The 72,089-nt window shown below is 37.7% G+C and overlaps 3 protein-coding genes across 4 annotated transcripts; all 3 read left to right on the top strand.

Moving 5' to 3' along the window:
• Positions 1–30,829: 30,829 nt before the first annotated feature.
• LOC133793931 (secreted RxLR effector protein 161-like) lies at positions 30,830–31,454 on the top strand (the record flags this gene model as incomplete). The annotated part of the gene is made up of 1 exon (XM_062231160.1): positions 30,830–31,454. A coding segment is annotated over exon 1 (597 nt), but the record flags the coding sequence as incomplete, so codon positions are not given.
• Positions 31,455–47,147: 15,693 nt separating this feature from the next.
• Positions 47,148–50,969, top strand: LOC133798004 (endoglucanase 8-like). The gene is made up of 7 exons (XM_062236166.1): positions 47,148–47,634; positions 48,440–48,847; positions 49,497–49,589; positions 49,679–49,882; positions 49,986–50,097; positions 50,220–50,386; positions 50,502–50,969. The coding sequence occupies exons 1-7, from the start codon at positions 47,431–47,433 to the stop codon at positions 50,829–50,831; spliced, it is 1,518 nt and encodes a 505-aa protein (XP_062092150.1). The 5' UTR covers positions 47,148–47,430; the 3' UTR covers positions 50,832–50,969.
• A 12,007-nt stretch (positions 50,970–62,976) lies between these two features.
• Positions 62,977–65,736, top strand: LOC133798003 (uncharacterized). Of its 2 annotated transcripts, XM_062236164.1 has the most exons (7): positions 62,977–63,141; positions 63,686–63,819; positions 63,955–64,010; positions 64,578–64,701; positions 64,806–64,912; positions 65,294–65,354; positions 65,434–65,736. In XM_062236164.1, the coding sequence occupies exons 2-7, from the start codon at positions 63,738–63,740 to the stop codon at positions 65,511–65,513; spliced, it is 510 nt and encodes a 169-aa protein (XP_062092148.1). In that variant the 5' UTR covers positions 62,977–63,141; positions 63,686–63,737; the 3' UTR covers positions 65,514–65,736. The 2 variants fall into 2 exon arrangements, with proteins under 2 accessions (XP_062092148.1, XP_062092147.1); XM_062236163.1 differs by lacking the exons at positions 62,977–63,141; positions 65,294–65,354; positions 65,434–65,736 and adding an exon at positions 63,344–63,533 and having other exon boundaries at positions 64,806–65,273.
• Positions 65,737–72,089: the final 6,353 nt, after the last annotated feature.

Raw genomic sequence — 72,089 nt, 5'->3', positions numbered from 1 at the left:
CATCAGGCGACTTCACCTCCATCGGTAAGCCATCTTGCATTTCGTCTCCAGTCGCCTCTCCTGGTAATTTGGAAGGAGAAGAGGAAGCGCCCTCTACATGAGCCACCCCTTCTGAGTCCGCTACCAAGAAAGATCCAGTTGCAGAAGTAACAGAAGGTGCCCCAGGTAAATGCCCAGCAGGGGTAAATCCCCGTGGCTTTTTGCACAACGAGAGGGCCTGACCTGTTGGCAATTTACCAGGGGAAAGTTTGGGGATTGCTAGAGCAGATCCTTGAGGAGTGGGGACAGAGCCTTTCGGGATCCGAAGCTTCGACGAAATGCACTTCCCGTCGTCCGAATCTTCTGAAGAGGACTCCTCACGCTCTTTTCTTTTTCCCAAGGCGTCTGTAGGCAAAGGCACTTGCTGAAGAGGCTTGATTTGCAGAGCGTCAGAAGGCGTGGACGACCGCCCTTGGATGCGAGAAGACCTGCGCGATAGGCCGGACTTGTTAGGGGAAGACTCTGTAGCCAGGCCAGAACCCTCCTTCTTTTAACCCTCTGGGACCCCTTGACGCTTGGCGCACGCGTTGAAGGTTTCAGTGCACGCCCTTTCGAACTCAGCTTTCGTCAGTGACAGAGTTGAAGGAGTAGGAGGAGATTTCTTCAGGAAAGCTCCCAGCTGCTTCGCGCATGCCGCAGTAATCTTACCTAGGGCCATGTCACCCTTCTGCGATCTAACCCGCACAGCTCCAGGGTCGACTCGATCCACGAAGCAGAGCCGAGTCATAATCTGCATACAGTAGGAGTTCAGTACACCCCTGATACTAATGGCATTCTCCTTAGATTCGTGAAGAAGCCCCTTCTCTGTCAGCTTGCTCTGTCGCTCAGAATTCATGCTGACCTGAGGCCAAGAAAAATCTGGTACGAAAAGCCGAAGCAGCAGTACAGAGAGTTAAAATACTCGACAATCATCCAGATACGATTAATGCACATTAAAATTAATGAAAAACATGACTCACCTTTTATAAACACCCTGGCCAGAGGAAAAATTTCCTGGGGCACGTACTCAGGGTACCATGCCCCTCCAACAGCAAAGAAGTATTTATCCCAATTTCGATGGGAGCTATCAAAATCAGTGAACATTGTCCGATCCTTTTTGGGAGAGAGGTAGAAAGTTTTCCAAGGCTTTCCCTCTATCACCTTGTTCGTAGACTTGGTGAAGCACGCGTAAATGTCGTCCGATTGAATATTGACATTCATAAGGCTCCCTATCATCTGGGCCCCGACTATAGATTGAATGGCATTTGGAAGAAATTGTGAAATGTGAGCCCCGGAGTTTGAAATTATCTGAACAAGCAGCGCCGGGAGAGGGAAGCAGAGCCATTCGATATGTCTCAAGCTCATGACTATCTCAGTAGGCTTCACTACGTCCTTAAATCGCCATTCTCGAAGCTCGGCCTCCGAGAGCATCCTCACCGTCACATTGTCTGGAATATCGAATGATTTGCGCATGCGTTCGAACACATTTTTGTATCCGTCACGATCCGTAGGGTCGGGAGATGAACGAGAAGACATTGTCACACCGAATGGGATGATTGACGAAGGTTTGAGATGGAGAAAATCTTTAGGGTTTTCTTTGAAGCTTCTCTCTGGAAGATGGAACGAAGTTTGGAAATCTGAATGAGAATTATTTTGAAACAAAAACTACTTAAATGAGAGGTGAAATTTTGAACCAAACGTGTTACTCGGTAACTGTGTACGCATTAAGTATAACCTGCCAGGTAATCAAATGATCATGTACCTGCGGATTGCCTCGGTTTACGGAGAACGACGGCTTTAGGCGAACCTTTTGGTGTTGAAGAGTCGGCCCAAGTTTCTAACAGATTAACATACCACATCTGTCCAAAGCTTGGGCCAGGGGGCATCTGTTGGGCCCAAAATGCTCGGCCCAAAAACACTTGCCTCATTTGTCAAATATTCAAAACGGAGCGTTTAGACAAAGAGATGTTCCAAAGGCAGAAGCTGTAGGTCAGAGGCAATCCGCGCCTCTGACCTCTGAGCGAGACATCTTAAAAGCTGGTATTTTTGGAGGGAAATTTAGTTATTCTCCTTCCTCATTTTCAGGATCCACTTGAACCAACTAACTGTTTTGTATATTTCATCTTATAAATATGAGATTTTGAGAAGAAAAAAGGGGATCGAACTTTGAACTGACTTAAGCATCGGAGTGTCTTTCTTGCAGGAAATCCCGACGAGTCAAAGGCAGATTTCATCACCGGAGAAGAAGCAAGTCGCCAAACATTGTCGGGTCTTTACCTCCATAAATAGAAAGACAAATTGTTGCTCCAACAATATATATATTATATATTTTTTTAGAAGATCAAACTATGCATATATCTAACTATCCTCTGCCGAGGTTGATATATTTATCGGCCAACTCTTAGATCCGATGGTTTTAAATATATTAATATATGAACCAATTTGAATTCAAGGGCAATGGTGTTTTTTTTTAATCAATATCGTAGTTTCATCAAATCATTAAATAGTGAGAGACCATTCGGTAGAATTACAAAATAACCATGAAGGAGTCTACCAAAATGTCTCTTACATAACAATATTATAGTAGAGAGTGAGAAAGAGATAATTAGGGATACACATTTTTCTTATGGAAATGGATCCCATGGGGACCTACCTCTAATGGGTGGGGATTCCCCGTCTAAATGGGGAACATGGGCGAGAATGTGGATAATTTTTCATCTCTGTTTGTTAAATGGAGTGGGGACATGAATGACACTTCTCGCCTTGATATAGCTATTTAAATTTTTGTTTATTTTTTAAATATTTTTTTTATGTATTTCATATCTTTATTTATGTGTTATTGTAGTATTAGATACAACCAACGTGCAATGCGCATTTACTTGGTTTATTTATAGAATTTATATTGTTATCTGTTTTTCCACCCAAGGACACGTACCTCTTTTTCGTGAGACGATGCCCAAAAAGATATTTCCTCAGGGGATCGATCCAACGGTTGGAAGTCGCCCTCCTTGGGTAGTAAGAAGGCGTCGACCTCTTTCCTGGGCCATGTCCTGAGAGACACGACTGTCTTCATAAGGTTACCTCCTGAGGATACTTGATAGTCTATGTCTTTTCCTTGCCCCTAGCTATGTTCCAAGCCAAGGACCTAGTCCTCGGAATCTTAGGAATAAGCCAGGTGGCAGCCAATGCAAACTAGCTGCCTCAGAGGAAGACCTGACAACCTTTTTGGTCGATTTGCCTACAGCGTTACTAATGCTACGACTCGACAACTTGTACTCCCACTACGCCGCCTGACACGGAAATACGTACATCATGCCCTGACAGTACCAGGGGCATGCTCCCCATAAGGTGATTATCTTACTGTAGTGGGCCCCGCAAATCTCGCTTGGGTCGTGATCTCTATTCAATGCGGCCCAATGCATTGAAAGGTATTAATCCCCCATTTTTGGAAAGAATATGTATTAAAGATTGATGATTAACATTAATGGCCCCAACCTCTATAAATAGGGCTGGGAATCTCATTGTTAAGGGTTTGAATTTTTCGTTGAGAGAAATACTTGTACTCAGAGCAATCTAAACGTTGCTTGAGGAGATACTGTAGAAGCTTGCAACCCTTGGCTTGCAATCTCTCTAATACAAAAGACTCATGGAATAGAGTTCTTTTATAACATGAACCACGTAAAAACTTGTGTTCATATAGCTATTTCTTTAACTTCTTTTATAAACGTTGATTGCGAAAAAGGCAGTCAACATTTTGGTGCTTTCATTGAGAGCTTGAAGAAAGCATTTGAAACACCCACGATCATGGTGACTACGCGAAGGAACACTACAGATGAAGTGCCACCGGAGTTGATGGGGGAGAACCCAGTAGGCAACCACCTCAGGACGTACCTGAGATGGCGGAAGACTACGATGAGTATGCTGAGTTTGACGGTGAGGATAATGACATTGACCAGGAGTATTATGAGGATGAATATCCTCAGCCCTTGGTGGCAGAAGAGACACCATAAGTGGTGGTGCTCCTCGAGCAGGTGGCTAACCAACAACAGAAGCTTGACGTTCAAGAGGGTAACATCGCTGTTGTTCAAGAGATGGTACTTGCCATGAAGGCCACTCTTGCAGCCCAAGGGTTGCGAGTGGACCCCCATGGCAACGCACCAGCTGGGCACCCAACAGGTGTGCCACCTGTGCACCCTGTTGGAGTGTCGTTTGTCGACACAACTGAGGTGCCTCTCGAGCACCTGGCTGCTGAGGCGCAGGATCCGCCAGCTGGGGTGCCCGCACCCAGCAGGAGTTGGAGCCTCAGCGCCACCGCAGCACCGTGGTAAAGGGAAGGCCACTGATAACCCTACTACGAAGCATAAGAGGGCCCGTCAAGAGCCTGAGGGACAACCGACACCGCAGAAGACTATAAGGGTAATGAGACAAGGGCCCGAGGACACCGCCAGGAAGACAGCTCCCGTGGAGCTTGGGGCCCTCCGCCCCGATGCGCTCACACGGACCGGGCGAGGCCTGGAGCTGGTATCCCTTCAGGACCCAACCAACCCCACAGAAATAATCGCCCGAGAAATGCCCCATAGAATCATAAATGGGGCATAAGCATTTCGGTAAACGAAAATGAGTCCGACGGAGAAACAGAGGTGGCCCGACTAGAAGATAACGACGTGTTTCGAGGACAAGCCGACCTACGAGACAACCTCAATGCTCGGAGGTGCAATAAGGCCGGAGTACGTGAGCCTGCTGGTAGAGGCCCGTCTGATCTCCAAGACAATCCCAACGCTCGGAGACGAGATTGCCCGACGCAGAGCATCAATAGGGATCGCGGCCCTCTCCAAGCTGAATTAGAGAGTCTAAAGAAAATAATGCTTCAAATGGCCAGGCAACAAGGCCACAAGTCTGACTCAAAAGATGAGGAGGTGGAGCCATGTGTCCCTCACCTTGTCGAGGCCCCACTACCTCTGGGATTCAAGATGTCATCCATACCAGCTTATGACGGTGGTTGGGATCCCACGGACCATTTGTTCAAATTTAACAGGCTAATGTCGGTGCATTGTGTCTCCGATGACGCAAAATGTCATGTGTTCCCCCTCACCCTGACAGGACCAGCATATGAATGGTTTAAGAAACTCCGACTTGGGTCCATTCAGACATGGCAACAGTTGTCATCCGCCTTTCGAAGACAGTTTATAGGGGTCCGGAAGGTGAGATTTGAGGTCAATGCCCTAGAAAATATCAAGCAGGGGTCGTTCGAGACCCTTAAGGCCTACATCAAACGCTTCAAAGAAAAAGCGGCAAGAACTAAGAGGGTCGACGATGGCCAATAGCTGATGGCGTTGTAGGCTGGCATCCGTGCGGGATCCCCACTCTGGGATGATCTCCAGCGAAGGGGATGTCGGTGTCTCAATGACTTCATTCGCCGAGCTCAAGAGTACATCGACTGGGAAGACGTCCAAACCAAGGCATTCGGAGCGTCCGCCCTTTTCCCCACCTCGGCCGCGCCTGAACCCATGGCCTCGGGGGTCCAATACTCCCCCTACGTTCACAATCAGCAAGGGTTGTTGGGAGCCCAACCTGGCCAGAGCGTCGCCCCTTCCGGTTATAGCGCCATGTCTGCCCTTGGATTTGGTATGTCTTCGGCAAGGTTTGGGGCAGCGCCCATTGGATGCAATGCTTTTTAGCCTGCATTCAGTGCTGGAGTTGTCGCCCCATCCCATCCGGCTGAATCCATTCGAGCTCCAATTGGCACAAGGCGCGAAAAAGGTAAAGGTCAAAAACCCAGGGGAAGTGGGATCACACAGCCTGAGAAAGGAGTCGCGCCAGACGAGAAGTACGTCTCGTAGTAATCCAAATATACTGACTTAGTGGACTCCCGAGAGAACATCTTCGTGCCCATGGCGCAGCACGTGCACTACAGGAAGCCACAACCCATCAGAAGAGACATGGATAAACAGGACCCTGGCAAATTTTGCGTTTCCACAATGACATAGGGCATCATACTAACAAATGTCGTCAGCTCAAGGATGAGATTGAAAACCTCATCAAGTTGGGACACCTGCATTAGCATGCTAAGGGCGGGCCACGTCAAACACAGCCTCTCGTGGCCAGACAGGCGGCCCCATCGACCACCCCTTAAGTCTTGACGGCAACTCCCATAGGTCCCCAACATCAAACAGCCTAGGGGCCTCCCCTAGTAAATGGGCGGGCATGAACCATATCAGGAGGACCTCACCTAGGGGGGTACCTCATGAAGCTAGTAGAACAAATATGTGCGAGCTTTGGACCACGACGATGAGGTAATGGCTTTGACCCAGTTACCTGCTCAAATGTCACGAATGATTAACCAAGTCATAACATTCTTCGAAGAGAGTGCATTTCCCACATCATGATTAGTTGGTGATTGAGAGCCAAATCTTCAACAAAATGGTGGCTCAAATTCTGGTAGACAACAGGAGTTCGGTGAATATCCTGTTTAAATCACCTTCGAGAAGATAGGGCTGACTATGGCAGACCTATCCCCGTGTGCCTCGACACTTTATGGGTTCTTGGGAGAAGCCCTCATCCCAATGGGGCAGATAAAGCTCCCAGTAACGCTCAGAGAGGTACCTAACCAGGCCTTTAAGTACTGCACCTTCATGGTGGTGGATTGTCTCTCGACATACAATGCCATTTTGGGACAACCAGCACTAGTAGAGTTTGGAGAAGTCACTTCCATCCTTCATTTGTGCATGAAATTCCCTACGGATGCGGGAATAGGCACAATTCGCGGGGACCAAAAAGAGGCGCGACAATGCTGCAATGTCTCCCTCAAGACTCCCGTGATGACAATGAGGGAGGAGGTCCCCGAAAGCTCCGAGACCCCGAAGGAATGAACTGTGCAGGACTCGGGACCAGAAGAGTTAGACCCTAGGGTTCAAGAGGAGAGTTCCATCGAACCAATAGAGGAGATAGATGAGGTATTCCTGGATACCTCCACCCCCGACAGGAAGGTGAAAGTCGGGGGAGGCTTAAAAACGAAGGTCTGAGAAGCGTTAGTGGTCTTCCTTCGAGAAAACCAAGATGTGTTTGCGTGGACCCATTCCGACATGACATGCATTGATCCAAATGTAATGTATCATGCCTTGAATGCTGACCCTAGCATTGCTCCCATCTAGTAGAAGCAACAGAAGTTTGACAAAACTCGAAAAGAGGCCATCAAGGCCGAAGTAGACAAGCTCCTCTCTAACAGGTTTATCCGAGAAGCCCAATATCCCAAGTTGTTGTCCAATCCTATCCTCGTGCCAAAGCCAAATGACACTTGGAGGACATGCATAGATTTTTTGGACCTTAACAAGGCCTGCCCGAAGGACTGTTTCCCACTCCCTAGGATAGATCAGATGGTCGATGCCACCTCTGGTTATGAATTGTTGTCATTTATGGACACATACTCGGGATATAACCAAATATCCATGCATGTCGTTGTTCAGGAGCACACCAGCTTTTGAATCGACAAGGGTGTCTATTGTTACATTGTGATGCCTTTCGGGTTGAAGAACGCCGATGCAACTTACCAAAGGCTGGTTAATACAATGTTCAAGAACCAGTTGGGGAGAAACATGAATGTCTATGTGGATGATATGTTAGTTAAGTCTTGGACCACCCCAGATCATGTAGGCGACGTGGCTGAGGTATTCACGGTGCTCCTCCAGTTCATGATGAAGCTCAACCCCTAGAAATGCACATTTGGAGTAGCATCCGACAAGTTTTTAGGCTTCATCGTGAGCGCTCGAGGGATTGAGCCTAACCCCAAAAAGATAAAGGCCTTAATCGAAATGCCTTCTCCCCGGAAACATAAAGATGTTCAGAGCTTGACAGGGAGGATCACAACCTTAAGCCATTTTTGTCTCTAAGGCAACGAATAAGTGTGTCCCTTTCTTCAATATTCTCTAAGGGAGTTAGGGATTTGCATGGATGGAAGAGTGCGAACGGGCGTTCCAACAACCCAAGGCACACATGGGGAACCCTCCGATACTGTCTAAGCCAGTAGATGGAGAACCCCTCCTACTATACATGGCGGTATCGGAGGACATCGTTAGCGCCGCGCTGGTTAGGGAGGAAAGCCGCGTTCATCACCTCGTCTATTACATTAGCAAGAGGCTCCTCGGAGCAGAGTCTAGGTATTCACTGATGGAGAAGTTAACTCTCTGCTTGATGGTGGCCTCTCGGAAGCTAAGACCTTACTTCCAGGCACACCCAATTAAGATCCTAACCAACTACCTGCTCAGACAAGTCCTTAAGAAGCCTGAGTCGTCAGGGAGGCTCTTAAAATGGTTGGTGGAATTAAGTCAGTTTGACATTACCTACCTCCCAAGGACGGCCATAAAAGGACAAGCACTCTCCGATTTTATCACCAAGTGTACCGAGAATCAGGAGAGTGCCGAGTACACCCCGGTGGTCGGACCAGTGTGGAAGTTGTTTGTAGATGGATCTTCAAACGAAAATGGTGTAGGGGTGGGACTTATTTTGGTCTCCCTCAAGGGGCATAGAGTGCATAGTGCTCTCCGTTTCAGATTTAGCACCTCTAATAATGAAGTAGAGTACAAAGCTTTAATCGCTGGACTTCGCGTGACATTAGAACTCAAGGCTGAGGGACTTGGGATATTTAGCGATTCCCAACTCGTGGTGAACCAAATTCTCGGAGAGTACCAGGCCCGAGGCATAAAAATGACAGCATATTTGGCAAAGGCTCAAGAAATGTTGCACAACTTCTGAAAATTCACTATTCGGCAAGTGCTGAGAGAGCAAAATTCCAATGCGGACGCCTTGGAAAAGTTGGCTACAACCAAAGACGCCGAATTAATCAGCGTTGTCCCCATCGAGTACTTGGATTCTCTGAGTATCGTGGCTCCAAATGAGGTGGAAACAGTACAACCCCATGATGGGTGGATGGAGTTGATAATTAAATACCTCGTCTCCAGGGAGTTGCCCCAGGACAAGAAGGCAGCCCAAAAGTTGTTGTACCAAGTTTCGATGTACATAATTTTGGATAATAAGCTTTACAGATGAGGCTATTCTTTACCCCTGCTTCGATGCATGTCCAGACCAGAAGCCAATTCAATATAGCGAGGAGTACATGAAGGTTTTTGCGGTGATCACACTGGGGGGCAAAGCCTTTCCAAGAAGATATTAAGACAAGGATATTTTTGGCCCACCATGAATGGAGACGCGATGGATTACGTCAAGAAATGCGAAAAATGCCAGCGTTTCGCCAACATCTCCCGAGCGCATCCGAATGAGCTTACTCAAATGACCAGTCCATGGCCTTTTGCCGTTTGGGGCATTAACCTTATCAGGTCTCTGCCCACAGGGAAAGGAGGGGTGAAATATGCCATAATGTCCATCAACTACTTCACGAAGTGGGTTGAGGCCGAGCCGCTCGCCACCATTACCTCCAAAAAGGATTTGGACTTCGTCATAAAAAATATTGTTTGTCGGTATGGGCTTCCAAGGAAGATAGCGTCCGACTACGGATTGCAGGTCAATAGTAAAGTGTTCACAAAATTTTGACAACGACATGGTGTCATCAAGAGCTTCTCTTCCATAGTCCATCCGCAAGCCAATGGCCAAGTGGAAGCAGTGAACAAGACACTCAAGTCCACTCTGAAGAAAAGGCTGGAGCAAGCTAAAGGAACTTTGCCCGAGGAGCTTCCTAGGGCATTGTGGAACTACCGCACCACTGCCCGGACCTCCACTGGCCATTCTCCCTTCTCGATGGCCTACGAGTATGAAGTTATGCTCCCAGTTGAAGCAGCAATCTCCATGCACCGATGAGATACGTATGATCTGACCACGAACCATGCCCTACTTTGGGAATCCCTGGACCTTGTGGAGGAGCTACGCGAAGCTTCTCAGCTATGAGTAGCGTCCTACCAGCAAAAGGTGGCCAGGTATTTCAACTCCAAAGTGAAAGATAGAAAGTTTGGGGTCGGAGATTTGGTGTTGCGAAGAATCTTCTTAGCCACCCGAGATCCAGGTGCAGGAGTGCTGAGACCTAACTGGAAGGGCCCATACCAAGTTGAAAGCATTGTATGTCCGGGAACATATCTTAATGGGGAGCTGATTCCTCACGCCTGGAATGTTGAGCATCTCTGCTGGTATTACCAATATCGTCTGCAACAAACATTGTTTATTTATGTTATCCCCCCTATAGCCTTCGAGCACATGTAATGGAAACTGTGTATATAAAACACGGTAAAAAATCTGTTTTTTTTTTTGCTTATGTCATTTTCTGTAGTTTCCGTTATACTTTTATGCTGCGATAAGAGCACCCGCGTCCGAACAAGTGACCGCAGACCAGTCTCTGATCACTTGGGGGGCATGGGTCTAGGGTAGCACTGCACCTCGCAAGGGACAACCTAGGAATCTAAAGTTGTATCTAGCCAATAGGAGTAGGCCTAGTGTTGCAATCCCAAAAATCGAAAGTCTCATGAAACTAACCAAGTCTAGCCTAGAAGGTAGCTTGATCCAGGTAGAACTAAGCTTAGCACCTAAGAGCTAGATAACCCAAGTAGCACGAGAATATACTGGTCATCTCCCGCGGACACTGAGCCCTAGGAGCTCTGGCCATATCTATTGATCTCAAGATGCGAACGAAAGGTCGAGTACCTTATACTTGGCCTCGGAAAATCCATGATATAGGGAGCTTGGCTAGTCGGCAAGCAAAGCGCCCTTAATATCACTATATCCCATATTTAGAAAATCCAAAGGTAACAGAGTAAAGAATTTAGGTTACCTCCTGAGGACAGCGCACGCCCGGAAAGTAATAACCAAATCTTAATTTGTGCGATGCGAACAGACGCCCAGGCGGCCTACGCCTAGGTGTCTCGTTAGCATCACCACTCGAAAAGGTAGCCCAGAAAATTGGCATGCTCTCGGGGAGAAGCATCGAAACCCCCAAGCTCTTGAGTATTGCATGCTTGGGGGGCAAGTGTTTCCACATGCCAGACCCCCCCTGAAAGACCGAATCTTCGGGTTGTAGGGGCATGAGGCGACGAGTAAAGACCTGCGGTAAACTTCGCGTCAAAGTCACTTCTAGGACTGTGGGCCTACAAGAGACCAAATGTGGAAACAAGGTATTTGAAACAACTCTGAGTTCTTGTTCACATAGCATTCGTGTTATGTTGAATTTATAGAACCAAAACTAAGTTCTTGTTCACATAACATTCGTGTTATGTTGAATTTATAGAACCAAAAATGAGTTCTTGTTCACATAGCATTCATGTTATGTTGAATTTGTAGAACCAAAATTGAGTTCTTGTTCTCGTGATATTCATGTTACGTTTGAATTTATAGAACCATGTTTAAAATAATTTGAGTTCTTGTTCTCGTGACATCCGTGTTACGTTTGAATTTATAGAACCATGTTTAAAATAATTTGAGTTCTTGTTCTCGTGACATTTGTGATACATTTGAATTTATAGAACCATGTTTAAAATAATTTGAGTTCTTGTTCTCGTGACATTTGTGTTGCGTTTGAATTTATAGAACCATGTTTAAAATAACTTGAGTTCTTGTTCTCGTGACATTCGTGTTACATTTAAATTTATAGAACCATGTTTAAAATGATTTGAGTTCTTATTCTCGTGACATTCATGTTACATTGAATTTGTGGAACTAAGTGTTTAAAACAGTTTTAGTGCTTGTTCGCGTGCCAGATTAGGTTACGCCAAATTCAAAGAACCAAATCAAGTGAAAGAAAAGATTTGTGGTTAAACAGAATATACACAAGACTGCTCGAGGGCTCGAGCATTAAAATGTATGTTTGTACCCCTAAAAGTTGTGACACGCAGGCCTAATCGTACTCGGGTTACTGGGGGCCTTCGCCTGATGGCACCTCTGTCACCAACTCAACCATGGGGTTGTCTTCGGGAATCCGGCTCGCTGCCGAGGCCTCTATCTCTTAAGCCTCACGGGAAATGTCTGCCTCGAGATGCGATTCGAGTTTTGTCCTCATATCGGGATCCTCTGTGAAGGACAGGTCCATGTCTTTGTTGTTTTGCCACGCGATATAGAGCATATCCTCAGCCATTACATTGAGGTCCTTAGACTGGATTCTGTTGGATCTTTCCAACTCGCCAATGCGGGCTTCAAGTGTCGTCAGACTTGTCCGAAACTCCTTGCAGATTCGGGCCAGCTCCTCTTCCATACTTCGTGTCCGGGTCGCGACATATTCTAACACCTCGGCGGATGTCTCCTCCAAGGCGGACAATTTTGACCTTTCCACGATCAGTTGATCCTCTACCTTGCGAACGTGGCCCCTGATGTCCTCCACCTCTTTCTGGAGCCGTGAATGTTCCTCCAGAGGGGCTACTGTCTCTTTGGCTTAAGCAAGTTCCGCCTGGACGCGAACCAGTCCTCCCTAGTCTTCTTCAGCTCAAGAGATCGCGTCAGCACCAGGTGCCCGAGTCGTTGGTTTAAAGCAGCAACCTGTGAATTCAAAGTGATGAATCAGTGAAAGTAATAAAAACAAGACATTCATCAAGATAAAAAAGAAACCAAAGACTTACCCTAGTGGCGGCGTGTCGGCTAGTTGCCACCAGTGCCACCTCATTGTCTCCACCGCAACGGGCGAAGCTGCTTGCAGTCATTTCACACAGGGACGTTGCTAATCCCTCCAGGAGCTCCGTGATGAGTGGCATGGCTCTTTCTCCTATTCTCCCAGCGAGGAGAGGTTCAAGTTCTTCGTGGTGGGGAGCGAAGTCAGGTTCCTTCGGCCAGTCCTCACGCAGATACTCGGTCAACAGTCGGACGCTTTCATTGCCCTCACGGATACGATCATTATAATATTCGGTGACCTCTTTGTGTAGACCAGATCTATCATCATCATAGTACTCCGGAAAGATAACCAGGCAAGGATCATTGGCTTGAGGGGGACTAGGGGGAATCTCCTTGCCTTTCCCTGAGAACCCCTCATCTCGGGGGGAGGAGCCCTCTAGGTCTATGACCTCTCTAGTGACTACTGTGTCCGAGGTAAGGGCCATCGGAGCAGTGACGGAGGGTGCCAGAACAGACGGAGGAGGTGGTGGCGTCATTGTCGGATCATCTGGAGATCGATCTCAGAAAGGCCTGACACCCTTTGTCGCTTCAAGCACACCAAGTCGAAAATGCCCATACTATCTGCAAAAGAAACACCTTGGCCAATCACGATAAATAAAGGGAAAACCATAACAGGATAATACATGAAAATAAGAAAGCAAAAAACTCATCGGGATTCCCACCACGGTCAGGCTCCTCGGAGTGAAGGAGGATACTGGAAAAATCATGTACGAGACGACCCATCTCTTGCGTTAAGTTGGTCTCGTACTGACAAAACCAAGACACATGCATGGCCGCTAATTCGTCGAGAGGTATAAAGCCGAGACGGTGTACTCTCCTCTTTGAGTTGTGAAGGAATACATCGATAAGATCCTGGTAATCTTGATACTCTTTCGCAGACCAGCGACGCTCTGAAACTTGGCCGCATTTGAGAAGGGAGGGAGAGACTAAGATATGGTCAGGAGTAGTTCCCTCCCCTACGCGCCTAGCATAGTGGAGAAGGATAAGAGATTTACCTTGGTGGGCAGAGGATGATTCGATCTCTACTTCCAGCTCCGCCTCAAGCTCCGCATCTCTCGCGCCTCCTCAACAACTTTGATGGCAAGAACACTCTCTTTGCGCTCGTCGCGAAGGCGTTGTTGGTTTTGTTGGAGTGCTTTGGTTTCCATGAAGTCTGTGTGCAGCTTTGCCTCTATCCGAGACCCCTTCGAGTCTCAGAAATGGGTGAGGATCACGGGATTCACACTTTACCCTGCCTGCAGTAGCCCACATTGTCGGATATGGGTGTCAGTGACAAGACGGGAAAGCTCTGACTCGTCATTGGAAAAAGAGCCCATTGCCTGAAGCCTTTGGTTGAAAGACTCCACGAATGGAGTACGACGATATGGACCTGATTGAGAAAATCAAGACGGATGTCATCTAAAGGCTAAGGGCTCGGATTAACTAACAAATATTCAGTACTTACCGACGGTGGTGAAGTCCAAGAGCAAGGTGGGGTTAGTCCTCATCGGAAAGCCATCTGCCCAAAAGAATTGATCTTTGTAGGCCCGAGCATGATTTTCGTTGACGAACGGAGCTTTATACCCATTTTTCCCAGAGCTGGTGTATTTCATCAGGGTGTAGTACCCTCCCTTCTCCCCTCTCTTCGAGCATTGTCGAAAGCTGTAAATATATAGTATTTTGGCAGGAGAAGGAGTAGGCTAGCCCTTGCTTTTGTAGAGGACATAGAGTCCGACCAACACCCGATAGCCATTTGGCGAGAGTTGAAATATGGCTATGCCGACGTATTTGAGGAAGTCGACATAGTACTGGTGCAGCGGCAATGCTGCTCCCGCCTGGAGGTGTGAGGCACTCCAAGGCCCGAGTCCGTGGACGCTTTTGTGCGCCCTCTCATCCTCTCGAGCCAGGCGCACCAATATCTCGCTGTTGTCCACCCCGTAGTTGGCGATTATATTATAATCTTTTGATAATGAGTTGTCTTGTCTGTTAGAATAATTCAAATTATGTCGCTCAGCTCGTAGGTAGCAGTTGATCATTTTGAAATAATAATAGTAATAATAATAAAAGCACTTAGGTCCATATCCATTATGTCCATCAAGTTACCAAATTGTGCAAAGAATCGACTTTTAGACCGATTAATCCATATGATTTTTGGGTAATAATTTGGTGTTGGATTTTTAACAAATTATGAGAAAGCAATCTATATATTGAATTCGTAATATGAAAAATTTGTGGGCGTTTCTCCATTGAAGTTGCAACAAACCTTGAAAGTTGAAAATTAGGCATTCTCTCTTGTTTGTATATGACTCAGTTTTGCCAATAATTTGTACGTTTCATTATAAAACATAATTTTTTTTTCCTCGCGAATAAAAAAGTGACCCTGCGTGTTACTTGTTAATTAATTTAGTAATATATTTTGAACATGTGGCATTTTTTTCGCAAATAATCTATTATCATTTTTATTCTCTCAATTTTTTTCATCTAAATTTATTTAAAAATTTAAAAAATGTCATTTTAACTTAGGACATATGCACCAAAAATACTAAGTCTTTCATAATAATTGCATTTAAGTGCCAATTTTTTTTATAGCAAATACCAAAATTTTATTAATAATTTTACTTAAGTATCACAACAATTTTTTATTTTTTTTACCAAAAAAAATCAAATCTTTACTAATAGTTGCACTTAAGTATCAAATTATTTGTTTTCATGTGATGTAAATATCAAATCTTTTTTTTTTAATATTACACTTATTTAAGGTATTATTACTATATATATATAAAAATTTGTATTTATGTACAACTGTTAGCAAAGATTTGATATTATTGTCCTAAAAAAAATTGATTTAGTACTTAAGTGCAAATATTTGGTATTATTGCCATAAAAAAATCAATTTGGTACTTACGTGCAACTATTATAAAAATTTTAGTATTTTTGCCTCAAATAATTCAATTTTAATTGTATAATTTTATGGAATAATTATACACAAATAAAATTAATTTAATTTTTAAAAATTTAAATAAAATTGCTTCAGTGAGGACTTGCATCTTGCTAAAGATTTCCACAAAGAAAATTGAGAATTTTATATAAATATGGGAAAAATAAACATAGAAAAAAGTAATTATACAAAATATGGTAAAATAAGCATAGTTTCTTAGCCCCTGCCAGTGACGCCACCTCTGCCACCCTCACGACGGTGACACTCCTCTGCTTTCTTTGCTTCTTCTCTAGATCTAATTTTGTTCTTATTCTTGTTCTTTTTTAGATCTATTTTTTTTTTCTAGATTTAACTAAAGCTGGTTACAATCACGACCTATTTGAATTTATTTTTGTTTAGATCTATTTTTTTTTTCAAACTTGGCTAAGTAATTAGGTACTATGACGACTGATATTTTTTTTTAGACCTAGATGTAACAAGTAACGATAACGATCAGTTTAGATTTTTTTTTTGCTTATTAGATATGATTTTTTTCACATCTGGTTAGGTAATCAGATACCATGGTGACTGGGTTTTTTTGTTTTTTTCAAACCTAGCTAGTTGTAATCAGTTACAATAACAATAAATTTAAATTTTTTGTTTAGATCTGATTTTTTTTTCACATTAGGCTAAGTGACCAGGCACCATCACGATTTTTTTCATATCTATTTTTCTTTTTTCCAGATTTGGTTAAGCATTTAGTTACCATCACATCACTAAAAAATAAATATTATTTTAATGGTGTTAACCAGTTACCACTATCAATTTTTTATATTGTTACTACCACATAAATTTTTTAAAAACCTTATTTGAAAAAAATATAGTTACCAAAATATGGGGAAAACCCCATATAAATGTAAAAACAAAAAAAGAGCCATAAAAAATGCACAAATTTAAAAACATCATATTTATTGAATTTGATGAAAAAAAACATATTTCATGTAATTTAGTCAAGAAAATTTTGACTAATTTTGAGTGGGAAAATTTGTTTATTATCATGGGCATTTTTCTTTCTTATTGCTCAATAAGTCGATAGTGGAGACAACAAAAGTCCTTCCATACTAATGCTTAATAACAACAAATTGTTGTCGCTATGGCAATAACGACGCAACTTTTTGGATTTCTCCAATAAAAATAGGAGATTTTTTTTATTTATATAAATATAACATAAAATAATTATACAAATAACTCAATAAATTTTATTTACAAAAATAACTTAACAAATTTTATGTATAAAAATACTAGATTTCAAAAATAATATACTTGAATGGAAAAGTTCACGGAATCTCGTATTTTACATTTTTATGGATTTTCAAAAGTAATATTTTGGTTACTTAGGATGTTGATAAGATATCAATTGGTTACTCTTTTTTTTTTATCCAAAAAAGCTTCATTTTTAGACCATATTATTTCATATACATTTTGATCTCGAAAACTTATTTGCAGAAAATTTGTTATAATAAGACACTGATTAGTCATTTTTAGGTAATATTATGTGTTTTATTATTTAAGATATTTTTCGGTTATCTTCAAGCCTATTTAAGAAATTAATGAGTTGTTATATTGTATAACAAGTTACAATATAGTTATTTAGCAAAATTTACTTTAATATACTACATAATAACTTTTGAATGAAAAGTTTTAATATACTATTTGGTCACTCATGTAATTTATTACTTGTGAGTAATAAAAGAAACTTAGAATTAGTTACATTCGAATTGTAATTAAAAATACACATTTTTGTCTCTTAAATAATAAGACATCATCATATAGCTTAAAAATGAAATCATATCTTTAAAGGTAACTAATTAGTGTAAAAATATAATTAATTTTCACAAATAAATGTTTGATAACGTAAAAATATCTTAAATGAATAAGACATCATTATGTAACTTAAAATTGAAGTCATGTTTTTAAAGGTAACTAATTGATATCTTCATATAACTAATTTTATCTACAAACAAGTAGTCTTGGAGGTAACCAAAATATATATGAAATAATATGATCTAAAAATGAAGCTTTTAATAAAAAAGTAACCAATAAGCAGTATCGTAAACAACCAAAATGTTACTTTTGAAAACTAAAAAAAATGGAAAAATTCGGGCAGCAGGATTGGTGCCTGTTTGTCCATGCTGAGCTTACAAAATTCTTATTTTCTAGTTTCAGGTAGTATTATTTTGAATTCATGTCTATTTTGATGATGTGGCAATGTATACTTGTAAATAAAATTTCCTAAGTGATTTTTGTAAGACTAATGTTAGGTACACACTTATTTTACACACTCAAAATGCACACAATGATGTGGCATATATTTTAAATCATACATAAAAATAGTGGGTCCCACTCTAAAAAAATTTGAATGGTTTAAAATGCATGACACATCATTGTGTGCATTTTGAGTATATAAAATAAATGCGTGACTATCATTATTCTTTTTGTAAATAAAATTTGAAAAACAACATGATATGTAAATTTATTTTTCACTACAAGAAATAGTATTTTTTGCGGCGATAGTATTTCGCCGCAAATAAGCCTATTATTTGTGGTGAATATTTAAATTCGCTGCAAATAATCGTCTCAAAAATTGGCAGGGAATTGTGGGATATTACCGACGAAAAAAAGTTATCTGTGGCGAAAATTTTCGCTGCAAAAAATGTGAAAAATTATGAAAACGTGGTTGAAAAGTTTGGTGGGAAGTTTCCCGCGGGTGTTTTTTGCTTCATATTTGCGGCGAAATTTTTCGCCGCAAATAATCAATTGACTTTTAGGGTTTAAGTGGGATGGCGCCGTTTTGCTAAATGATTATCAGTGGCCTTTACTTGCGGCGAAAATATAGGGTATTTGCGGCGAAAAGTTTCCTCGCAAATAATGGCCACGATATATCAGCCCCAACCTCTTCTTCCTCCTCATTTCTTTGCGCCTTTCTTTCTTTCTCCTCTCGAATTCTCTCTGCAAATCGCCCCCGACCCCCTCCAATGACCCCAGCCACCCCAATCGACCCCAGCCAACCCCAGCCAAGCCTTCCCCAGCCCCTCCTTGACCCCTTTCTCTCAGCCTCTCTCTCATAAATTCTCAAAATCCCATTTTCTTAAAATTCCAAAAAAAAATCCCAAAACCTCCACCACCACCCCATTCAACCTCACCATCGGCGAACAATCACCACCCACCGTCACAAGTATATTTCGGCCTCTCTCTCAAAAAAATTTTATTTTAATTTTTGTTAATATCATTTTCCTAACACATTTAAATTTTGTGCCACCACGACGACGACGCAAAGCAGTGCCGGAGTTTGGGCCGCTGTCGCTGCCTATACAGTTGAACAGAGGTATATATATATTTAGTTAATATTATATAAAAAAATCTTTAACTTAGTAATAATAAAAATAATATGGTGTTTGAATTATTGATATTGAAAGTTTTATATTCAATTTAATAGTTTGATTTTTTTTATGATAAAAGTTTGATTTTAATTTTATTTAAAATTTTGATGTTAGTAATATGTTTGTAATATAACAATTTTGTTTTGAGTTGTTTTACTAATTTATTGTATTGAATATGTTGTATAATGTGGACTGGATTTAATTGTTATTTGCAGATTTAAAATTTTGGGATAGTTAGAAATATAATTGTTATGTTGTTGAAATTTCGGTAAATTTTTAATCAATTAAAATATAAAATAAATTAAAATTTTTAATAATAAAATTAATAAATAACTATTAGAAAATAAAATTTTTAATTAATGTAATACTAACTTAATTAAATCATTTAATAAAATTAGATTTTAACATATAAAGAAATCAAATAAGATTTAAATAATTAAAACACAAAAAATGATATTTGATAAAATTTAATTATAAAGGATTAATAATTTTTATATTTAATTAAAAATTCAATTTGAACAATAAATTAAACTTTTTATTAATAAAATTACTAAATAACTATTAGAAAATAATTTTTTTAATTAATGTAAGCTTTACTTAATTAAATAATTTATTAAAATTAAACTTTTACAATAAAATTAAAATTTAACATTTAAATAAATAAAATCATATTTAAATAATTAAAAATCTAAAAAATTGATATTTAATAGATTTTAATTATAGTAAGGCGACCAGAATGTAATCATATTATTGGGGTTATAAATGATGATGCTGGCGTCAAATATTGTGACAGGAAAACGCGTACGAAGGCACACTTCAAGAAAGTTTATGGTGAAGATAAGAACTTAGAGCGGGCCCTCAACAACCCCCACAGTGGTGTTAATGCTAAAGATTGGAAACAATGCATTGACTTATGGTTTGATGAGAAATCAATTAAACATGTCGAAAAGAATCATGCCAATAGGGATAGGATGAAATATCCTTTTACTCAAGGATCGAAGTTATTCGTGGCGGCCCGTCACGATAGATTAAGTAACAAAAAAAATATAAGTTTTCTTTATTAATAAATTATTTATGTAATAAGTTGTTTCTTTGTGTTCAGGCGAACCCGGAATCTGAGAATGTACTGGGTTACATTGAAAGCTGGACGCAATTCCACACCCGCAAGGAGAAAGAAGAATTCGTCAATGAGCAAGCGAAAACAGACTATATAAGAATTATCTTATTGTTTGACCTTAAAATCACTATGGTTTGGATGTATTACTGATTTTTTTTATGTAAAAATAGGAAATGATGTACAAAGATTTTGAAGCGTAGAGCCAGCAAGTCCCGTCTTCCATTTTTGATGAAGGAAGCACGATTGACGAAAGGATGATCATGAGAAAATTGTTGGGTGAACGTCTCGGCCATGAACGAGGAGTTGGTCGCACATTAAAGGGGAAAAAGGCCTCCAGTAGTCAATCTCAGACTCAGGCACAGTCGTCGTCATACATCCAACCCACTCAATCCAATGATAATAATAGCATGATGGGACAGGCGATGGCTAACTTGCTGAGACAATACAAAGCAGACATTGAGTTCCTGTCTCAGCGCCTTCCTCCTGAATCCCGCCCACCACTTCAAATAATGAGATCGGATGAAGTAACTCAATGGTGGGAGATGTATGCGACTGCACCTTCACAAGCTCCACCACCGCCTCCACATATGTTCGAAGATGACACGCCTATACATGTTCCCCCGCCAATCCCACCTCAATCTACACTTAGAAATGACGCATCTTTGTCAGCACCTCTGCTACGATCTCCACCGCCCCCAGTCATTTAGTATCTAGATGACAGTGACGATGATGATGCGATCAACTTAGGATAGATTATATAGTTATATAAATAGTAGTGTTTATTTGTTTTAATACTATAAAGACAATTATTAATATTAGATTGTATGGTCTATTTTCTTATCAATTGATGGAGATTACAATTCTGATTTTAAATTTTATTATATATTAAATTTGATTTTTTTATTTCTATTACACTATTTGCGGTGAATATATATTGTATTTGCGGCAAATAATTCACCGCAAATAAGAGTCAGGCAAGACAAATCACCCATCATTTGCGGCGAATAATTTAAAATTTTCGCCGCAAATAAGAGTTAATTATGACAAAATCCATAATTATTTGCGGCGGATTCACTGATATTTGCGGCGGGAATTTATTCACCCTAAATAATGGCATTTACGACGACCTTTTTGCGGCGAAATATGAGGGTATTTGCGGCGAAATTGATCATCACAAAAACCTCAATTTCTTGTAGTGTCTGTTTATCCAGTTAAAGTTTACTTTTTTTTTCAGGAGTTAAAGTTTAAATTAAAAAAAGGAATATTGGTGGTGATAATACCCAAATTTTTTCAAAAGTTACACTTCAATACCCAAATATTTTTTTTTTTGCAGTAATAATACATAAATCTATAATTTTGGTGCACCGTTAGTACTTACCATTAAATTCCTTTTAAGTATCCACGTGGAGTATTTTTATTAGCCTAATTAGCGGCGATAATACTCAAATCTTTTCAAAATTTACACTTTAATAACCGTTTTTTTGGCAGTAGTATAATACCTAAATCTACAATTTTGGTGCAACCGTTAGTACTCACCGTTAACTGCCAATTAATTATCTACGTGGAACATATGAATTTTGGGATGATTTTAGACTAAATTATTTAAATATTATAAAAATTATTTAAAATTTTAAAAAATCTATAAGATTATTAAATACTAATTACTTATATGTGTGGATGCCAAAAATCCACCAAGAAAAAATTGGAGGTTTACCCTCGCTAGCCACGGGCAAACCAAGCAACCCAATATTTTGCCCCACGCGAGTTCCATGTCTCGTAGGAGGCCTTTGCGAAGATTCCCCTAGAGACCCGAGGGCCTTCCCATACGAGGCTGCCCGACATGCACAAGTACCTGCCAAGGCAACGAGGGCCTCACTATGCGAGGCTGCCCATGACCCGTGCGCGTCTCGCGACTCGACTGCACACCCGAGCCTCCCACGCGAGGCCCCCATCTCGCCTCGACCATGCGCATTCGAGCCTCCCACGCGAGGCCCTCGCCTCGCCTCGGCCAAGTGCACTCGAGCCTCTCGCAAGAGGCCACCATGCGTGCCCAAGAGGCGTGCCACGCGAGGCCCCCATGCATACCCAAGGGGCGTGCCACGCGAGGCCCCCATGCGTGCCCAAGGGGCGTGCCACGCGAGGCCCCCATGCGTGCCCAAGGGGCGTGCCACGCGAGGCCACCATGCGTGCCCAAGGGGCGTGCCACACGAGGCCACCATGCGTGCCCATGGGGCGTGCCACGCGAGGCCACCATGCGTGCCCAAGGGGCGTGCCACGCGAGGCCACCATGCGTGCCCAAGGGGCGTGCCACGCGAGGCCACCATGCGTGCCCAAGGGGCGTGCCACGCGAGGCCACCATGCGTGCCCAAGGGGCGTGCTGCGCGAGGCCACCATGCGTGCCCAAGGAGCGTGCTATGCGAGGCCCTCATCCGTGCCCAAGGGGCGTGCCACGCGAGGCCCTAGGGCCGGCATATTCTTGGGAGGCCATCACACCATGCCACGCCACCAGGAGCACCCCACGGAAGCTCTCATGCCAAGCCCTCTTAGCCCGGCCAGCCAAGTTTAACTCTCACGCGTATCTTTTGGAATGTACCCACAGACCTAAGGGAGTCAGCGTACGAATCTGGTACCTCTGCCAGGAGAGGGGGAATGGCATATGTGTCTGTGGCTAGATGTCAGAGTCCACACCACTACCACCTGCACCACTCCTCTGACCTTCGTACGGTCAAGTAGTGGAGACATCCTCCTGGCACCTGTCCTTGTACTGGTTGCAAGACCACAATCTCTGAAACCACTCTCCAGACAGTGTACCTATGTACTACTTGGTCCTCTGGACCACAATGTATCTAGGGCCATTAGAGCCCACTATATAATGAATCCCAATTCCACATGAACGGGGGTTGGAAAATTGATTGTATGCTAAGGCTGTTAAGTAATATACAATTTCGACTCCATTGCAGTTCTACATTTTTGCTCATTTAAGTTTTCTCCATCTTCTTCTGAGATACCTTTGGCAATATAGTCTTAGTTTTCTAACCTTATATCGTTGACGAGATTTCACCGTCAACAGTTTGGCGCCGTCTGTGGGAAGAACAAGCATCAAGCCAGTGTTCTTCCATCACTTCCAACAAAGAAATATGCTAAGATGTTCAAAACGCCTACGACAACTACAAGAGGTTGAGGTTCGCCGAGACGAAGTAGGGCGGAGGGCTTCCAAGAAAGACCCCCCTCCGCCCGAGCATGGAGGTGGACCGGAAGAACCTCTTCCCCCAGGGGAGGAGAGGGAAGCATCGTCCCCAGCTATCCAACCTGACGAAGGTCATTCAGAGCCACTAGTGTATCCACTTAACCAGCCCCGGTTGACCCCACACTCAGGCCACCAGGACCCCAGTCCCTCGACGCACTGGCCAGGCAAGGGTCCCGGGGTACGCTCGATAAGTTCCAGCTCAAGGACGCGCTTCTACAAGGATGAGATTCACGAGTTGCATAAAAAAGACTCGAAGGCTGGAAACCACGATAGAGAACATGCAGGAGGTTTTAAACGACCTACTTCAAGGGAAGTTAAGCATGTTGGGGTTTTATGCCCTAATTAAAACCCAAATTCTTTGTAATCTCATTTTATTATCAATAAAAGAATAGAAATCATTTTTTGACTTGGTCAATCACTTTGCTCACATGTTTTATTTTCATGATTATTTGTTTAATATAAATTTCTATTAAATCCCGAGCATATAGCTAATCTTATTTATAGTGACGTAATCACAGTGGAATATAAATATGATTATATGTTCAAAATAAGTTAGACCTAAGATTAGTCAGTGCACCGGATTTACACTAACTTGCCAATCTACGATATGATCTACTTACACATTACAGTGTTAAGTTCTTTCCAGAACATTAGCAAAGTAGATAAGATCGGATGTATTTGTTACATCGGACAGGACCAATATTGACAGTTGATAAGATAAGTAAACATACCGTTATTATCTATTCTAGTCATATCATATAGTTGACCATAGGTCAATTCAATCTCAATTCTGAGTGGTTAGTATTCTAACTGATTGTATTATTTGAGTTCTTTGACTTGTTCGTTACCAGCTTACCCTACGGACTAGCCCATACTTACATCTTGGGAACTCGGTAGTATAATTGAGTGGGAGTGTTAATCATAGATATAAACATCTATAGCTTCTAATGAAGAAGTGAAACGATGGTTTCCTTTTAGTTTGGTTCAATGTGTTAAATGATAGAGATCTCATTTCAGTAATTAAATTAGTTTACTGAAATATCATTTAAAAGGAACTAAGTGTTTTAAGGATAAAATACAATGAGGGGTAAAACGGTATTTTAGTCCTATCTCATTGTAGACCGTCTATAGAGGATTGAGTGACAATTATGGTTGTAACAATGGATAATTAATAGCGTATCTATATTTGTTATAGAGCGTTCTATGAATTCAAGAGTGCAATTCCAAGTCTATAGTGGAGTCACGAGGAATTAATAAGTTAGTAAATTTATTTGTTAAATTTATGATAACTTATTGGAGCTTGATTTCATAGGCCCATGGTCTCCATTGTACCTTGGATAAAATCATCTAGATAGTCTCAATTAATTGATTTAATCATCAATTAGAATTATCAAAGTTGACCAGGTCAATTTTGGATAGTTTCACAGAGTTGTGTAATTTTGAGAAGAAAAGAGAAATTATGGCAGATTTATTAATTAAGATAAATTGGTATCTAAATTAATAAATAATTTTAAATCAAGGTTCAAATTATAAATAATTAATTTGATAAAGGATTTAAATAATTATTTAATTAATTAAATCAATAGAAAATAATACAGGCCTTGATTTTAAGTCCAATGGGCTTATAATCAAATGAGAAATTTCACGGGCCTATAGCCCATGATAATTTCGACCTAGGGCTTCAAAATGGCTGTTATTTTATTGATTTTTTAATTAAATTAAATGGCCTAATTGAGTCTATAAAAGGAGTGCTTAGAGAGAAGATTTTAGAGACGATAGATAAGTCACAAGTCAGATTTTCTGATAGTTTTATATTTTCTCTAAACACAAGTCCTTTTCTAAGCTACTTTGTTATTTTCTCTTCTTCCCTCTATATCTATCTCATGTGTTGAGAATTGCCCACACTAGTCTAGGTGGTTCTAAGGATACATTGGAAGATTGTGAAGAAAATAGAAGATCGGTTCAGTTTCTTGATAATACTCTGCGACAGAAAGGATACAAGAGTTAGAGAAACTGAAAGAATGACTCTTAATTCCGCTGCGTATACTGTAAGTATTATATTATTTGTTTATCTTTGAATTCAATTTTATAAACATGTTTTAGGCTATCTCGTATTAATTTGTTTAATATTAGATATACATGAAAATAAATAAAGATCCTGTATAAACTTTTTCCAACAACTGGCCTCAGAGCCTTTGGTAATCTTTATTTTCATGCATGAACATGTTTAAAATTGGATTATATGATATGTTTGAATAATTGGATGGTTTTTCATGTTTTTATGAACATATTGATTTTATGTAAATTTTAGCAATTTTTAGGTTATTTTGTTGTGTTTTCTATGCTATTAATTTTTATATATGCTTTATTTTGTGTAAAACATGGTAAAAAATTAATTAGAAAATGGTTTTGGTTTGAAAAATTGCTCATAAAAATTTTTGGAAAAAATTTGCCCTGGCTGCCATGCGCGCGCGCACGCCCGCGCGCCACCCGCGCGCGCCCCCGCGTCCTCCGTACCACCCGCGCGCCCACGCACACCAGCCACCAGCGATGAACAGTACCCCCGTGAACAGTACCACGGGTACTATTCATCATTTTTTTTTTTTGAAAAATAAATAAAATTAAAATTGTAGAAATTTATTATGTATAATCAAAACCTAAAATATCTTTTTTGTTTTATCATTTAAATTTTTTTTAAATAAGATATTTTGGTTAGTTGAGATTTAAATAATTAGATATTTTCTACAAAGATTCAAATTCAAATTTAAAAATAGACTAACAACTTAATTTTAAATCTTTTAATATATTAAATATTAGAATTATGATATCAGATATTTAAGATATTTTCATTTAAATTCTTGATATTTTTATTAAATCTTTATTTGAAAATATAAATATCTTTTTATTCTATAGTTTTTAATATTTAAATTATTTGAAATTTGAACATTGTTAGTTAGATATTTTTATGGATATTTGAATTTGTTTAACTATTTGAGATATTTTAGGGTTGTTATAACTATTTGTATTTTATTATTTTTAAATGGTTAAAATATTAGATAATAGTTGTAACAACACAAGATATTTTTGGAAAATAGTTAAGATATTGATTTTAAAATTTAAAATTGGATAAATTTTGAAAAATATCAATTTTTTTTCAGCCAATTAATAAAATATTTTTTTTAATAAATGGGATTTAAATTAACTTTGGTTAATTGTTGATAAATCCTATTTAAATTAAATTAATATTTTTTTTTCAAATTAACCTAAAACCAAGTTGATTGTTGATAAATGAAATTTAAATTAACTATTGTTAATTGTTGATAAATTTCATTTAAATTGACTTATTTTTGTAAAAAATTAATTAATTTGAATTTTTTTTGATAAATTCTAGATAATTAATTGTGGTATTTTTGCAAATGAAATAAATTGTGGTATTTTTGCATAAATTCATAGAATTGCTCATATAGTAACATGATTAGGCCCATCCAATTATAACATGTCTGTGTTGCGCTATATGTGGTATTTTTGCAATTGGGTTTAGATGCATATAGTGTCCCATATGTTTGTTAGATATATGGTATTTTGCCAAATAAAATATTCATAAAATGATAGGTTTTATTTGGGCCCATTAGAAAATGTAAAGTTTAAATTCCTCTCTTGTAGGTGATTCCACTTGTGAATGCCCATTTGCTTGGCATGACTATAATGGGCCTAATCAATTAATAACAATTAATAAAATGAAGGTTTAAATTCCTGTCTTTTGGACCTTGTATGGAAGATAGGGGGCCTTTGTAGTGGGAACGACATACTGGACCCAGCCCTCCTCCATACAAGCCCAATTGTTAAGGCCCATTTACCTGAGTTGGACTTAATTGTATAGGTTCATTATATTAGTTAAACCTAAATATTGATTAGCAACAAATTAATTCTAAATTAATTGAATTTGTTTCAATGTGACACTTTAGAATTAATAAGAAATTATAGGACTTTGGTTTTTAAAAATTTTAATCTGTTTAATTTTTCTTGGAAAACCATAGTCATTAATTTTTTAAAAATAAATAATAAAAATACTATTTTTAATTTTATAATGAGCTTTTTTTTAAGAATTTTATTCGATCTCCACCGTTGGTTTAACATAGTCAATAGCTTAATGGGGCCTCGAGGCGCTTTGATTCATCCCCCTACGGAAGGTGTTCATTAGTTATTTTGACAAGGTTAGATTTCGAAAGATAGATAATTATAGGTCAAATTCTACTAGACTCACCCCTACGGTGACTACTAGGACTAAATCTATGATTATTGAAACCGTGGGTCTAGCTCATAAAATAAGAGATTTTGTTTTCTTATTTTGATCGAATAGTAGGTTGTTAATAATGGTGTCCATTATTAAATGAGTTTACAACTTTATTTAACTAGTGATATTTTTTACTCTCGCCAACCGGGACACAGATATCATAGATTAGTTAAAAACCTAAAGAAATAGAGATATGATTGTTTTTGGTATTTTTTTCTCATATCTTACATATTTTTGGTATATGTTGTGTTATTTCTTGAAATTTGTGTGAATAGAAGTTTTATTGAGCAAATGTGATTGATTTCTATTTTATTGGCAATTTGTAGTTTTAAGTTAAGTAGTGTCTGTGTCTACTCCCATCCTTTCTCAACTTTCGATGGAGAAACTCACTGGAGAAACCTTCCTTAATTGGAAGCAAAATATCAACAAAGAGTTGATTGGTGACAACTCTGAATTCGTCATGATTGAGGAATCCCCAGAATGAGCACCGTGTCCGCACGTTAGTGATGGCACCGTCAATGCTCGTGATGGTACCGTAAATGCTTGGATAGCACTGTCTCTGCACGTTCGTGATGTCATCGTAAATTCTAGGATGGCACCGTGTCTTCACGTTCGTGCTCAACTCAACTATGGTCTGACGCAGCTCATGAACGAGCTTCAGATTATTGAACCTGTCATGGGTGGACCTAGTAAAGGAGTTGAAAATAAGACTGCTAATGTTGCTGCTCATCTAGCTAAGGCTGAAGCTAACCAAGCTTCGTCTTCGAAAGCTGGAAACAAGAGGAACGGTGGACAAATAAACAACCCCAAGCCTGCAAAGGCTGCAAAGATGAGTGCACAACCACGTGCACAGACGCCTAAGGGGAAGAACATGAAAAACAAGAAAGGTAAAGATAAATGTTTCACTGCAAAAATAAGGGGCATTGGAAACTAGATTGCCCCAAGTTTCTAGTAGCGAAAAACAAAGGTAATGATTATAGTTCATTTATCTTAGAAACATGTGTTTTAGAGAATGATAAATCCATTTGGATTATTGATTCTGGATCTACCAACCATGTTTGTAACTCTTTACAGCTTCTTGAATAGTGGGAGGAAGTGAACGAAGGCGACTTAAAGCTTAGAGTTGGGAACGGAGCGTTCGTTGAGGTCCAAGCTAGAGGAATAGCTCGTCTGAAGTTCAGAAATAAATACTTAATTTTAAAAGATGTATTTTTTATACCGGATTTTAGTAGAAATTTAATTTCAGTTTCCATGTTGCAATTATAACGATTTGTTATGACTTTCACAAGTTTTAATATATCTATTTCTTTCAATGGATCACAATTGTGTATTGCATGTTTGGAAAACGGGCTTTATATTCTGCGACCTAACGAACCCCTCGCTCTTAACAATGATTTATTCAAAGTAGCTAAACCTAGGACCAATAAACGTCAAAAGACCGATAACAATAATATGACGTATTTATGGCACTTGAGACTAGGTCACATTGGCTATGATAGGATTCAAAGACTTACAAAGGACAGACCTTTGAGGGAACTCACCTTAGGTGCATTACCTGTCTGTGAATCTTGTCTAGAAGGCAAACTGACCAAGCGTCCATTCTCTGCAAAGGGTGATAGGGCCAAAGAACCACTTGGTCTTGTGCATTCAGATGTTTGTGGACCTTTGAATATACAAGCCAGGGGTGGTTTTGAGTATTTTGTCACTTTCATTGACGATTACTCTAGATACTCATGTCTTTACCTAATGCATAGGAAATCAGAAACATTTTCAAAGTTTCAGGAATTCCTAGAAATGGCTCAGAACCAATTAGGTAAAAGGTTAAAGATCTTGCGATCTGATAGGGGTGGAGAATATTTGGATATGCAGTTCCAAGATCATTTAACTGAACTTGGGATTTTATCACAACTTACTGCCCCAGGTACTCCGCAACAAAATGGTGTAGCGGAACGCCGAAACAGAACTTTATTGGAAATGGTTAGATGCATGCTTAGTTACTCAACTCTACCAACTTCGTTCTGGGGACATGCAATTGAAACCGTAAATGACATTCTCAATGTCGTGCCGTCAAAATCAATCCCCAAAACACCTTTAGAACGCTGGAATGGTCGTGAACCTAGTTTACGCCATTATAGAATCTGGGGTTTCCCGCTCACGTCCTGAGGAAAAAGGAGGGAAAGCTAGAACCACGAACTGAAGTTTGCATGTTTGTTGGCTATCCTAAAGGTACTCAGGGTGGACTTTTCTACAGTCATTCAGAAAAGAAAGTGTTTACTTCTACAAATGCTACTTTTCTGGAAAATGACTATGTCCAGAACTTTAAACCTCGCAGCAAAGTAGTTTTAGAGGAGATGGTTAAAGAATTGACTCCAACCAATGTTCCATCGTCATCAACACGTGTTGATGATGAAATTCCCAGTCTTCATGTACAACCGACGCAAGTCGATTTAAATGAAGAAAGTACCACTGTTCCTGAGCAAACAGTCACGGAGCCTCGTCGTAGTGGGAGGGTTTCTAGAAACCCAGTTCGCTATGGTTTGGATGGTGAAACCAATATGGTTGTTGGTGACACTAGTGATGATGATTCATTATCTTTCAAACAGGCAATGGCTAGCCCTGAAAAGGAACTTTGGCTCGAAGCCATGAAACAGGAAATGGAGTCTATGTACTCAAATTCCGTCTGGGATCTTGTGGAAGCACCTAGTGACTTTAGGGCCATTGGGTGCAAGTGGATCTACAAGAAAAAACGAGGTGTTGATGGAAATATCGAGACTTATAAAGCTCGATTAGTGGCAAAGGGTTATACCCAAAGAGAAGGCGTGGACTATGAGGAAACTTTTAGTCCGGTAGCCATGCTCAAATCCATTCGCATCCTCCTATCCATAGCAGCCGCTCTCGACTATGAGATTTGGCAAATGGACGTCAAGACAACTTTTCTTAATGGAAAGCTTGACGAGGTCATTTATATGGATCAGCCAGAAGGATTTAAAGTTTCTGGACAAGAAGGAAAAGTTTGCAAGTTGAATAGGTCCATCTATGGACTTAAGCAAGTTTCTCGTTCCTGGAATCTTAGGTTTGATGAAATAATCAAAACCTATGGCTTTGAACAAAATATTGATGAGCCCTGTGTTTACCAACTGAAGGCAAATCAAATAGTGGTATTCCTGGTTCTTTATGTAGATGATATCTTACTCATTGGAAACAATGTTAAGAAATTATCAGATGTGAAGAATTGGCTGAGCACTCAATTCCAGATGAAGGATTTGGGTGAAGCAAGTTATGTTCTAGGTATCCAGATCATCAGGGATAGAAAGAACAAACTTTTAGCTCTATCTCAAGCAGCTTACATTGATAAAGTGCTTGAACGTTTCTCAATGACAAATTCCAAGAAAGGGCGTCTACCGTCCCGCCATGGAATTCATCTTTCAAAGAAGCAGTCTCCCCAGACTCCTGAAGAGGAAGATGCAATGAGAAAAGTTCCTTACGCATCTGCAGTTGGAAGTCTAATGTATGCCATGTTGTGTACTAGACCAGATATCTGCTATGCAATGGGAGTAGTGAGCAGGTATCAGTCAAACCCAGGACCGGAACATTGGATAGCAGTTAAGCATATCCTGAAGTATTTGAGACGGACTAGGGATTATATGTTAGTCTACAAGGGTGGTGTTCTGAACCCTGTAGGCTACACCGATTCAGATTTTCAGACTGATGTCGATGACAGAAAGTCTACTTCTGGAATGGTGTTTACTCTTGGGGGTGGAGCTATGATTTGGAGAAGCGTAAAGCAGTCTACAATCTCAGATTCCACCATGGAGGCTGAGTACATAGCTGCATCAGAAGCAGCTAAGGAAATAGTCTGGCTAAAGAAGTTATATTCGGATCTTGGAGTTATTCCAGAAATGGATAAACCGCTTGTGTTGTTTTGTGACAATACAGGAGCGATAGCCAACTCGAAAGAACCTCGAAGTCACAAGAGGAGTAAGCATATAGAAAGGAAGTATCACATTATTCGAGAATATGTGGCCAGGGGAGATGTGAAGGTTATGGAGATTGCAACTGAAGACAATCTTGCGGATCCGTTTACAAAGACACTACCAGAAGCTACATTTGATAAGCATATCAAGGAAATGGGATTAGTAGAATTAAGGCATTATTTTCAATTAGTGCAAGTGGGAGTTTGTTGGGGTTTTATGCTCTAATTAAAACCCAAATTCTTTGTAATCTCATTTTATTATCAATAAAAGAATAGAAATCATTTTTTGACTTGGTCAATCACTTTGCTCACATGTTTTATTTTCATGATTATTTGTTTAATATAAACTTCTATTAAATCCCGAGCATATAGCTAATCTTATTTATAGTGACGTAATCACAGTGGAATATAAATATGATTATATGTTCAAAATAAGTTAGACCTAAGATTAGTCAGTGCACTGGATTTACACTGACTTGCCAATCTACGATATGATCTACTTACACATTACAGTGTTAAGTTCTTTCCAGAACATTAGCAAAGTAGATAAGATCGGATATATTTGTTACATCGGACAGGACCGATATTGACAGTTGATAAGATAAGTAAACATACCGTTATTATCTATTCTAGTCATATCATATAGTTGACCATAGGTCAATTCAATCTCAATTCTGAGTGGTTAGTATTCTAATTGATTGTATTATTTGAGTTCTTTGACTTGTTCGTTACCAGCTTACCCTACGGACTAGCCCATACTTACATCTTGGGAACTCGGTAGTATAATTGAGTGGGAGTGTTAATCATAGATATGAACATCTATAGCTTCTGATGAAGAAGTGAAGCGATGGTTTCCTTTTAGTTTGGTTCAATGTGTTAAATGATTGAGATCTCATTTCAGTAATTAAATTAGTTTACTGAAATATCATTTAAAAGGAACTAAGTGTTTTAAGGATAAAATACAATGAGGGGTAAAACGGTATTTTAGTCCTATCTCATTGTAGACCGTCTATAGAGGATTGAGTGACAATTATGGTTGTAACAATGGATAATTAATAGCGTATCTATATTTGTTATAGAGCGTTCTATGAATTCAAGAGTGCAATTCCAAGTCTATAGTGGAGTCACGAGGAATTAATAAGTTAGTAAATTTATTTGTTAAATTTATGATAACTTATTGGAGCTTGATTTCATAGGCCCATGGTCCCCATTGTACCTTGGATAAAATCATCTAGATAGTCTCAATTAATTGATTTAATCATCAATTAGAATTATCAAAGTTGACCAGGTCAATTTTGGATAGTTTCACAGAGTTGTGTAATTTTGAGAAGAAAAGAGAAATTATGGCAGATTTATTAATTAAGATAAATTGGTATCTAAATTAATAAATAATTTTAAATCAAGGTTCAAATTATAAATAATTAATTTGATAAAGGATTTAAATAATTATTTAATTAATTAAATCAATAGAAAATAATACAGGCCTTGATTTTAAGTCCAATGGGCTTATAATCAAATGGGAAATTTCACGGGCCTATAGCCCATGATAATTTCGACTTAGGGCTTCAAAATGGCTGTTATTTTATTGATTTTTTAATTAAATTAAATGGCCTAATTGAGTCTATAAAAGGAGTGCTTAGAGAGAAGATTTTAGAGACGACAGATAAGTCACAAGTCAGATTTTCTGATAGTTTTATATTCTCTCTAAACACAAGTCCTTTTCTAAGCTACTTTGTTATTTTCTCTTCTTCTCTCTATATCTATCTCATGTGTTGAGAATTTCCCACACTAGTCTAGGTGGTTCTAAGGATACATTGGAAGATTGTGAAGAAAATAGAAGATCGGTTCAGTTTCTTGATAATACTCTGCGACAGAAAGGATACAAGAGTTAGAGAAACTGAAGGAAGGACTATTAATTCCGCTGCGTATACTGTAAGTATTATATTATTTGTTTATCTTTGAATTCAATTTTAGAAACATATTTTAGGCTATCTCGTATTAATTTGTTTAATATTAGATATACATGAAAATAAATAAAGATCCTGTATAAACTTTTTCCAACAAAGCATACCCCTCCCTAAGCGTAAAGGGAAGGAGCATAAAAAAGGGGAAAGCACTGTCCCCGTAGACGATGGGGGAACCCAACTTTCCACCAGTAAAACCCCCCAGACAAAGTACCAGGGGGGACCTAGGCCAACGAAATGTCCCTAGGAGCAAAGACGGAGGGAAGGTGATGGTCGTAAGAACGAGGCCGAAGTCCCCTCAAAAGAGGCACCCCCTGGCCTAAGAAAAGAGCTCCATGGGGATGTTAGGAAAATATTGTTTTTCCTCAATGGAAATGATTATAATATTACAACTCTATGCAATAATATTACAAGTAAATATAGATTGATTAAATAAGGTTACAACTCTATAACTGAAAATACAAATAAACTAAAGAAAGGAAGAAGATGATGATGAAGAAGAGAATAGTGAGAATACAACTCTAAGCAAAAGATTACAAGTAAAATAAAGTGTTTAGACCAAATGAAAGATTACAACTCTTAAACAAAATATACAAGTAAATAGAACAAGAGAATAAGAAGAAAAGCAATAGAATAAAAGGAAGAACAGAAACACAATCAAACTCTCACTTACACAACCTAAGTGAAGAGGATTGGGGATCACCAACTTGAAAAAGGTTTAAAACCTTTGTCCAAAAGTTTATTTCCCCCTAACTCAAGCACTAAGGGATCTCTCTCAGATATTGGAAAAGCTTTATGGAATTATCAAGCCTCAAGGTGTTTCTAGCCAAGTGCTCTAGTGGATAGAAAAGTTGTATCTTACAAGTGAGCTATAGGCTCCTATTTATAGAGTTTAGAGACACCCTTTGAATTTCAAATTCCACCAACCCCCATGGATGTTACCAATGTTTAATTGGATTAATATGGAATTAAAAAAGAGATTTGGGAGTTATTTGGGTTTTTTGAGCCGTTCAACAAATATTGAAAAAACTGAAAATTGGTCAGTTTTTTGGCCTGTGGCCGCGACCACTGGTCTCTGACCCACAAGCCGCGGCCACTGAATGTTGGTGACCGCGGCCACTGACCAATTTCAGCACAAAAAATTGTGCTGTTTTTCCAAACGGTTCCAAACCCTCCCAAATGATTTTGCAACTCTCAAAACACATTATTGTGGTTAAAATCATCTCTCTAACAGCCATATCACATATGGCTTTATGAAATTCATCTCAATATTGTGTAACAACAATTTACACAATAAAGGATAATATTTGGAAGTTACAAATTTGTAACACCAAATATGTTACATTATTTGGATATATCTCATATATCTAAATATTGTAACTATCTATTATATGTTACAATATGTGACACACTTTGTCACATTTATTTAATCTAAAACATTATATTATAATATAATATAATTTTACATTATATTATAAAATAATATAACATTCCCCCACAAGATTAAATAGTTATCTATTGTAACACTTATTTAATCAATCATTATATTTTGAAATATAACATATCCCCCACTTGATTAAATAAGAACTCTCTCTTATAGGAGTCATTGCATTAGTGCATAAAGTAAAGTGTTTTTCAACTTGAACTTTACTATAGTGTTGTACGCCCTGATTTTCCCACGGGCTGATTAGCGAGCTGAGCTGCGGCCTAATCATGGTTATCTCGTGGACATCCCCAAAACTGGAGCTGCCATCATAAGATCGTACCTACTTAGCTCGAGGTAACCCCAGGGTTCACCAAGATCGCCTGAGAACTGAGTCCGGACTCTGAAGGCCGAAGGTCGAGCTAAGTATCCAGCTCGTGGTACGAACTAGAGTTGGAGGCTATGACCCTTTGTAAAGTCAACACACGCAAGGTAAACGTGCATATATCAGACATCACGTGTCTGATATGCCCCTGACTTCTCGGACAGGCAGCAGGAACCTGCGTATTCAGACACCCACGACTGGGTTGGGCCGTGCGGCCCATTATTTCCTTACCTATTGATTTGACCACACTTATGTGTCAGGTTTAGGAATTAATCATGAATGTCACAGAGTTGATACGATAGGTAAGAAGGTCACGGGATGACCTTCTTACCAACTCCCAGGTACCTTCCCCTATAAATATGAAGACCCTGGGATTAAATAAGGGTTGTTAGATTCTCTCTTGTAAGAAATACCCTGTAATCGTATACCCAGAACACATCAATAATATTGACTAGTGGAGTAGAAGGATTTTAACCTTTGAACCACTTAAAAAACGTGTCTTGAGTCACCATTTCATTTCCTAAGATCATATATCTGTTTCGGTTCAACCTAAGCACTAATCCCTTTCTCTTCTTTTCTTAATTTCCTGTTGGCGAAGAATCGCGTCAACAAGTGTAATTATCACAAATTTTGTCGAAAATTAGGTTGCACTAGGCATTGAACCATCTTTTCATGATGACAAATCGGTGATAACACACACACCTTTGCGATGTTCACTTGAGACCTCTATGTCTCGCTTTGCACCGTTAATGGCCATGTGCACTTTCCATTCATGGACGTTCTTGAGAATACTCCCAATTCTCATGAGAGGCGGCACCACCCCTAGGTCCGTATAGGTAGAATTCTTACAGTAATTTGTTACCAAAAATACTTATCTTTACAAGACTGAATTCTATTAAAAACCTTTCGGTTTTAACCCTCCACTTGGTAACACACAAGTACTCAATATCTCAGATGGGACTTGTTTTGAGTACAACTAATATTCACTTGATTGACCTGTTATTACCTATTGAACCTAAGACTAGTTGAATAACTAGTGTTAAGATAGGTTACCATCAATCGTGAATCTCTTTAGGGAGTTTAAGTCCCATCACTCGAGATGATGCAGCCAATAAATCCCTCGTTAGTGGCTTAGTGAAAGGATCCGCCAGATTTTCACTTGTTCTCACATAGGATATTGAGATGAATCCTCTTTGAATCAATTTTCTTACATATCCATGTCTTAGACTAATGTCTCTAGACTTCCCATTATACACTCCGCTGTATGCTCTAGCCAATGTCGCTTGGCTATCACAATGTATCGATATAGTAGATACATTATCTTTGATTAGGGGAATATCTATCAACAGATCCCTTAACCATTCGGCCTCTTTGCCGGTAGCAGCTAGAGCAATGAACTCTGCTTCCATAGTGGAATGAGATATACAGGTTTGTTTCTTGGAACCCCAAGAAATTGCACCTCCACCAAGTGTAAATACCCAACCAGTTATGGACAAGTTGTCCCCAAGATTGGATATCCAACTTGCATCTGTATATCCTTCTAAAATCGAAGGAAATTTGGAGTAGTGAAGGCTTAGTCCTTTGGTTTTCTTAAGATAACCTAGGACTCTTCCAATTTCCTTCCAGTGATCCACACTTGGATTACTTGTAAACCTACTAAGTTTACTTACCGCAAATGCTATATCAGGTCTAGCACACTGGGCAGCGTACATTAGACTCCCTATAGCACTAGCGTACTCCAATTGAGCCACCGCTCTTCCTTCATTCTTCTCTAGTTTTACACTATGATCGAAAGGAGTATTGACATCTTTAACCTTGAGATGGTTAAATTTGTTCAATACTTTCTCAACGTAGTGGGCTTGCCCTAGCGCAAAACCCCCACTATGTTTCTTTACTTTGATACCGAGTATGGTATCAACTTCTCCAAGATCTTTCATCTTGAAGGTTGATGATAGAAACCTCTTCGTTTCATCTATCCCTTTCATGCTATTACTTAGAATAAGCATGTCATCCACATATAAGCAAACAATGATCACATATCCCTTACAAGTTTTGGAATACAAACACTTGTCTCCATTGTTATGTCTAAACCCATTAGACATGATGGCTTGATCAAATTTCTCATGCCATTGCTTAGGAGCTTGTTTCAATCCATATAAGGATTTTACAAGTCTACACACTTTATGTTCATATTTTGGTAGAACAAACCCTTCGGGTTGTTCCATATAGACCTCCTCATTGAGGTCACCATTAAGGAATGTCGTTTTGACATCCATTTGATGAACATACAAGTTGTGTATAGAAGCTAGAGCGAACAAAATTCTTATAGAAATTGTTCTTGCAACAGGCACATAGGTATCAAAATAATCGATACCCTCCTTTTGCCTAAACCCTTTAGCTACTAATCTAGCTTTAAAGGTTTGGATAGTGCCGTCAGTGTGGTATTTTCTCCTAAATACCCACTTACACCCAATTGGCTTAGACCCCGGTGGGAGGTCTACCAATTCCCAAGTGTTATTGGAAAGAATGGAATCCATCTCATCATTGATGACTTCTTTCCAAAATGCACTATCTCTCGATTGCATAGCTTCTCTATAAGTCTTAGGATCATCCTCAACGAGAAGTACAATATGAATTTCCCTAATGACTTCCTCTCTATTTCCTTCTACCATGTAGAATGAAATTCGTTGAGAATCTATCTCATCCACTACTAGACTTTTATGATTTTTAAGCCTTTGACTTCTTCTAGGTTCAAAGGGTTGCTTTACATCCTTTTGAGAATTCTCCTCTTGAGAATCAACTTTGGATGTAGAAGCTTGAGAATTGTTCTCATATAACATATTCTCCTTTAGAGATGTTGAAGTTTGAGAATTGTTGTCACATAACATGTTCTCAAAGAATTCAACTTCTCTAGATTCAATCACAATATTAGACTCTAAGTCTAATAGCTTATAAGCTTTACTATTGTTGGCATAACCAACAAAAGCACACTTTATGGCTCTTGAACCTAACTTTGTTCTATTAGGTTCGGTTTTCTTGCAATATGCAAGACACCCCCACACTTTGAAGTACCCTATGTTGGGTTTTCTTCCTTTCCATAACTCATATGGAGATATCTCTTTTTTCTTCATCGGTATTCGATTAAGAATGTGACAAGCGGTTAAAAGCGCTTCACCCCATAAGTTGAAGTTCAACTTAGAAAACACCAACATAGAATTTATCATCTCTAGATAAGTCCTATTTTTCCTTTCGGCAACACCATTGTGTTGTGGTGTATAAGGTGCAGTGCACTCATGAATTATACCATTTTCTTCACAAAATGTATTGAATTCATTAGAGAAGTACTCTCCTCCTCTATCACTTCTTAGCACCTTAATCTTTTTATTTAGTTGATTTTCAACTTCTAATTTATACAATTTAAAAGCATCAAAAGTCTCATCTTTATGCTTTAAAAGAAACACATAGGTATATCTACTAAAATCATCTATAAAAGTAAGAAAATACATTTTACCACCTCTAGTTAAAACGCCATTTAATTCACAAAGATCACTATGGATTAAATCTAGTAAATTAGATGATCTTTCTACACTAGGAAATGGTTTCTTAATCATTTTCGTCTTAACACATGTTTCACATTTACCATAGTTTCTAATATTGCATGCAATCATACCACATTTTACTACTCTTTTCATGGTAGAAAAACCTATATGCGATAGTCTAAGATGCCACAAAAATAAAGAATCATACTCAACAATATAGGCGGAATTAGCATTTTTATTGATAACATTGAAAGTTACATCATTGGTGCACAATTTAACCATACCCTCACAAGAGTACCCCTTTCCCAAAAATACATTTGATTTGGTAAGTATAAGTTTACCGGACTCAAAAACGGCTTTAATGCCGGGCTTGCCAAGCAAATCACCACTTACCAAGTTTTCTACTCATTTCAGGAACATAAAGTACATTCACTAATGTAACTTTCTTGCCGGAGGTGAAGTAGACATCAATAGTACCTTTGCCAAGTACCTTGGATTTGCCCTCATTGCTCATTTGTATCTCATGGTTGCCCTTTGACTCTTCAAAGGTCTTGAATAATGATTTGTCATAGGTGACATGGATGGTGGCACATGTATCATACCACCACCCTTTCACCTTGCCTTGGACCGCATTCACCTCACTAAGGGTAGCAACTATGTTCTCCTCTTGAGTTGCGTTCACCTTAGGTCCTTGTTGGTATTTTCTATGTCTACACTCTCTAGCATAGTGACCCTTTTTCCCACACACGAAGCAAGGACCTTTCTCGCCCTTAAACTTGTTTGGGTTGGTTTTTGGACCCAAAGGTTTCTCATTACCCTTTTTCCCTTTGTTTTTGGGATGTTTTGGTTGTGACACCGCATTTGCTTTGGAAGTCTCTCCATTAGACCCCTCCACAAGTTTATCTCTACATATCGATTCCTCTTCGATTCGAATATGTTTTTGGATTTCCTCCAAAGAATAATCCTCATTTTTATGAAGGATTCTTTTCCTATAGCTCTTCCAAGTTGGTGGTAATTTAGCCACAATAGCACCAACTTGAAAGGCCTCAGGAAGCTCAATCTTTAACACTTTCAATTTATTAACAATAATTTGCAATTCATGTATTTGAGGAAGAATAAGTTTATCACCAAAAAATTTGAAATCAAAGTATTGAGATATCAAAAACTTTTTGGTACCTTCCTCTTCCGCCTTGAACTTTTTCTCAAGTGCATCCAAATCTCCTTGGCCGATTTGGTCTCGGTGTAGAGGTCATAGAGCCTATCGGATAAGGCGTTGAGGATATGACCCCTGCAAAGAAGGTTGTTGATAACTCTACAAATTAGAGTTATTTTACCATATTTTATATGCTAATTGTTGCTTAGTTCTTGAGTTTTTAATTAACTTATTAAGTTTTTAAGTAATTTTAAATTTATTAGTCTTATTTCGATTTTATATAATTTTGTGTGTTTTTATAGTTATTTTGTTGTAAAATATTGTAGTTAATTATTTGAATTAATGTTGTTTAGTTTGAGGTATAAAAAAATGTTGTTTTAGTGAAACTAAATGTTCAATTAAATTAAGTCTTACTTAATATTTTCAATGAACTAATATGATTTATGTTATAATTGAAAATATTTGAATTTGATTTAATTTATGTTTCTTTTGTTAGGGATGTTGGTGTATTTATGCTCTTGAAAAGCATTGCAAATAAAGAAAAAATAATGGCATTTTCAAGGAAAGAAATGAGCAAAATGGCATAGAAGCCCAGTCGGCCCAGCCATTCGGTCCAATTCCTCCCTGCCACATTTGGCTCGCCTGCTACAGCACCAAGAGCCAGCCTCCACGGCCAAAGTCCCCAAGCCTCCTGGTGCTTCCTCCTTAAGCATATATGCACTAATGCCCAGCTCTTTCCCACGGCTCAGCTCACGCCAGCTGTCCTTCTCAGCATCACCTCACTTTGAAGCACTCAGTCTCTCCTCCTTGTGCCAGCCACTTCTCTTCAGCAAGCATCTTCCTTCGCCTGCCCCACCTCCTGGGCTCTCAAGCCTTCCTTCAACATTAGCAAGACCAGCCAATTGGGCCTCCAAACCGCACATCTGCCAGGCCCATTCGGCTCAGTCACAGACCAAGCCTGCCACCAGCAGCCTAGTGCTGCATTTTGCCACTTTTTGAGCCTAAATTTGCCTAAGTGTACCATTTGTCCCCTATGCTCAAAATGCCACTTTTTACCCATTTTCCATACACTTTTTACCCCAAAATCATCATCACTCCTACAATTTACCCCTATTTACCATTTTATTATTAATTTAATCAATTTACTTAATTTAAATTGATTATTTTAATAATCTCATTTTGGCTATAAATAAGGGTTTTGAAGACCATTTTGGGGTGCTTAATTTTTTGTTACCATCTTTTTTCTCCCATTTTCTCTCTACCATTCTCTCTTCCATTTGGGTTTTTCAAGAGCATTTTGCAAGTATGTATGTCATTTATTTTGTAATTTCTATTCTAGTTATGTGCTTCTAATCTTTTTCATAAGATTATTAAGATCATGATGAAGCAACTTGTAACTAGGTAATATTTATGTTGTATGTTGATTTCCCTTGTAATGCAACAAAGTCTATGGATTTTTCTTCTTCATATATTTCTTTCATCTTAAATATCTTGTATTTTAGATTGTTAGAACATATTTACACTTTGTTCTTCATTAGTGCATAAACATAATATTCTTTGTGTAAGATGTGTCATTAAATTGTACACATCCATGCTTAGAACAAAAATATTATGTTTTGCCTTATAAATAATGTTCATTGATTTATTTGTTATTTCATTAGATTGATTTACACTAAATGCTTTGAAATTATAATTTTGAAAAGTGAAGAAAAATCCTATCTATTTATAAGAAATTTGTGTTTAAATTTATAAATCTTTTTGGAAAAGGATAGTTTAAATTATTTTAACTATCACTAAAAACTTGGGAATCAATATACTAATAAATATTATTAAACTTACATTTTGTGGATTCTAGTATCTTAATAATCTTTTCTTTTAACACTTATTGTCAAATCATTATTGGTTTATTTTCATTCTCTTAAATAGCTTTACTTTTCAATCTTTCATTTTATGTTCATAATATTAAAACTCATCAATCTTTGGAACTAGGTTAGAATTTATTACTTTTGATTTAAAATAGTTTTCTTTTTGATTTTAGACAACTTCTTTGGGTTCGACCTCGTGCTTACACGAAAACTATTCTATAAATACGATTCGTGCGCTTGCGAGTATAAATATTTAAACATACCCGTTTTGGGTCCATCAGTTGTCCTCCTCCCTCTTCCTTCTTTTCTCCACCTCCTCGGGAGTGTCTTTGTCGGATGGCTCGGCTAGAGGAGCCAAGGAAGACTCAAGGATGTAGGCGATTTTGAGAGTGGTTAAAAGAAACCTCACCTTGTCTTGCCACCTAGTAAAATTGGATCCATCAAACCTATCCAATCTCACTAGGTCTTGGTTCATGATCTTGATTGTTTCCCCTTCCATTGAAACAAAAAAGAAACAAGCTTTTGAATGTTAGGAAAATATTGTTTTGCCTCAATAGAAATGATTATAATATTACAACTCTATGCAATAATATTACAAGTAAATATAGATTGATTAAATAAGGTTACAACTCTATAACTGAAAATACAAATAAACTAAAGAAAGGAAGAAGATGATGATGAAGAAGAGAATAGTGAAAATACAACTCTAAGCAAAAGATTACAAGTAAAATAAAGTGTTTAGACCAAATGAAAGATTACAACTCTTAAACAAAATATACAAATAAATAGAACAAGAGAATAAGAAGAAAAGCAATAGAATAAAAGGAAGAACAGAAACACAATCAAACTCTCACTTACACAACCTAAGTGAAGAGGATTGGGGATCACCAACTTGAAAAAGGTTTAAAACCTTTGTCCAAAAGCTTATTTCCCCCTAACTCAAGCACTAAGGGATCTCTCTCAGATATTGGAAAAACTTTCTGGAATTATCAAGCCTCAAGGTGTTTCTAGCCAAGTGCTCTAGTGGATAAAAAAGTTATGTCTTACAAGTGAGCTATAGGCTCCTATTTATAGAGTTTAGAGACACCCTTTGAATTTCAAATTCCACCAACCCCCATGGCTGTTACCAATGTTTAATTGGATTAATATGGAATTAAAAAAGAGATTTGGGAGTTATTTGGGTTTTTTGAGCCGTACAACAAATATTGAAAAAACTGAAAATTGGTCAGTTTTTTGGCCTGTGGCCGCGGCCACTGGTCTCTGACCCACAGGCCACGGCCACTGAATGTTGGTGGCCGCGGCCACTGACCAATTTCAGCACAAAAAATTGTGCTGTTTTTCCAAACGGTTCCAAACCCTCCCAAATGATTTTGTAACTCCCAAAACACATTATTGGGGTTAAAATCATATCTCTAACAGCCATATCACATATGGCTTTGTGAAATTCATCTCAATATTGTGTAACAACAATTTACACAATAAAGGGTAATATTTGGAAGTTACAAATTTGTAACACCAAATATGTTACATTATTTGGATATATCTCATATATCTAAATATTGTAACTCTCTATTATATGTTACAATATGTGACACACTTTGTCACATTTATTTAATCTAAAACATTATATTATAATATAATATAATTTTACATTATATTATAAAATAATATAACAGGGGAGAGGTCAGAAGTAAGAGACGTACCCCCCGCGGTTCCCTCGAGGGACACAACCAAGGCAAGGGATCAGCCCAAGAACCCGCAAAACTCCTTATGCAAAAAGAGGAGGGGACTAGACACCAAAATGCAAAGCCCTCGAGGCAAGATCACCACTGCACTTGGGGGGCACATGGATGACGAAGAATTCGACCGTGATTCACCCTTCACAAGGGAGATTCAGGCTGAGCAAATGCCCACTGGCTTCAGAGAGCCTCGCATGACTCCGTATGAGGGTACTATAGACCCAAAATATCACTTAGACTCCTTCAATAACTTGATGAGGTTAAGAGGGGTCAAGAACAGGGCAAAGTGCCATTGCTTCGTCGTTATGCTTAAAGGAGTGGCGTACAAGTGTTTCAAGAGGTTAAGGCCAGGAACAATCGAGTCATGGCAACAATTCTCTGATGAATTTCTTCAGCAACACCATGCAGCGTGTGATTACATCATGCCAACTACCAGCCTCGCTAACATAAAACAAGGCGAGAATGAAAGTCTGAAGGACTGCATCCATAGGTTCAGTATAGAAGCAACAAAGGTGGGAGGTTTAACCAAAGCGGAGCACAAGATGGCTATTACAGCCGGAGTTCGTCCAGGAAGCAAGTTGTGGGGGAACATGCTCAAAAGAGAAGTTACGAATTTGGATGACTTCGAGAGAGAGCACAGAAGTACATACGTGTGGAAGAGGGCCATAAGAACTTCTATGTGGAAGAAAGCGAACCTTCCTCCAGTTGGTTAGCTACCAATACGTCTGAAGATTCCATATAGAAGGGGGCGTCGTGCTAGAGGGGTCGCTGGCCAAGTTTGAGATTGAACGAAGACCATCTAGCCATGAAAGTCCCGACTCGAGGGGAGATCACCTAAAAAATAGACGCTTGGGAAAAGGGTCTCCAAAGTAGACGCTTGAGAAAATGGTCTCAAAAGTAGACGCTTGAGAAAAGGGTCTCCAAAAATAGACGCTTGAGAAAAGGGTCTCCAAAGTAGACACTAGTAAAAAGGGTCTCAAAGTAGACGCTTCCAAAAAGGGTCTCAAAGAAGACGCTTGCAAAAATAGTACTATGCCTAATGACGAGAAGGACGCTTCTCGCAAGATATAATAAGCGCGCGCAAAAATAGATAAAAGGATAGCTAGAACCCAAAGGATCAACATATCCTTATAAATACAACCAAGGTGCACCAAAGAGAGACCTATCGAACCCCCATTTGCGTGGGCTCCAAAGGACCTCGAGCATGAAAAATGCAAAAAATATATATATATACGATAAAAAATAAAAAGGAAGAGAAGAGTCTACAAGAACGCCTAAAGGCCTCCCTATAGAATGGGGGGCAAGTGTGGATGCCAAAAATCCACCAAGAAAAAAATGGAGGTTTACCCTCGCTAGCCACGGGCAAACCAAGCAACCCAATATTTTTCTCCACGCGAGTCCCATGTCTCGTAGGAGGCCTTTGCGAAGATGCCCCTAGAGACCCGAGGGCCTTCCCATACGAGGCTACCCGACATGCACAAGTACCTGTCAAGGCAACGAGGGCCTCACTATGCGAGGCTGCCCATGACCCGTGCGCGTCTCGCGACTTGGCTGCACACCCGAGCCTCCCATGCGAGGCCCCCATCTCGCCTCGACCATGTGCATTCGAGCCTCCCACGTGAGGCCCCCGTCTCGCCTCGGTCATGTGCACTCGAGCCTCCCGTGCGAGGCCACCATCTGTGCCCAAGGGGCGTGCCCAAGGGAAGTGCCACGCGAGGCCACCATGCGTGCCCAAGAGGCGTGCCACGCGAGGCCACCATGCGTACCCAAGGGGCGTGCCATGCGAGGCCCCTATGCGTGCCCAAGGGGCGTGCCACGCGAGGCCACCATGCGTGCCCAAGGGGCGTGCCACGCGAGGCCCCCATGCGTGCCCAAGGGGCGTGCCACGCGAGGCCACCATGCGTGCCCAAGGAGCGTGCCACGGAGGCCACCATGCGTGCCCAAGGGGCGTGCCACGCGAGGCCACCATTCGTTCCCAAGGGGCATGCCACGCGAGGCCACCATGCGTGCCCAAGGGGCGTGCTGCGCGAGGCCACCATGCGTGCCCAAGGAGCGTGCTACGCGAGGCCCCCATCCGTGCCCAAGGGGCGTGCCACGCGAGGCCACCATCCGTGCCCAAGGGGCGTGCCACGCGAGGCCACCATCCGTGCCCAAGGGGCGTGCCACGCGAGGCCCTAGGGCCGGCATATTCTTGGGAGGCCATCACACCATGCCACGCCACCAGGAGCACCCCACGGAAGCTCTCATGCCTAGCCCTCTTAGCCCGGCCAGCAAAGTTTAACTCTCACGCGTATCTTTTGGAATGTACCCACAGACCTAAGGGAGTCAGCGTACGAATATGGTACCTCTGCCAGGCAAGTAGTGGGAACGCCAGGAGAGGGGGAATGGCATATGTGTCTGTGGATAGATGTCAGAGTCCACACCCCTACCACCTGCACCACTCCTCTGACCTTCATACGGTCAAGTAGTGGAGACATCCTCCTAGCACCTGTCCTTGTACTGGTTGCAAGACCACAATCTCTGAAACCACTCTCCAGACAGTGTACCTATGTACTACCTGGTCCCCTGGACCACAATGTATCTAGGGCCATTAGAGCCCACTATATAATGAATCCCAATTCCACATGAACGGGAGTTGGAAAATTGATTGTATGCTAAGGCTGTTAAGTAATATACAATTTCGACTCCATTGCAGTTCTACATTTTTGCTCATTTAAGTTTTCTCCATCTTCTTCTCAAATACCTTTGGCAATATAGTCTTAGTTTTCTAACCTTATATCGTTGACGAGATTTCACCGTCAACAATATGGATTTTGGGATGATTTTGAGTTTCTATTTTAAATTGGGTTGTTTCGAATTTACAAATTTTAGTTTTATTAATTAGTTTCTAATAATCTTTTTGATCTTTTAAAATTTAAAATAATTTTTATAGTATTTAAGAATTTAGTGATATTAGCGGTGATAATACTCAAATTATGTATAAAGTTATACTTTAATACCTAAATTTACGAGTATAAAAATGTGCCATGTGTATATTTAACGATAATTAGTTGCACTAAAATTGTAGATTTATGTATTATTGTAGCAAAAAAAAATATTTAGATATTAAAGTGTAACTTTTGAAAAAATTCGCCAATATCCCTTATGTAAAATCAATTATATATATTTTTGTTTACTGTTCCAGTGGATATGTATATAGACAAAAATAAAATAAATTATAATTAGATTTAGAACAAAATAAGAAAATGATAATTGCTTCCATTATTGTCTCGCGTATACTTCTTGTGTTTATTATTATTCTAAGAAAGACAAAGTGTGAGAAACATTCCAAACAGGAGCCGCACTTGATTGTTGGTGTAAACGAATTTATTTGGTATTTATAAAGTATAGAGTAATAATAGGTACAATGCAAGCAATTTATATGCATGCACTATATATATGCAAGCGAATGCCCCGGAAGTGCCTATATATTTCGATGCCTTAATATGCAAATATCTCTTCTCCCTAATATTCATTCTTATCATCTAAATTCATTAAAAATTCCTTACCAAACCAGAAATATATATATATATATATATAAAATGTTTCTCCCTTAATGAAAATCCAACTCATACTATTTTCTTTCTTTGTCCGTATATATATGCGCCCTTATAACCTTCCATCATAGCAAGAAAAACATTTATATATATGTGTGTGTGAGTGTTTGTAAGAGAATACATAGTTATATAACAGATAAAAAGAGATTTTTTTTTTGAGTAAATTATAGAGTATTATAAAATATATATAATGAGTTTCTTAAAAACTCTGGTAGTATTACTAGTAGGGGTGAGAATAATGGTAAATGTTGTGGAGGTGGCTTCCATCGATTATGGGGACGCCTTGTCGAAGAGTATTTTGTTCTTCGAAGGCCAGCGGTCAGGGAAGCTACCCTCTTCTCAAAGAATGACATGGAGAAAGGATTCTGCTCTTCAAGATGGCTTTGACATTGGTGTAAGTTTATATATTTTTATGTATATAAAAATTTATTGATCTTCTCATATGATTATTCTTGCTAGCTAGTTAGCCATTACTCGAGCATTTTCTCAAGATCTGTGTGTATGTCTCGTGTGTATATGATGCTACTGTATTGTTTTTTTTTCGAGTTTTTTTAATTATTTATTTTTCTTTCCACTGATTAATTCTGTGAACGTCTTTTGTGGTAGTATGCCTGTACCAAAAACATGTCATTAACAGCTAAGCGTATATTAAATCCATTTTCCAATTATATTTGATGAGTTATGGAAGAAAAGCACAGTGTTGCTATCATTAATTCTTATACTTATCTTGTCATGTCTACGAGTTAATTAGCAGTTAATTCTAGCTTTTTTTATAGACGTAATTTTCTATATAAAAAACAATGTTACACTTTTGAAACTAATAATTAATTTTCCATTTTGTATGTAACAGAGGACAGCTCTTTATGATATAATATAATATATTATTAAGATAATTGCTGAGAGATATTATTGATGTCCATTTCTACATGAATGTGACGGATAATTATTGATACGATATCAGATTCCAATTATTTAAATTTAATAAGTATTATTAGTCACCACTTATTATTGAGATATCAACACTCTATTATTAATATGAAAATGAGAATATCACACACACACAAACAAAAATATTCTCACTCACAAACTCAACAAATATAAAGGTTTTCCATACATATACATACTCACTTCTCCTCGATTGATTAGAAAACTTTTATTAACACGTACCAAATAACCCCTGAGCCCTTTTTGTATAACAGGTTGATTTGGTAGGAGGGTACTACGACGCCGGAGACAATGTGAAGTTCAACTTTCCAATGGCGTTTTCCACGACCATGTTGGCATGGAGCGTGATAGAGTTCGGAAAATCCATGGGAGCAGACCTCCCTCACGCGCTGGACGCCATACGATGGGGCACAGACTACTTACTCAAGGCCACCAGTGTCCCTGGCTTTGTGTTCGTCCAAGTTGGAGATCCTTATGGAGACCACATGTGTTGGGAGAGACCCGAAGACATGGACACCCCTAGAACACCCTTCGCCGTCTCCAAACAGTTCCCTGGCTCTGAGGTTTCGGCCGAGATTGCGGCGGCTCTCGCAGCTTCTTCCATGGCCTTTCGCTCCAGTGATCGGGGTTACGCTGCTAGGCTTCTCAATAGGGCCAGAACGGTATGATGTTACAGAGCATAGAATAACGTTTGGTCATATGATTATTGATGTGATTTAGGCTAATTTTCAAGTTTTATAGTAACCATTTACAGAAATAAAAATATTTGATAGTTAGTAATCAGCAGCATTAGACTATGTTTGTTGGTAAAGGAAAAAAGTGAAGATAGAAAGAAAAAAAAATGTTTGAATGGTTGGAAAGAAAAAAAAAAGGATGAAAAAAATTTAGTAGGTATTTATCCTTCTCAAAGTAAAGAAGTCGAGTAAAACTTTTTATAATGTGTATTTAAATTTATATAATTATTAAATTATAATTTTATCTTTTATCTCTATTTTCCTTCCCTTCTTTATCAAACAATATAAAAAATCTATATTTACCTATATTTTCTTTCCTTTCAACCAAACATAGTACTAGTGTCAATCGGTATATGACGTTTGGATTTATTATTTATTTTTCGAAAGTTTACTATGTGATTCAAATACATGCTTAATCATAATAATACCATTAGTTTTAATTACAGAAAAAAATATAGGTATATATGTATAAGAAATATCACTCATATGCACGAATGTTATACCCTATGGTATAATGTAATACCTTTGTGTGACCGCGGACCAGTATTACCTGATTTTTCTTCCTCCTTTGGGTTAGGTTTTTGATTTTGCAGATAAGAACAGGGGATCCTATAATGACACTCTTGGACACTGGGTTTGTCCCTTCTATTGTGATTTCAGTGGCTATCAGGTATCCAAAATTTCAATGAATGGTTAAGTTGCAACTTTTTTATAAAAAATTTCAAGAATCTTATATCGATCTGTATGGCTTTATTATAGGATGAATTGGTTTGGGGAGCAGCATGGTTGTTCAAGGCAACAAAAGAACCTTACTATTGGAATTATGTCACGACAAGCATACACACCTTGAACAGTATTGTGGAACATAGAGACATTGATGGTGTCATATATACAGATGGTTATTCCTTTGCTGAGTTTGGATGGGATACAAAAACCGCTGGAATAAACGTACTGATGTCCAAGGTAATCAAACGATCGTAATTTCCTCTACTATAAATACATATATATGTATTTACATATAATAATCCAAAAAGAAAATGTTAACCAAAGATTTTCTTCTTGTTAGTTTCTCGTGTCTAACGCCAGTGCAAGCTCTACCCCATTCATTACCGACGCGGACAATTTCATTTGCTCAGTTTTGCCGGAATCACCAACCAAATCAGTATCATATTCTCCAGGTACGTACGTACTTATTATACTAATTAATCTCTTCTCTCTCAGGAAATAAATTCGTTTTAGTACATAATAATATTTTCATTCCATAATATATCTCTTTGGCATATGTCTTGTACAACTTTAGGTGGGCTTTTGTTTAAACGTGGAGGAAGTAACTTGCAGCATGCAACAGCCTTGTCATTTCTTCTAGTTGCATATTCACGTTATTTGAATCAAGCCAAGAGAGTAGTCCACTGTGGTAATAATATCGTGGCCTCTCCCTCTAGGCTTATCCAGGTCGCAAGAAGCCAAGTAAGTTTTTTTTCTTTCAAATAAACTTGATAATAGTTGATTTGTTAATCCTCTTAATAACTTAATCATCATAAAGATTACTAGTTTTTATTTATGATCGATGTTGGTGATGCAGGTGGATTACATCTTAGGAAATAATCCAACTAAAATGTCATATATGGTAGGTTATGGTGCAAAGTTTCCTCAAAGAATTCATCACCGTGGATCATCTTTACCGTCGATAGATAATTGGAAAGCACACATAGATTGTCATGGTGGGACCACATACTTCCTTAGCAATAGTCCTAATCCAAATGTGCTAGTAGGAGCCATCGTTGGAGGACCTGATTTTTCCGATTCTTACTCTGATTCTCGATCTGATTTTGTCCATTCTGAGCCCACTACATATATCAATGCACCTTTTGTGGGTGTTTTGGCTTACTTTAAATCACATCCATCCAATTAGCTTTATTTGTAACTCTTTTTTTTTTTTTCTCCCTTCGTTTTTCATTCTCAAGATGAATTTAATATATTGTACTTTTTAGAATAACGAATTGTCGAAAAGAAATACAAGAGTATAATAAAAGTTAGAGATTTGATTGAATTATGTTAAATAAATAAATATCATTTTTTTTGTCATCTCCCAAATGATTCCTAGCTAAGCAAACGTCAGAATATGTATCAATAGTATGTTTCTTATTGTGGTTTACCTACATAGGGACAGCCCTTTCAAGCAAATTGTCCAGCTTTATTGCCCACATATTAAACCCATTTTTTTTTACACCAACTAATGTAGTAGTGCCATGTCATCCAAGATAAAAAAAATTATTTACAAAATGAACCTATTTTTTTTTCTACTATCATTTTCAAAACCCAGCGATACGCGTTAGGGGTGTTCATATAAACCGCAAACCGTGGTTTGGAACCAAACCGCACCGCACCAAACCGCCAAAAACCATAACCGGTGAAACTGTTTTTTATGGTTCGGTTTTAACCGGACCGCTCAACTTTAATGGTTTGGTCACAGTTTCTAATTTTTTAAAACCAATTAAACCGGACCGGACCGTGATTTTTTCTAAAAAAATAGTTTTTAGAAATGATGGTTCAAAGATTTGAACCCCTACACTTAAGTTAATATAAAATCTACCAAACCATCCAAGCCAACACAATTTAATTGTTTAGGATATGTTTTTAGTAGTATTTAATACATGCACAAGTTTCCAAAACTAAAAAAAGAGAAATGTAAAGTCCCACATTGTTTAGAAAGTAAACATTTCTTTTTCCCACTTCTATAAAATGATTCAAAATACTTACACTTACAACAACAAAGAAAATAAGCTTCTTGTAGACTTTTATGGTCTTAAAAGTAAAGCTAAAATTATTATTATTTAAATACAATTATTTAGTTAATTATTTTATAATAAAAAAAAGTTTAAAATTTTAATAATTTAGTTATATGGTTAAAACCAAACCAAACCGCACCAAACCGTTTATTTATGGTTTGGTTTGGTTTGGTTTTTTAATTTTAATGGTTTGGTTTGGTTTTTCATTTTGAAAAAACCGCATGAGCGGTTTGGTTTCAAAATTCTTCTAAACCGCACCAAACCAAACCGTGTACACCCCTAATACGCGTATTTTGGCCATCTTGAATACTCTTTATAGTAAAACAAAATTTTCTTTCACATCTGATTCTTCTCATCATTCAGGTTTGCCCATGGCGTCTTTTAAACTATCCATGCTAAGTCTTTTCCAAATGTGAACAATGTTGAGTATAAGTAATTTAGATTTGCTGAGGATTAAAAAAATTATGCTTTAATTTATTCTTCATTTTTAGGTTTTTTTTACTGTCTTTCAAATTAGATTAGACATTAATTTCATACCTAGAGTTTTGTTAGGATATTTGCTATGAAAGTAATTAAGTTGTACTAAAAGTTGCATTTAAGTACCCAAATATATTTTTTGATGGCAAAAGTGCCCAAAATTAACTTTTAGTTGCTACATAAGTACTTGCAGTTAACTTTGCCATTAGATGATGATGCGACGACTTGATTTAAAGATATAATTGAGGTGAAAGTAACTAAGTGTTAGGAATACAGTAAATGAAAGAAAGTAATTTGATTCTCATTGGAAAGAATTGAGTGTTACAAGAGTATATAAAGCTAAGTTAGTTATAAGCTTAGGTGTACAAAAATACATAACAAACTCTTAATAGAAAGTTGTTATAACTAACTCCTAACATCCCTCTCAAACTTAGAGTAAGTATGCAAACCACTCTAAGTTTGGTTCTCAGTAAAAGAAAACGAGCAGTAGCTAAAGACTTGGTAAAAATATCTGCATTTTGAGCAAAAGAAGGAGTGTGCTTGACAATGATTCGATTGGAGGCTGCTTTTTCACGAACAAAATAGATGTCCAATACAATATGCTTGGTACGAGCATGTTGAACTGGATTAGCTGCCATAAGTTCAGTGCTCAAGTTATCACGCCACAATAGTGGAGTGGAATGTATGGGAGTGGAGAGTTCAGTCAACAAAGATTGTAACCAAGTAACTTCTGCTGTGAGATTGGCCGAGCTGCAATATTCCGCTTCTGTACTGGACCTAGAAACCATGTGTTGTTTCTTTGAGGACCAGGAGACAATGTTGTTGCCAAGATACACACAAAACCCAGATGCAGACCTCTTGTCATCCGGGTCTGATGCTCAGTCGGCATCTCAAAAGCCAACAAGTTCAATAGATGAAGACTTCTGAAAAACTAAACCATAATCCAATGTAGCTTTTGACATAGCGCAACACTCTTCGTAAAGCCTTTCAATGAGAGACAAGCAGATTGTGCATGAACTAAGAAAGCTTGTTCTCAACATAGCTGAGTTCAGGGCGAGTAATTATGGCGTACTACAGGACACCAACAAGGCTGCGATAAACGGTTTGATCCTCCATTAGATCACTCCCATAGGCAGAGAGCTTCTCATAAGCACACATTGGAGTTGGCAAACCATTTGCAAATTGCATATTATCTCTACATAACAAAGCAATCATGTACTTTTTCTGAGATAAGTGCATACCAACTTCTGTTTGAATCAACTTAATGCCCATAAAATAATGAGCTATACCAAGATCCTTTAGAGCAAATGCAACATGCAATTGAGCTATAAGTTGATCGATTAGGATAGTAGAACTACTAGTCACTAAAATGTCATCCACATATACTAAGATGAACAAAATATAGGTGGATGTTTTACAAATAAACTGTGACTAATCAGACTTAGTACACCGAAAGCCAAGAGTATAAAGGGTATCCCGAAGCCTTTGAAACCAGGCCCTTGGAACCTGCTTTAAACCATACAATGCCTTATGCAATTTACAAATTTTATGTTGAGTATTAGGCTGAATGAATCTTGGAGGTTGACACATATACACTTCCTCATTCAACACTCCATTTAAAAAGGCATTATTAACATCCAAATGTCTTATTTGCCAACTCTTAAACAAAGCCACTGTTAGAATAACCCGAATAGTTGTAGGTTTAACAACGGGACTAAAAGTTTCAGTAAAATCAAAGTCATATCGTTGTCTAAAACCTTGAGCTACCAACTGTGCCTTGTGCCTCAAAATAGAACCATCAAGATTCTCCTTAATTAAGCTTGAAAATCCACCGACATCCAATGGCCTTTCTGTGAGGAGGGAGATCTACTAAACTCCAGGTCCCATTCTTGACAAGTGCAGAATACTCCTCAATCATACCAGACTTTCATGAAGTATCCTTTAAAGCATCAGCCACGTGATAAGAGGTTCCTTTGAGGCAATTAACACTTTGGGTTTATAAACCCCTGCCTTAGACCTTGTCACCATTTGATGAGTATTTGAAGGCCCTTCAATATTGGAATGTAAAATAAAATGTGCAATCTCAACATTAGTATTATGCTCTATAGGTGGAGCAGAAGAAGAAACTGAACTAGAGGACTGAGGACTAGACTGAGACGATGAGGTAGATGTTGAAAACTGTTGAGGTATAGAACTTGACAGCTGAGTGTTATTAGACAAAGTTGGAACCACACGAACAGGGGTATCATGATTTTTTATTTTAATAATAGAAATAAAAGTGGAAGTGTGTCTAGTAGGACGGGATTATGATTGGGAAGTAGAGCTAGAACTGAGTTTGGCATAACGGAAAGTATGGTCATTGAAAATTACATCCTGACAGATGTATATTCAACATACACTTGTATCCCTTATGGTCTAGACTATATCCTAGAAAAGTGCACTCAGTGGAACGATACTCTAGTTTATGAGAGTTGTAAGGTCTAATATTTGGATAACAAGCACATCCAAATACCTTTAGTTGAGAGTAATAAGGATGTTTATTAAGAAGAACTTGATAAGGAGAAAAATTAGACAACACTGATGTTGGTAACTTATTGATGATGTACACTGAGGTATGAATTGCCTCATCCCAAAAGGTCAAAGGCATGGAAGCATTGCCAAGTACGGTAAGAGATGTCTCAATTAAGTGATGACGCTTACGTTCGACAACCCCATTTTGCTGATGGGTTGTAGGACACGACAAACGATGAGAAATTCCATGTTGGGAAAGAAAATGAGTAAAAGCACGAAATTCACCCCCCCCCCCCCCCCCAAATCTGACTGTAATCACTTTATTTTACAGTTAAACTCATTTTCAACTTGAGTTTTAAAATGGACAAATGTTTGAAATGCTTCTGATTTTGTTCTTAACAAAAAAAAGCATCAATGAAATGCACATAATATTTGTAACCATTAGTTGATGGGGAAATAGATCGCCCCCAAAGATCTGAGTGGATCAATTGAAAATGTGCACTATACTCTGTGTTAGAAATCGGAAAAGGAAAACAATGTATTTTACCTTGACAACAAGATGTACAAAACTCAGCTTGAGTTTTATTAGCACAAGGTATATTACAATAGGACAATACAGACTTCACAATCTTAGGAGCTGGATGCCCAAGCCTGCGATGCCAAGCATGAAAATCAGAATGAGTGCTAAGAAGCTCAACATTATTACATGAAGTATTATTATTAGTAGTAAGGGATGTAACAAAAGGCTTTGACACAGAAGGAAAACCAAAACTTTTGAAGCAGGTGAGGAATGAGCTGGAATGACACGAAGAGAGTGTGGAATGAATGCATAGAGGTCATTACTAAGATGATCTTGCATCAATATCCTCTTGGATACCTAATCTTTCACAAAATAAACATCAGGATGAAACTCAAAGAATGCACCATTGTCACGGGTGAATTGAGAAACACTAATAAGATTTTTAGTTAGTGTTGGAACATGAAGAAAATTATTAAGAGCAAAAATTGTATTAGTAGAGTGAGATTTCAAGATTGTCTTACCAACATTCTGAACAATTGAACCACTATCATCACCTATATGAAGCTTTTCAGGTCCTTTGTGGTCTTGCTTTTGAGACAGATTGCGCTGGTCCACTATACAGTGATTCGTAGCATCAGAATCAGAATACCATGCATGATCATTCACCATTTTAGCTGTAGCTAACATAGCTGTCATGTTGCCTTGTTGCTTGTCAATTAGATTAGCTCCATAGCCTAGATATTCAAGATTAAACCTTTGGTAGCACTTTGATGCTAGATGACCAACTCTGGAACACAATTGACATGTAGGTCAATTGGAACCTGGATAGGCAGACACTGAACGAGTGGAACCAGTCGGTGAAGGAGTGCTAGACGAGAATGAGCCACGAGCACTAGTAGCATAAGGGTTCCTTTGAGATCGAAAAGTACCAGGGGAGGAAAAAGCACATCTACCGGTAGAAGAGGAACCTTGGAGCACTATATGAGAAAACGAAGGGGAAAAATAGATCTCTTCTTGAACCCTTGCGTCTGAGTGAGATTAGCCATAGCATGGGCCGAATCAAGGGTTTTATGATGTTTCTCCAAACGATTTTCTTGAGAGAGCAGCAATTATTCGATCTCAGCCACAGTATACGACTAAGATCTGGAATTGATGGAGACAATGAACACATCATAGTCTGGGGGTAATCCATTGAAGATAGCTGCCATATGCTCCTTGACCGAGATTGAGTGCCCTACCGATTCCAATTTTTCCACCAAGACTTTGATCTTTAGAAGAAATTCATTCATGGACAAGGATCCTTTCTTGACATTTCGAAGCTGAGTCTCAAACTGATCCACCTTTGCATGAGTTTGAGAAGTAAAATACTCTTCAAGAATCTTCCAGACTTTTGCAGATGTGCGGCAGCTAACCACGCGCGTGAGGATACTTTTCGTCATCGAGGAGAGTAGCCCGGAGTAGAGCAATTGGTCTTAAGTGTGTCACTGCATAAAAGCCTTGTTCACCTTCTTCGCTTGACGATCAGCTTCAGTCAAAAAAATTTCTAGAGGAACAAAATCTGGATCAATATAGTCATCAAGTTGATGACCAACAATGGCACCTTGAACTTGCGGTCGCCAAAGAAGAAAATTATTGAAATCAAGCTTCACAGAAAGATTGTGAGAGAACACCATCGGTTCCGTCGCCAAAGAAGACTCCATAGTTGGAGCAGGAGGGAAAACTGAAGTTGCCATAGCTACAACAAATAGTAAAAATGAACTAGAAGAAAGAATAACGCCAATGAAGCAAGAAAATCGTGAAGGATTGAGAGATAGAATCAGAGTGACTCTGATACCATGTTAAGAAAACAGTAAATGAAAGAAAGTAATATGATTCTCATTGGAAGGAATTGAGTGTTACAAGAGTATATAAAGCTAGGTTAGTTATAAGCTTAGTTGTACAAAAATACATAACAAACTCTTAACAGAAAGTTGTTATAACTAACTCCTAACACTAAGTTGTGCTAAAATGTTCACTTAAGTACCTAAGTTGAAAAGTTTCTTTTGTAGTAGTAAAATTATTCATCTACTCATTTAAAAAAACTTAACTACCCCTAAAAGCTTAACTTAAAACCAAACAATAATGAAAATACTCATGGAATTCAAAATGCACCAAAATTATCCCATTCTCTCATCTCTCAAATCATCACACTCACATTCTAAATCACAAATAAATCCACTAATAGATTTTTTTATTCACTTGGGGAAACTAGTTCAATAGCTTCACATTGCAAAAACTCACAAAGTTGAAGAAATTCTTGAAGCAATTGATAATGGGCTAGTAATGTTGTTAAAATGGTTTGCATGTATTTTTCAAGTTATTATAAGCCGAAAACATAATTAGAGGAATAAGTTTGTGTTAAGATGACAGACTTTAGTTTGAAATTTGTGATTTAGAAATTTTTGGTTCGAACACTTATGGGCCTAGTTTAAATTTCACTCAGACCTACTTCTAGCTAAAAAAAATTGTTTCCCTCGCTTTTACTTAAATAGTAACCTCCTCTGGCCAAATGTAGCTTTTGACTTGAAACTTCTGATATTATTTTGATGATTTGTACCATAGGTTCAAATGGGGTCTGAAATAGGTTCGAAACATTATCATTGTCAATAAACCTCATGCAATGCCTATTCAAGTTAGCTATGCTTTGAAGTATATCTCTTTCTTGTTTGGAATTTGGAATTTGTATGGTTTTTCTTTAGTTGTGATTTTTATATGATTGGACAGGTGGTGTTGGAATCAAAACATGTTTAGATGAACTTGCTATTTATTGCTTAAGTTATGACTGCTCAAAACCCCCCTGCAGTGTATTGTTGATGCTTCAGGTTTTTGCAGGAAAGAAGTGTCATTCAAATACTTGGGCATTCCCGTATGTGCTAAGCGAATTTCAAGCAAGGAATGTTCTATCCTAGCTGACAAAATGACAGCTAGGATTAAGGCTTGGAGTACTCGAAATTTATCATTTGCAGGTCGAGCCGTGCTAATCAATTCTGTGTTACTGACCATTCATTCATATTGGAGCCAAGTCATGATCTTGCCAAAGAAGGTTCTCAATGGAATAGAAGCCATTTGCCGTGCATACCTTTGGAAGGGCCAATACATGTTCCAGGGAGCAGGCCTTATAGCTTGGGACAGTGTGTGTCAATCCAAGGCGGCAGGAGGAATCGATTTTAAGAAAGTTGTTGAGTGGAATAATGCTGCCATCATTAAGTATGTATGGGCAATTGCAAAAAAAGAAGACAACTTATGGGTTAGGTGGATATATAGTGTCTACACCAAGGGAGAAGATTGGTGGAGCTATCAGACACCTACTCATGGGAGCTGGTATTGGAGAAAATTGGTTGCTGTCAAAGAACAGGTTAAGAGCATTATTGATATGCAGCAGTTTGCTGGTGCAAGATACCAGATATCTCGAGGCTACAAGTTGTTATGTCCTGTTCAGAATAAGGTAAAATGGAGTCAAGAGGTGTGGGGAAGACTTAATTTACCAAGACATAGCTTTGTTTTATGGATAGCTATTCAAAACAGATTGAGAACAAGGGAAAAACTGCAGAAACACAATGTCATTGTTGAGTTTCACTGTTTGTTCTGCAGAATTCAAACAGAAACAGAGGAGCACCTATTCTTTGATTGCTCCTTTTCCCTGATATGTCTTCAGCAAGTGAAAAGCTGGCTTCAATGGGGAGCTGAATCAAGATCATTGGGCATGCTTCTTGGTGGATTGAAAAAGCTAAAATCAGCAGGTTCAAAAAGCAAATTTTCTCAGCTGCAATTGCAGCTTTGGTTTATCAAATCTGGCATGCCAGAAATGATATTCTATGGAATTCGAATGTGGTAAAGGAAGACTTGATTGTGCGAAAGGTTAAGGAAGATGTCAAATGTAGAGTCAGCTGTGTCTGGCCTAAAAATGTCAGCTCAGTAGACATAGAGTGGTTTTCAAAATTGTAAAGATTGTAAAGATGTAAAGCCGGGAAATATTTTAACAGTAAATATACTTGTATAGAAGTTGATATTATTAGATCTTCCATTGAAGATGCTATTAGGTTGTAAAGATGTTATTTGGAGTAATGAAAACCTCGTTGATTCATAAAAAAAAAACATTTTATCATGTTTATACATAAATCTAATTTCTATTTATTACTTAAATATTTTAATTAAAATTCAACCTTTTCTTCGTAATGAAACAACAATTATGATTGCAAACAAAATGTTTTACTGTATTCCTTAAGCTAAACCATAAAATTTTATTGTATTTCTTGACTTGTTATCGCTGTGTCATAAAAATTAACATACGATAATGATAATATTATATTCTTTCTAGCTATTTGATAATAATAATTTAATTAGTCCAATTTTAAATATAAAAAATATATACTTTACATAACAGACTTAAATATCAATTTACCAAAACACGTATATAGGCACAACGCACAATTGGTATAAATACTTCTTAATTAGTAATATATGTTAATTTGAGAACAAAAATATGCACGCGACTGCTTTTGATTTTGTGTTAAATCATGTATATGTATATTGTATATTTGTAAAATAGTTTAAATAAATTCTTAAATTTAATTTTGTTGAAAAAAATTTAAATTAATCAACACACACTACAAGAAGTAGTAGGTCTTTGCGAGCTCAATTTGCGAAAGGTGCAGGCAAAAACGAATCTTTTTCCGGCGTTAATTTGTGCTGGCATAGGTCATTTTTTGCGCCGGGAAATGTTTCTTTTACCGATGCAATTTTGAATTATGTCGAGAGGTCTTTGTTAGGTACTTTTGCTGACGCATTTCACCTAACGCGCCGACAAAAGTCAACGTTTTATATTACTGCACGTGCACGTATTAAATAAGGTTGGTGGGTAGACTTTTGTCGGCGTGTTTCGTTGCATCGGCAAAAGTCTACACTGCACTGGGAAAAGCCTCAGTTATTTAAACGGTGTTGTTTTAGATTAGGGGTTTTGTGCTCAACTTTTGCTGGCGCATTGTAGACTTTTTTCGGCGCAATGAAAGGTGTTGGCAAAAGTCATAGCGATATTACACAGCTGCCCAGCCTTCTTCCCCATTCTTCTAACTCTCTTTCTCTCCCTTTCTTCATTCTCCACCACCATCCCCAAGCCTCCATTAATTATAAAAAATAATAATTAAATTTTAAGTAAACTTTAATGTTTATTTTAAGTAATGTTGAAAAAATAACTAATTTAGGATATTAATTCAATCAAATATAATTAAGTAAAATACAAATATAATAAAATTGTTATCAAATAATAATTAAGCATAAAATTAAATAAATTTGAGGAATAATAAAAAAAATTACAAAATAAAATTAATATAATTAAATAAATTTAAAATTATATTTTAATTAATTAATATTTTAATTAAATAATGAATAAACAAAAGCAACAAATAATTAAATGATTTACAAAAAAATTGTAATAATTAATAATTAACTAAAATTTTAATTATAATATAATTTCTTACTAATCAGGCAAAAAAATATAATTGCATAAGACGACATGTTGCCCGAGTATGAAAACGATGAGGATGATGGCAATGTTTTAGTCGATAGTTATAGTGATAGTGACGTTCGTAATGATGTTGTAGTTAGTGATGACGAGGACATTGATATTTAATTTGAACAAATATTTGTAACTTTGTATTTAATTCAATGAAAACTTGATTTATTATCATTTATTAATGATAGTATCAGATATATATAGGCATGCACTTAATGGACTAAGATAAAAAAAAAAGAACATTTGATGATATTATATTTATAACAATTAAATCTTTATAATCTATTTACCAATATTTTTATGATTAATGGTTGTGGACTAAGATAAAAAATAGAACATAACTAATGTTGTCCCCGTATCAGGGAGCTTATGAGTTAAGTTAGTTTATTCATGAAAATCCATATCTAAATCACAAATATGCAAATATTGTTGATGTATATGTTTAGATATTTAAATTCTTCATTAATGGAATTAACTGCTCTTACTGTATATATAAAAAATATCTCCATTATTGTGATTTAGATATGAATTTTCATGACCAAATTAACTTTAGCCCATTTGCTCCCTCACACAGGAACAAAATTAATCACATTCTTTTTCAATCATTGGTTTGCAATCATCAATGATAGGATGTTGGCGGATAGATAATAAAGTTATATTTTATATGTAGTTATATTAAAAATTTCTAAGTTAGGTTTTCAAATAATGTTATATTAGAATGTGATATATGTGTTTTTTATTGTGGAGACTGAGATGACCGAGTGATGAGCATCGCACAGTACGACCCTTGTATCATCTTCTGCTTTTTGTGTCGGCGATAATGTCAACGGTCAGTTCCCGCCTAATATGGACATTGCCAAGGATGTCCTTGGGCCCCACCCATGTTATAAGAAAGGGTTTGGGGGGTTGCCAATGGCGTCAATATGTACTGCTCAGTGCTTTGTTGAAGCATGTTGGTGTATTGGCTCCTGGTTTTATTGTCGACTTACCGAAGAGGATCCGGACGAAGACGATGGTTCAGGTGACGATGATGCTCATGGGGCGAGGATGATGAGGAGGACATTACACATTTATAGAGCTTTTTATTTATTTAATGTTCAATTAATTAAATATTTAATTTACTAAACTACTTTTATATTTTCATGTTTATTAAAGACAATAAATATTAATAGTTATACAATAATTTTTATATTTTATTTATAACAGTTTAATTTTTATTTTATTTATAATTAAACATAATATTACTAAACAAATTAAATAATTATTAATTATTAAAATCGAAGTTTATTAATTAATATTAATATTTTAAAATTAAAATCAATATTATTATTTTTTTTATTTTCAAAAATACTTTTCCGACGCAAAATTGTGTCAGCAAAAATCATTATCGCCAAAAATAAAAAACTTTTGCTGGCGTAATTTTACGTCGGTAAACGTCATTACCTTTATCGGTGATAAAATGCGCCACTAAAAAACCTAGCTTTTACTAGCACAAAATTGCGTCGCTAAAAAACTTAGCTTTTACCAGCACAATTGCGTCCACCTTTGCCGAAACAATTTTGCGCTACTAAAAGTGTTTCCACAAATCGTGGAAAAGTTTTTCGTCGCCGCAAACTTATTTTTCCCGGCGCAATTTTACTTCTCTAAATGTAACTTTTACCAGCGCAGTACGTTTTGCGCAAGTAAAAGTTCTGTTTCTGATGGATTTTCGACGTCGTCTTTTGCCGATGCAAAAACGCGTTAGAAAAGTCTAAATGACCTTTGTCGGTGGAAAACGTTACTTTTGACAGCGCGTTTAGTGAGATAAATTTTTTTGTTAAACTAGAATCATAAAGAATTTACCAAACTTAAAATTCAAAATAAAAAAATTATTATGCCAATTATTTTGTCAAATGTTGTGTTGTTATATTAATTTTTTTTAATCAAAATGGAGTTTTTAGATTTATTTGAACTATTTATAAAATAGAAAATTCAAAATCTAATTTGTTAAACAAGAACTATATCATTTTAAAATTTGAGCTAAAATCATAAATAATTCACAAAATTAATAATCTAGAATAAAAACACAATCATTTTATCTAAATACTATGTTATAATATTCAATTTTTTATTCACGAAAATTGTATTTAGAAATATTTGTGAACTATTTTACAAAAATACTATATTTAGAAAGCAGTAATTTGTTAGAATAGAAGGTATAATGTTTTTTTAGGGGATTCAAAATTCTGCATTGCTCTTTGTGAACAGAGGTAAAAAGACATTATACGGCAGTACCTTAGGTTGTACCGGACAACCTCTATCTCACCCATCTCTACTCTGCCACCACCCATCTCCTCTGCTGTCGACCATCTTTTCCGGCTTATTTTCTCTTGTGGTAACCTTCTTTCTTATTTGAATCTCTCATCTGTTTTTTTTTTATTTTGATCTCCTCGAACTGTAATATCAAAAAACTCAATTTCCAAATCCCTCGCCATAGTTAGAAAGGCTGCTATCGTCAGTTTGGAATTTATAAAATGTTAAAATGATTGAAAACTATGTTTCTTTATAGGAACAGCTTCCATCTATTGTTAGTTTGGAATTTATAAAATGCTAAAATAATTGAGAGCTATATTTCTTTATAGGAACAGTTAAAATGATAAAACTCCTCAATGAGATCTTTAGTTCTTTTTAGTGTATATAATCACCTCGTTCAGCGCCTGCCATACCCACCCGCGTGGTTAGAAAATAGACGCCAGTTGCATAGCATTTCGTACTTGACATTGTATTGTAAGGACCCAAGTGATCCCATTTTCCTTACGACATTTTGTTTGTGATTCATCGCTATCCCTCGTTTCCTTGAACTATGTTGTATGATTATAGTGAAGTAATTTAAACTTTCTTGAGAACAATAATTTAGGGATCTGTCCAAATTTTTGCAGGTTTTTGAAGCTAAAGCCCTTTGTCCATAGCCGAGAAAAAGAAGAAGAAAAGATGCAGCAGAGAAAATCCACATATGGAAGGCCTACTGGAACGGACGGTTCCGATTTCTCCTACCGCATGGTCGTTGAATCTAGTGAGTTTCATCTCCTACTTCGATTCAATTCAATTTTCATTTCAGTTTACTGTCTGATTTAATCTCTTTTGTTCTACCTCATTAGACCCGACTTTGGTTCTAATGTAAGCTTTTTTTTTTTTATTTGAATTGTAGGGTATCAAAGAGTAGCTGAAGGAAAGTCCCACCTCTCTAAGCTAATTTTTGTTCAGGTATATTTGAATTGCTTGTAATTTCTGCAAATGGGTTTTACTTCATCATTTCAGAAATTTCATCAAGTATCTGCTTCATTTTACTTAGTGTAATTTGTGTTTTAGATTTCATAAACCATTAATTTCTGTAAGTTTATTGACGATTTTATTCCGCTTAAAACTCACGTCTTGTTAATGAGGAATGGGGTTTCTGTGTGTAATTTTGGGTTTTCCTAAATGGTAGAGTAAACATTCTAGAAATTCAATATTGCTATTCAAAATTATATTTTCCCTTGACATGATAATATAGATTAGCAATTAACTGAAAACAAAATAAATTATATAATTAAAAAAAAGGTTGTTGATTGAATACACTTGTATTCAACTTTTCCCGTAAACAAGTTTATCAAACTTCAATTCCACACAGTTCTCAGGTCTTTTTTATGCGAATAGATCACTCATTTTTGAACTGTTAAGTTGAAGCCATCAATCTATGTCAATGCTTGTTGCTCATCAATATTTTGGATAAATACATCAATTGGCTGTCTTGTATTTTTGTCTGTAAAGTGTTTTCATTATCTACTGCAGGCTATTATGCAAATTATAGGAGTGTTGTACACTGTTCTACAGACATCCTGGGAGGAAGGACCCAATAGGATTGCTATTTCTTCTATTGTTGTCTGTTTGATTTCCCTAGTAATTGGAGATTTAGGTTGTCAGTTCTTCCTGTAATTTATCTCGTTCTCACTTTCAATTAATCTTTACATGTTCTGGTATCTTTTTCACTAAAATATTGTTTTCAAACTTGTGTCAAAGGACGAAGGCGTAGTCGTGCAAATTTGTTGAGACTTTACATGGTTGGATCATCTATTGCACTAATCCTCTCCATTTACTGTGTTGCTAAGGACAATCTCACACTACAGGTAAGATGGTTCTATGATTTTAATTTTTTTTTTCATTATCTTTAAGAGTTTCACAATTCTTAAAGAGCTGTTAAGAAAATGTAAGAACATCTAGAATGTCTAGTAAAGAAACAAGAATCTATAAGAGTGAGCATTGAGCTTATGGTAGCCAAATGAGGTCAGGATAACACCAGGCAAAACTACAAAGGTATGGGAACTGTATATAGCACTCTGCTTGAGCTGCCCGTAAGTTGTGTTATTTGAAAGAGCTAATCATGACAAATTAATGAAATATTGTTAGGAACTAGATTCTAAATTCTGATAATTATTAAAGCCTCTATGTTTAGTATCTAAATTGCTATTCTAGAGCTCACTAATGGTTTTTATGTGATTACTCCCTAGGTTATTAGTAACTGGGAGGCAAATAAGTTTGAACTTCTTGAAATCTCTCGTGTTATACTCGGTGAGTCTCTGTTCTTTTTTAGGTAAATTTTTTACATCTTTGTGGTTGCAGCATAACATTTTATTTTCATTTTTCACAGGGTTTTTTATCCAAATATTTAGCATTTGTACGGTTGTTTCTCTCATCCGAAACATGTCTCCTCCCAAAAAGGCTTCATAAATAGTTCTATCCATGTCGCATTGCATTTTTTCTTAACAACTGACCTTTCTTTTTTAAAAGTAAAAAAACGACGGGTAATTATCTCTTTACTATTGCTAGTCTTTTCAATTTGTAATTTGTATTGTGCTTTAGATTTTGCCGTTCATAAAAATTTTGAATTCCATATTTTTGTATATTTATATGAAGTGATGGAAAAGGTTTCTGTCTGATCGCGTTTTATGTATGGAGAGAACTTTCACTCTATCTTATTCTTTCGTGTATCCACCAACGTAGATGAATTTTTTAAAAAATTACTGCGAGTCAGATGTGAGTTGGGCACTTTTTAATTTCATTACCAGCTTTTATCAAAATGGCTAATGTGTTATTCTCAGTTAGTAGATGTATATCCAAATCTTCTTTGACTCCTCTCGGGTTACCCTGTTTTTGCCAATATTCTTCCGTTTGAAGTCTTTGACTATGTGTCTTTTAGTTTAGTTAATCGTGCAAATAATAGAGCTGCAGACTTTTTGGCCATTTTTTTTTTGAAAGAACAAAAATGTTCATTAACTAGCCAAAGATGGGCACCACAAGGGGTTACCCTCCCCTTGGTGAAAATTGCAAGTTTTGCTGGAGATTCTAGCCTCTTTGGCCAATCCATCTGCAACAGTAATAACCATTCAACTAACATGCATGCTAATCGGCTTCCAGTAAGGAGCTTCTCCATTACCATTAATAGACCTTACCAATGATTGGAAATCTGTGAACATCTCAAGACTTCTCCATCCCTGTTCCTTTGTCCAAAGAAGCCCCAAATTGAGCGCTCTCATCTCACTTTCCAAAGCACTACACTCTTCAAATTTCTGTGTTTTGCTATCCATCCTTCTCTGTTCCTAAAGACCATGATTGCAGCAGCTTCTGCCTCGTCGTTTTTGAAAGATACATCCACAAACAGAGCTATATCCACAGATGGAGTCACCTTCAACTCAATCGAAGAAGGTCGGTTTGGTGTCTCACTCATGTTGACATGCTTTGTAGCGTTAGAGAACTCAATGAATCTCTTTTTGATTTGGTCAATCAACCCGTTTGGACAAGGTTTAATGCCTTGTCTTAAGGCCTCATTCTTGGCCTTCCATATTGTATCCACCAATGAAGCCGAGAACAAGACCACCTCTCTCTTATCCAAGGTAGTCTGCCTACTAAAGAGTTATGTAAAGAACTCTTGAATTGAAAGACCATATGCTTGTTCCTCGAATGATGATAGGACTGGCAAACCACATTGCTCTCGCCAGTGGACAATGACAAAACAAGTGCATCATTGTCTCTTCTCCCTCACCACAGAAGAAGCATGTGTTGTCTTGAACGAATACCAATTTATCTCTTGTAGGCAAAGCACCTAAAATATCTCTCCAAAGGATAATATTCATCCTAGGATGTATTCCTAGGTCCCAGATGCATTTCCACACCGATTGCCTATCACAGAAACGAGATTTTTGGTCATCATAATAAGTTAATTTAACACTAAACTTTCCATTCAAACTTGGCTTCCAAACAATTCGGTCATTTACTAGACATAATTTGAATATACGCAATCCTATTAGCCATAACACTGCCAAACACTTCAATAAGAAGAGGTTTATTCAATTTCTTACGATTTGACACTGACACCAGCAGATCCGCCACTTTGGACATATTTGGTGAAGCTAGTTGTGGAGTTTCCATGAATGAAATGAATTCATTATACTCCATCTAAGGTATCCAAGGTTGTGTCCATAAGTCAATCTTAGTTCCTGAAACAACGATACTATAACTACCTTTTTTAATTATATTCCTAGCAGCCGGATGCCTTTCCAAGAATGAGAATCACAAGTGTTAGATTTTACCCACCAAAAACTTTCTTTCCTGTAGTATTTTGCATTCAAGACCTTAACCTAAGGTCTATCTTGCTCCGAAGCCATTTGCCAAGCTAGCTTAGCCAAAATAGCTCAATTGACATCCTCGAATCTTTGGAAACCAAGCCCTCCATTGCCCTTGGGTTGACACAACCTTTCCCAACTTCTAGTTGCAAGGAATCTAATTTTGTCTAAACTCCTCGTCCACTAATATCTTCTTACTATCTTGTCCATTTCTCTACATAAGGTCATGGGGACCTTGAGGGTTGACATTGTTTAGATTGGGATGTTACTAATTATCATTAATTGTTTGCCGGCATAAGAAAGGGTCTCCATCTTCCAACCCTCCGATTTCCTCATCAAAGCTTCCTTGATCTTCTTGTAGTCTTGGTTTTTCCTTCTTCGAAACATGAAAGGGTTACTTAAGTGCCTTTCATTCCCTTTTGTTTACTCCACTTGAAGTTTCTTCAAAATTTCTTTCTTCAAAGAACTTTCAGTGTTATAGGAGGTAGCGCCCATGTGGCCAATTGGTCCAGCGAATTTGATGTTTCTTGCCAAGGGTCTCTATGGGAGGTAGCCCTTCATGTGGATGCCATTATTTATCTTAATTAAGCTCTTGATGCATATTCAACAACAACAAAAGTTAGTAGATGTATAATTTTCTGTTTTTATAACATCACGATATCAACAAGTATAAAATTGATATCCATGCTTATATTTTTATTATTATTTAAAAGTTTACATCCACTGAGATTTGGGCTTATGTGAATGCCAATTAATTACATTTGACACAAAATAGTGTCCTCAAACGGAAGCCACTTCTCCAAAGGCATTGGTGGGGCCTGCTCGATCGCCATCTCTAACATTCTGAACAACCTGAGAGTTACAATTCTTGCTAAATCGAGTTAGAGACCGAGTTCAAGGATGGAAATCAAAGCTCCTCTCCAAAGCAGGTCATGCCACTCTTGTCCAACTTGTGGGCTCGTCTCTTGTGTCCTATGCTGCAGCTTCAGGCCTCATTCCTTTATTGATAGCCCATGGTATAGACTGTGAGCTCAACGCCTTTTGGTGGGGGTATTCGATGGACAAGAGGAAGCTTAGAGCTATATCTTGGAAGAAGTTATGTAAGCCTAAGTTGTATGGAGGTTTGGGGTTCAGATCCACTAAGAATATTAACAAAGCTTTCCTCACTAAGAGAGCTTGGGAGATGGTGTCTGGAACAAGCAATATTTGGCATTAGATTGTTAATGCAAAATACTTGAAAGGTATTCTCTATTGGATGTTTCTCTCAAGGACTCAAATTCGCTGGTCAGGAAAACAATTCTAAAATCCAGAGAAAATCTACTTAAAGGCCTTTGTCAAAAGATTGGGGATGGACATTCAACGTCTATTTGGTTTGATGCTTGGGCTCAAGGTAGGGAGATGTCCCCAACCCCCATTTTGGATGCTATGCTAGGAGTTAACTAGGTTAGTGAGTTTATACTCCAAAAAAAATGGAATACAAGTAAGCTCAAAGACTGGTTTTCCCTTGACAATGTAAAATATATCCTATCCATCCCGCTTCCTACAAGCAGTCAACCTGATTCCTGGCTTTGGGAGGCCGACCCCATTGGAGTGTTTTCTATTAGATCAACCTTGAATATTCCGTTTAGAAACATCCCCTGGACCCAGTGTGGCCCTCATCTGAAAAAGCATAGTGCATTAGCGTCTTAAATTCCTTTGGTGGCAGATCTATTCTAATTCGTTGCCTACAAGGTCAAAGCTCTGCACGGTTTTGCCGCTTCCAAGTCCCAGTTGTGTGTGGTGCCCCACTATGGATGAATCTTCTCTTCATATCTTTTGGGATCGACCTTTTGAAAGAAGGATTTGGTTCATTACTGTGTGGGGGTTAGGACCAGAGATGACTCAGAATGACAGTTGGGAAGCCTGGTTGCATTTTTTTCAAAGAGCCTAACAACTTGCCTCTGGGCCTATCATTTGATGATCTATTCTTAAGGGCTTCAATTATTCTAGACGTTCTTTGGAAGGAGAGGAATGCCTTGGTTCATGGTTCGTCGCCAAGTTCATTCCATGAATTGTGTTGTCGGATCGATCACAGAGCTAGGGAATTTGAATTCCTCAGGGAGATTAACAAGGACTTCCCCGCTGTGTGGATGCCCCCACCACCTGGCTGGGTTAATTTCACTTCTAACGTAGCAATTAAACCGGATGGTGCCACAATAGCTGCAGTGTATATAGATCATGAAGGAGTGGTAAAAAAAGTGGTAGCGAAGCGAGTCTCTGACTCCAATCCAAGCCTAGTGGAAGATGAAGCTCTTTTGTTGGAGGCCTTAACTACAGTCTCCATGAAGGTAGATCATGTAACATTTAATAGTGACTGTTCCCAGGTTTGCAATGCTTTCAGAAGAAAAAAACCCAAGTAATGATGTTGTTCTAACGGAGCTCAAAACTGAATTCATCAAAACTTACGACAACCTTTTGGACTAGGATGTTAAACCCAAGTTAAAAGGCAACTAAATGTATAAATATTTATAAATTTAGCAACCGAATCATTTTCCCTTTGTTATCTCCATAATTCCTTGTATTTCTCTCTCTTTTCTTCTCTCTCCTTCTTTTCGCATTCAAATTGTCAACCATGACTACCATGTTGTTGACCACCACATGCACCTATAAAAAAAGGAGTTGCCAACGAGCTTGTTGTTGAAATCTAATCACCAAATGCCCCCAGACAGTGCTAGTCAAAGCTTAGGCCACGTGAAGTTTGACTAAAATTTACTGGCTTCAAACACTTCAAAGTTGGTGGTGGTACCATTAGAATGAGCACTTCAAGAGCAATAAAACCCAGCCACCCACTCCCTTGTATCTTTGTTGTTTTTTGGCGAGTTAGTGGATAAATACGTGACTTAAAAGCTTTTTTTTTTTTTGAGGGTATCATGGTTGTTTGAGCTCAAGAGTAGTACTATTGTGACTTACTTTTTGATGGGAACATTTTGATTTGCAAGCATAGGTTTCTTGTTTGGCACTAGAGAAGATGACTTGAATGGGTTGGTTTTGTGCTATTATTCAAAACTAACTTTAGTTACTATTTTATTTGGTTAATTAAAACATTAACTTTCACGAGTCACTAAAACGTGTATTTTTTCTATGATTGAAAAGTAACTTTACTTTCCTACTTGGTTAATAAAATATTAATTATAATTCAATCATATAATTCATGACGTACCAACAAGTTACTTTTGGTCAATTATTAGTTTTCAAAAGAAGTTTGAGTGTAAATTGTAAAGTATCTTAAATAATAAGATACCATAATATAACATAAAATATAATCTTGTTTTAAAAAGTAGTCAATCAGCAATCAAAATGTATCTTAAATAATATTTAAGATATTGTACTATAACCTAAAAATGAAGTGATGTATTAAAGTGGTAATTAAATGATATCTTAAATAGTTTTAAAGCAAACAAAATGTTGTCTTTTAAAAGCACAAAAAAAAAAAAAAAATGGAAAAAGAATCTAGGAGGATGTTTGATACCTTAACTAAAAACTATTTTTTGTTTTTAAAAGCTAAAATCAGTTTTTTGAAAACAACTTGGGGTGTTTGACATTATTTTCAGAAAACAATTTTTAAAAACAAAGTTACAAAAAACAGAAAATTTTGAGAACAACAAAAAATTGTTTTCTGTTGTTCTCAAATTTTCTTTCCTTATTTTCTCACTTTTTATTTTTCATCATTTTTTCTTTCAAATTATTTTATCTCATTAATTATTATAAACTTTTAAAATATTTTTCTCTTTGTAAACATATTTGTTAATTTTTTATTTAAGATTTTAAAAAAATAAAACTAAAAAATTGTTTTTAGAAAACATTAACCAAATACCTCTTGTTTTTTGAAAACTATAAAAATAGTTTTCTGTTCTCATTTCCGAGAACACAATTTCGAAAACATAAAACAATGCCAAACAGGCCCTAGGTTTGTGACTTTGCTACTTCTTTTTCCTCGCAAATCCATTTTTTTTTTAGGATTCAACTTCACATTTTGTAGGATGTGTTAAGAGAACACATACCTAACTTAAATTGTCAAGTTTTTTTTCTTCTAAAAAAATTGGTACATATAAAGTGAATTATTTATAAATTAGATATGTAATTATTTTTTATGGATGTTATTTTTTAGTTAGTAGTTTTTGTAAATAAAACTTATTTTAGGTTGATTATTATAATTATTTATTAATTGTATTTACTACTTACATTTTTATTATATTGTTCTTATTATTTCCAATCAAACAATACTTTGATTTATAACCAAATAAATAATTAGTTTGAAAATATATTTTATATTTGCATCTGATTGAGGATTCAAAATAGCATTTATCATTAGCTTTATTTAGTCTATAGTAATAAAGCTATGCTCAAAGAGGGATTTTGAACTCTCAACATCATTCTAGTCTCACTTGACACTACCAAAAAAAAACATGTAGTACCGAAGACACATTACCGAAAACATGTTCTCGGTATAGGTATTTTTGCATAGGCAGGAGCTGTTTGCGGGCTGGGGAAATATTAAGTTCCTATACCGAGAACATATTCTCAGTATAGAGTATTAACATATACCCAGCTAGGCGACTCCTTCTTCTTCCTCTTTCCCTCATTTTTGACAGAGAGATCTCTCTCTCTCTCTCTCTCCTCTGCACTCTTTCTCTCACTACGAAAA

Source organism: Humulus lupulus, chromosome 8 (genome assembly GCF_963169125.1).
Source record: "Humulus lupulus chromosome 8, drHumLupu1.1, whole genome shotgun sequence".
Classification (NCBI taxonomy): Eukaryota; Viridiplantae; Streptophyta; class Magnoliopsida; order Rosales; family Cannabaceae; genus Humulus; species Humulus lupulus.
This window is presented reverse-complemented; position numbering and strand designations above follow the sequence as displayed.

Coding starts and splice junctions, on each gene's coding strand:
- LOC133798004 (XM_062236166.1), top strand. CDS start 47,431: ATGAGTTTCTTAAAAACTCTGGTAGTATTACTAGTAGGGGTGAGAATA. Junction 47,635..48,439: donor AAGATGGCTTTGACATTGGT/GTAAGTTTATAT, acceptor TTTGTATAACAG/GTTGATTTGGTAGGAGGGTA. Junction 48,848..49,496: donor TTCTCAATAGGGCCAGAACG/GTATGATGTTAC, acceptor CCTTTGGGTTAG/GTTTTTGATTTTGCAGATAA.
- LOC133798003 (XM_062236164.1), top strand. CDS start 63,738: ATGCAGCAGAGAAAATCCACATATGGAAGGCCTACTGGAACGGACGGT. Junction 63,820..63,954: donor CCGCATGGTCGTTGAATCTA/GTGAGTTTCATC, acceptor TTTGAATTGTAG/GGTATCAAAGAGTAGCTGAA. Junction 64,913..65,293: donor AGGACAATCTCACACTACAG/GTAAGATGGTTC, acceptor ATTACTCCCTAG/GTTATTAGTAACTGGGAGGC.